Source organism: Schistocerca americana, unplaced genomic scaffold (assembly GCF_021461395.2).
Source record: "Schistocerca americana isolate TAMUIC-IGC-003095 unplaced genomic scaffold, iqSchAmer2.1 HiC_scaffold_136, whole genome shotgun sequence".
NCBI lineage: Eukaryota > Metazoa > Arthropoda > Insecta > Orthoptera > Acrididae > Schistocerca > Schistocerca americana.
The window spans coordinates 444365-513797 of NW_025725438.1; the positions used below are offsets into that span (position 1 = coordinate 444365).

Consider the following 69433-nt stretch of genomic DNA (forward strand, 5'->3'; position numbering starts at 1 on the left):
CTAAGTTTGACGCTTAACCTAACCCAAGTCCCCTTAACCTAACCCACGTCCACCTAACCTAACCTAACGTAGACGTGTAAACGTAATGTGTAACGCGTAACGTGTAAGGTCGGCTGTCGTGTGTGCTTGACGGCAGATTGGGTTGGTCTGTAGATTCGGATTGCGGTTTGCCTCGGTCGAGGGGTTGGGTCGGAAGCGGCGAGGGGCGGCGGCGCCTGTTGCGCAGGCGGCGTCCGTTTGCGGCGGGCAATTGTTGAGAAACGGCTGTGAATGTTGGCGGGCGAGAGGAGGAGGACGGCGCGCGATGTGGCCCGACGGCTGCGGGCCGATCGGGAAACGGCGGGAGGGCGACGGAAGGCGATGGGGCGGCGGAGGCGCGTTTGCACGGCCGTCATCGCCGCACGCCTCGGCTTGTGTGGCTGTGGCGCCGGCCGCGCTGGCCGGGCTGCCGCGGCGACGGTGTGGGAGTTTTGCCGAAGGTTTGGCCATTGTGGCGGGTCGTCGGCTGGGGCTGTGGGGGCGGCATTTGGGCGGGGGCGGCGATTCTCGGCGGGCCGACCCAGGCTGTAGCGCGCGGTAGCTGCAGTTTGGCCGTGGTTTGCGGCGCTGCCGTGGCGACTGGTTGGCGACTGTGGTGTGGCTGTGTGTAGCCCCATCCTCGGTGGTTTGAAAGGCGCGGGCGGTTGTGGCGCAGGTTTGGGGCTGCTCCGCACAGGCTGTCGGACGTTGGGCGGTAGCAAGCGCGGGAGGCGCGGCGCGGCGGCGCGCAGAGTGGCGGCCGCTCTCTCGGCCGTCCGCGCCCGCCCGCGACACTGGCTGGGCCTTGTGATTCTCTGCTCTGCTCTGCTGCTGTGCTGTGCTTGCGTGCCTGCCTGCCGTCCCGCTCGCTCTCGCTCTCGCTGTGTGTTACGCGCGTCGTCGAAATGGCAGATCAGGCGGCTACGAACGAGACTGCTGCGGCACCCGCCGCCACCGGCACTACGAAGAAGGCCAAGTCTGCGTCGTCTGCGAAGAAGCCGCGCGCCAAGCCTGCGCACCCGCGCACCTCTGAGATGGTGACGGCCGCCATCAAGAGTCTGAAGGAGCGCGGCGGGTCGTCGCTGCAGGCGATCAAGAAGTACATAGCCGCGCACTACAAGCTGGACGCGGAGAAGCTGGCGCCGTTTATCAAGAAGTACCTCAAGTCGGCCGTCGTGGCGGGCGAGCTGGTGCAGACGAAGGGGAAGGGCGCGTCCGGCTCGTTCAAGCTTGCCGGCGCCGGCGGCGGGGGGGCGGCCGAGGGCGGCAAGGCTCGTGCTGGCGGTGCCAAGAAGAAGCGCGCCGCTCCGGCCAGCAAGGAGAAGAAGGGCGCCCGTGCGGCCGGCGCAAAGAAGGCTGGTGGCGTGAAGGCGGCGACCGGTCGGAAGGCGGGCGCCGCCAAGAAGGCGTCTGCGGCGTCGGCCGCTCCCGCGGGTGCGAAGAAGGCGGCTGCGGCCAAGCCGGCCAAGGCCAAGTCGCCGTCGAAGGCGAAGAAGGCCGCCAAGGTTCCGACGAAGAAGCCGAAGGCGCCGCGCCCGAAGAAGGCGACGACGCCGTCTAAGGCGAAGGCTTCGCCCAAGAAGAAGAAGTAGAGTAGAGGAGAAAGAGATGGGAGAAAGGAAGGGTTTGGCGCTTGACTCCGTCGTCCCCACCCCCCGTCGTCGTCTAGTGGCGCGCAAGAGACGCGCGGCCCAAAACGGCCCTTCTCAGGGCCATCAAAGCACGTCGGGGAAGGTTTTGATTGTCGTGTTGCGTTTGGTGTGGGTGTCTGTCTGGCGTTTCTGTATGCCCGTGGGGATGCTGTTTGCTTGCCGTGGTGGTTGGATTGCGGGGGTCGGTGGCGGGTGTGGGCGGCGGTAGCGGTAGCGGTAAGCGGTGTTGTTGTTGTCGTGGTTGATTGTCGCCGTGTTTGTGGCGGCGGCCGACGGTTGGTTTTCTGTCACGTTGTTTTGTTTGAATACGTTGGTTGGCTTGCCTGCGTTCGTTCTTCTCGGATGTCTGTCTTGTCTAGTCGTGTCTGGTCTTTGTTTTGTTCCTTTGTGTGTGTTATGTTTTGCAACGGGGGGCACGTTGAGATGTGGAAGGAGTCGGCGGGGATTTCGGTGGCGTGTAGAGAGAGCGAGCGAGCGAGCGCGCCTGCCTGGCCGTTGGCCGTCGGAGTGGAGTGCGGGTTTTTTTTGTTTTCGAAACGAAAGCGGCGGCCGGCCAGCCAGCCACCCGTGCGGTGTGACGTCGGCCGTTGGGTATTGTGCGCTTTGAGCGCCGGGGAGGGATGATGTGTGATTGTTGCGCGCTGCTAGCAGGCAGGCAGGCAGGCAGAGTGAGCGGGTGTGGCGGACGGACGGGAAGTGGTGGTTTTTGTTTTTTTTGGGTTGCGGGGCGAGAGGCAGGCGACCGACAAAGTTTGCTCGCGACGGAGAGATGTTAGTGGCCCTGAAAAGGGCCGTTTTTGTTTGTGCGGTGCGGTGCCGCGGCGCGGTTTAGGCGCGCTCGCCGCGGATGCGGCGCGCGAGCTGGATGTCCTTGGGCATGATGGTGACGCGCTTGGCGTGGATTGCGCACAGGTTGGTGTCTTCGAAGAGGCCGACGAGGTAGGCCTCGCTGGCCTCCTGCAGGGCCATGACTGCGGAGCTCTGGAAGCGCAGGTCGGTCTTGAAGTCCTGGGCGATCTCGCGCACTAGGCGCTGGAATGGCAGCTTGCGGATGAGCAGCTCCGTGCTCTTCTGGTAGCGCCTGATTTCTCGCAGGGCGACGGTGCCCGGCCTGTAGCGGTGGGGCTTCTTGACGCCTCCGGTGGCGGGCGCGCTCTTCCTCGCCGCCTTGGTGGCGAGCTGTTTGCGCGGCGCCTTTCCGCCGGTGGACTTGCGGGCCGTTTGCTTTGTGCGGGCCATGGCGGTAGCGGTAGCGGTAGCGGTAGCGGAGCGGCGTGCGTGGAGGTTAGGTGCGGCGCGGCGTCCGGTGCTGCCTTGACAACGGGCCCGCGCGCCTCCGTGCTGCGCTTATATGCCCTCGGTTGCGCGTGGTGGGGGGAGGGCGGGCCAGAGTCTATATAGGGGGGCGGCGGGCGCGCTGGGCGCAGACCGTAGCCGACTCGCCAGCCGCTGCAGCTGCTGTTTGTGCACGTTTTGCTTTGCCCGAGGAAGGAAGGATGACAGGCCGCGGCAAGGGAGGAAAGGGGCTCGGCAAGGGTGGCGCCAAGCGGCACCGCAAGGTGTTGCGCGACAACATCCAGGGCATCACGAAGCCCGCCATCCGCCGCCTGGCTCGCAGGGGCGGCGTGAAGCGCATCTCTGGTCTGATCTACGAGGAGACCCGCGGGGTGCTGAAGGTGTTCCTGGAGAACGTGATCCGCGACGCGGTGACGTACACTGAGCACGCCAAGCGCAAGACTGTGACGGCCATGGACGTGGTGTACGCCCTGAAGAGGCAGGGGCGCACCCTGTACGGTTTCGGCGGTTAGGCTGCGTCGCAGCGGGCGCTGGCCTTCCCGCGGCCGTGCTTGTGGGTGGGAGAGACTAGAAAACGGCCCTTTTCAGGGCCACCACACTGTTCGGAAGTTGAAAAGTGCGAAAGAGTCTGTGTTGTTGCTGCGTGTGTGCGCTGTGTTGTTTGTTTGTTTCTTTCTTTCTTTCCGTTTGAGCGACGTGATGTGACTGGGAGGGGAGAAGGAAAGGAAACGTGTCATGTGGCTGGCTGTGTGTGGAGCTGCTTCGTTTGTGTGTTTGTTATTGTGTGTCTTTGTATCGATCGCGACGGAGATGGCGGGCTGTGTGTTGTTGTGCGAGAGGCGGTGATTATTTGCTTGCGTGGTTTGGCTCTGTGTGTTTGTTTGCGGCGGCGTTGGGGTTTCCGAGGCAAGGCGTGTGGGCATAGGCGGCCGGATCAGCTGTTTCGTTCGTGTCGACGGCCGTTGCGCGCGGGAGTGGAGGGCGGTGTGTCGACACGCCTCCCTTTAACAATGGTCATTATTGCTGCCGTTTGTCGGTTTGGAAGGCGACTGCGACCGTGCAAAATGTGCGTGCGTGTGTGTGTGTGTGTGTGTGTGTGTTGGGCCACACGGGCTGTGTGGACGACAAGATGGCGGACGTGCGCCGGCGGCGGCTGTGCTGTGACAGTGCAAAGTTAAAACAAAACAAGGTGCGGCGAGGACGACTGAAATTTTGCTTTGGACGTAGGTGTGTGTGGTGGCCCTGAAAAGGGCCGATTGTTGTGGGCCGAGCCGAGCCGGCAAAGCGCGTTGCGTGCAGGGGAGCACGCGGCGCTGCGATTGCCTGGCCTCCTTTAGGCCTTCTTCTCGGTCTTCTTTGGCAGCAGGACGGCCTGGATGTTGGCAGGACACCACCCTGTGCGATGGTGACGCCCGACAGGAGCTTGTTGAGCTCCTCGTCGTTGCGGATGGCAAGCTGCAGGTGGCGCGGGATGATGCGCGTCTTCTTGTTGTCGCGGGCCGCGTTTCCGGCCAGCTCGAGCACCTCAGCCGCGAGGTACTCCATGACGGCGGCGAGGTAGACGGGCGCCCCGGCGCCGACGCGCTCTGCGTAGTTTCCCTTGCGCAGGAGGCGGTGGATTCTGCCGACCGGGAACTGGAGCCCAGCCCTGCTTGAGCGGGACTTTGACTTGCCCTTGACTTTGCCTCCCTTTCCGCGTCCGGACATGGCGATGGGCTAGCGACGGTGCACACGAAACGGAAACGAAAACGACCGGTGCGAGCGGCAGCGAGTCGAGCAGCGGAGTGCGTGCCGGCGCGCGCGCGGCCTCCTTTCGTCTGGACTGGGTGTGGAACATCCCAGGCTATCGTGAACGTAGGGTTTACCTAGAGGCATTTCCTACCAAGGCTGCAGGGTGTGGTTGGCGGTGGTCAGCGCGTATGATATCTTGAAGTCGCTGAGAGGAAGAAGTGGTGGTGAGTCTTCTGGGCTGACCTGATTATTCGATCAGGGCAACGGGCCGCCTGTAGTGGTCGTGATGGTCATTATGTCGTCCTAACCTCCGGACGAGGGGATTGTCTGAAGTGCGGGTGGCAGTATAAAACCGGCGCGCTGCGTCTTTAAATCTCTCCCGGACGAGGGGTTCCTCAGCCGCCTGATGGAGGGGGCGATGAGGGAAATCACGCGGCACATGGTAAATTCGGCGCAAGAGCTTGTTTTGTAGTTGCTGGAGCCTCTGAATATGGGAGGGGGCAGCATTGCCCCAGACTTCACAGGCATAGTCCATAACCGGACGAATGCACGTGCGATAGATATGCAGTCCGTTGGCGACAGGGAGCGAGGAAGTTTCGTTGAGCATGGGGTACAAGGCCCCAGCCCTCTGAGATGTCTTCCGGTGTACAGCGGTGACGTGAGGCTTCCATGTCAGGGTGCGATCGAGAATGACCCCGAGGTAGGTAGCAGTCGTGGTCCAGGTGATGGCCTGATTACAAAGCACCAGGGGCGGCACGTCAGGTGGGAGACGGCGAGTGAGGAGCATCGCCTGAGATTTGGTGGCGTTGAAGCCGATCCGCCAGTCGGCGGCCCAGCGCTCGAGGTCCTGCAGAGCAGCTTGCAGACGTCGGAGGACGGCGTCGATGTTGCGATGGCGCGAGAAAAGGGCCGTGTCATCAGCATAGATGGCACGACCAACCCTCGGGGAAATCGGCAGGTCAGAGGTGTAGACAGCATACAATATCGGGCCCAGAACACTCCCTTGTGGCACTCCAGCAAGGACCGGGCGAACAGAGGAAGTCGTGCTGCCAACTCGGACGACAAATGTACGGCCCTCAAGGTAGGTGCCAAGTAGGCGGACGAAGCACGAAGGGATGCCGAGATGGTACAACTTGAAGAGCAGGCCGTGGTGCCAGACGGTGTCAAAGGCCTTGGACACATCAAGCAAGACAAGGCCGCAAAACTCCCGATTGTTAAACGCCAGTGTCGCCTCCTCGACGACGCGGAGCAACTGTTGGGTGGTGGAGTGGTGCTGGCGGAAGCCAAACTGTTCCCGAGGAATAATGTTGTCCTGGTGAAGCAGCCGGCCGAACCTAGAGAGGAGGATCCTCTCGAAAACTTTGCTCAGCGTCGGGAGGAGACTAATGGGACGATAATGCTCCGGTACTGTCCTGTTTTTGCCCGGCTTCGGGACCGCCACAACGACAGCCTTCTTCCAAGCGTCTGGGTACTGCAGTTGGTGAAAGACGGCGTTGAAGAGAGCGACCACGTACAGGATGGCAATCCTGGGCAGCATGCGAAGGACTCTCCCGTCAACGTTGTCGTGCCCCGGGGCCTTCGTCTGGGGAAGCCGGCGAAGATGGTCAGTGACCTCCCTTTCCGACGGTGGCACAATGGTGGCGTCACCGTGGTCGCCGTGGAGGAAGGCAGCAAGTCTGGTCTCAACTGTGCGGACGTTCTCGTTGTCGACCGGCGCCGCAAGGGGCCGGAAGTTGGCCGCAAAAGTCGTCGCCAGGGCCTCGGCTTTAGCGGCGGGCGTGTAAGCAGGTCCATCGGTAGTTGTGAGCGGCGGCATGTGTGGGCGATGCCGTGTGAGGGAACGGACCAACTCCCACGTGTCGGCCCCAGGATCAACTGAGGCAAGCTTCTCCTCCCACCGGCGGATACGGTGAGCAGCAAGGGCAGCCTTGATGACGCGGCGGAGATGATTGATGCGCCGCTTCAGCACGGGCTGGCGTGTTTCATGCCAAACTCTGTTGAGACGGTTTCGTTCTCGGATAAGGTCCCTTAAGTCGGCAGGGAGTGCTGGAGCGGCCACTGAAGAAACCCGTGGAGGCGGGGTGGAGTCAGCAACAGCCGTGGTAAGAGCCTCAGTCAGGGTGTGAAGAGCAGCATTAACATCCGTGTCCAGTGGAGCCGGGGTGGGGGTGCTTTATGGGCTCGGGTGCGGCGGCCGGTTGCGCGCGCGCCCCATTGGTCGGCGGCCGCAACAGGGCGAGCTGGTAAAGGTGCGGCGGCGGCTGGCGGCGGGTGCCACTGTGTGGGGAGACGCTGACTAGAGCGGAGCGCTTGCTACTGGTGTTGCTGCTGCCGTACGTTGGTTCGAGATGCCGCCCAAGACTAGCGGGAAGGCCGCCAAGAAGGCTGGCAAGGCGCAGAAGAACATTTCGAAGGGCGACAAGAAGAAGAAGCGCAAGAGGAAGGAGAGCTATGCCATCTACATCTACAAGGTGCTGAAGCAGGTGCACCCTGACACGGGCATCTCGTCGAAGGCGATGAGCATCATGAACAGCTTCGTGAACGACATTTTCGAGCGCATTGCGGCCGAGGCTTCTCGCCTGGCGCACTACAACAAGCGCTCGACCATCACGTCCCGCGAGATCCAGACCGCTGTGCGGCTGTTGCTGCCTGGCGAGCTGGCCAAGCACGCCGTGAGCGAGGGCACGAAGGCGGTGACCAAGTACACGAGCTCCAAGTAAGGAGGTGGCTCTGGAATGGAAGGAAGGATGGAGAAGGCTCCTCCGTTGCGAGAGCGGCAAAACGGCCCTTTTCAGGGCCACCAACTTGCCTTTTGCGGGAAGGGCGGAATTGTTGTTGTTGTTGTTGTTGTTTGTGTGGACGGCTGTGATGTATGTGTGCATTTTGATTGTGGGTGGGGGGGGGGCGCGTCAAAGCGTGTTGCGCGGGGTACGGCCACGAGGTTGGTCGCCGTGGCGTGGAATGGTGGCACGCCTCGTTGGCGTGGTTTTTGACCCATTGGTGTTGTTGGTGTGTGTGTGTTACCCGTCTGCGAGGGGGGGACAGTGTGATCGGCGACTTTTGTGTCACCGTAACGACGGCCGTTTGCGGGTTTGTTTTTTTGCACATCATACATGGCGAGGGTGAAATGTGAAATGTTTTTGTTTGGTTTTTTTTGCCGCCCACTATTCCCTTTGCTGTACGCCGAGTTTGACAATGGTGCGACGTAAGTGCAGCGTGGAGGTGTGTGAGTGACGTTGAAATGAACGTGCCATTAAGACGCATTGTTGTTGTATTGTACTGTACGTGTACGGCGACACGCACGATGATGTACCATTCGACTCTGATGTTTGATAGCCGTGTCTGACTGATTGCGTACGACGCACGCACACCGATGTCGTCATTCAAGATGCACGCTAGACGACGACGACGGCGGCGGCGGCGGTCGTTTGTTTGGCGAATGTCTGTACACGTGTTTGTCTGTGTCCATCCGGTATGTATTTGTTTGTTTGAAAGTGTTTTGTGTGTCGGTGACGTGGTCCGATCCGTCGCCCCCTGAGTAACTGTCGATCGGCGCGATAGACCGGCGTCACGCAACTGAACCGAAGTCTTGGGCACACCCGTCATACTGTTGTACACCGTCGCGCTGAGAACGGTAACGAAAGGGTGACTTTGATCGGTCGAATGTCTGGGCAGAACGTGAGGAATGAGGCAAGAGTGCAAGGAGGGGGGGCAAAAGAGAGAGGAAGGGAAAAAGGGGAGAAACGCATTCGTAGAGCAACGGAACGTTCCCGTGTCGGAGGCGTATTGGAGCCGCACTGAAATGCGTTTAACGGCGGCGCGGCTGCAAGTGTCTGCCGTGGTGAACGTTACCTTTGACGGCTGCATTGGGCTTTGCCTTTGCTTTTGCTTTCATTTCGCTTTCGCTTTCGCGTTCGCTTTCGCTTTCCCGGATGTACGTAACGTTTGTTGATATGGTGCTGAGGAAGAGTGTATGACAGTGCCGTGCCGTCCATGTTCGTGTGCCCTCCCATTGTGTGTATGCTATTGTCTGTGTACTTGAATGATGTATGTAGGTGTTAGTGGACATGTTTTACCAGTGGGGGGAAATGGATCGTCGATAGTTGCCGTCACTCTGTCACGGTCGAGATGACGCACCCTCCGTACAGAAAGGTGTCGAGAAAGTGAGTGAGTGTGTGTGTGTGTGTGTGTGTGTGCGTCCGTGAATTGGCAGTGTTTGGAGGTGGGCGTGCCCTGGATGTGGCCCGGAAAAGGCTGTTCGTTAGGCGGTAGTGTTGTGTGGACAGGGGAGGGGCATGCGTAACGCTGCTGGCATGGCATTTCGGGAGATGGGAGGGGGCAAACGAGGAGCGGCGGCCAAAGACGGGACGGGGAGGGGCGCGGTGTGGGTGGCTTGCGCCTGTGCTCGGCGTTGTGGTTTGTGCAAAAGAGGAGGAGAAAAACAATGTGAGTTGCCAGGGAGGGGAGCGGTGTTGTGTTGTAGCCGCAGACGCGGCTGTCAGTGAACGTGGCGAGACGGACGGATGCGCGGAGGGGCGGGGGCGGCGCATTTCGCCGGTGCCGTGCCGTGCCGTGCCGTGCCGTGCCTGAAAGCCGCGTGGTCGCTGTGTTGTTGGTGGCGTGGGGGCGAGGAGAGTACCGTACGGGTGTGCTTGTGCGCCGGAAATGGCACACTGCGCCCGCCCGTCTTGGAGGCTGATGATGGCTGTGGTGTGGAAATGGGGCGCGGTGATGTTGAAGCAGTTGAAGAACAGAAAAGAAACCAAGAAAACGGAAGGCGTGATGCGGCGGTGGTGGTGAGAGCGGGAAAAACAAAACAAACAAAAAAAAAAAAACAACAAAAAAAAAAGAAGGAAAAACAACAAGAAACAAAAAAGAAAACAAAAAGTCTATCAATATTAAAATGTAAATGGAAATGGACCCAGGTATAACCTCCCTGCACAAATAGCAGAGAGTCCGATGATAATAAAAATGTGCCAGAATGTTAACGTCCCTACAAAACAAACCCAACGATAATATTAATGAAAGAGTGAACCGTATGTAACATTGCAACAGACATAATGAAACCTGATAAATTGTATAAGGGCAGCAGCGTTGACCTTTGGCCCTGTATTCAGAATAAAAAGAGCCAAAGATCGTTACCCCAATGAAAAAGACACTGAAACACGTATGTAACATAGTAGCGATGGCGAGACATTGTAGCATCTGTGACCAGAGAGTTTGCGCTGGACTGCGCGAGTGTTGCGAGCGGTTCTCAGTCAGTCAGTCTGTCAGTAGTCGTTGCGAGTCCGTAGCTCTGTGTAGTTGAGGGCTGTACTCTGTCAGTAGTCGTCGCGTGCAGTACGCTAATAGTCGTCATGCAGAGCGGTCGGTCAGTAGTAGCAGCCGAGTGCGGTTGTGTGATGTAGGCGGTCGGCAACACTGGTCAAGATGGTGAATAAGGTATACTGTTAATTAATATAATCATTAGATAATGAAAAATTGTATTTATTGTAATTATTCTCCAACAAGTTCCCCAATAATAATTTTTATTTCAAAAGCATTTTTCAAACATTTAATTTGTTATTGAACTAAAGAGTTCGTTGCACTTCACATTTCATTCCACTTCTTTGAAGGAAAATGTCACTAAAATCACAAAAAAAGAGAATATTATTATTTGCAAATGCAGTTCCTCCAAGCGCTGCGCAACAACCAGAGCAGAAATGTGACATCCATTTATTCGGAGGTAAGACTTTAATTCTGATTGTTTTGCACAGGGCCAAAGACCGATATTTCGGTTTAATTGAAGTTTCGTGTCACTGAACGGACTTTTTTAAATGTTGTGTGAAGACTTTATATTTGAGTCAGATTGCGAATTTCACATTTGTGTTGCCATTTTCAATACCTCTCATTGTGGGCGAGGTTACAATTAGCGCAATGTCCATTAGCATCCGTAAATAACATTGTCCATTATTTTAAATTTTGCTGGGAGGTTACAACACACACACACACAAAAAAAAACAAAAAAAACAAAAAATTGCATTTATATCCGCTCCTCAATCGTAGATACCCCTTACACAGCTGTGTGCAATGAATGAGTGCTGGCTGGTAATTAATTGCACTCCTTGGAGGGAAATGCCATAGGAAGTGGTCTTTAAAAAGTGAATGTTTTTCGTTAAGAGACAAAAGTTACTTTAGAAAAAAAGTAATAGTGGGGCTTTCGTTGTTGAACAAAATAAGTACAATGAACATACGTTATCAGATTTGCGCAATGCAGCGTCACACCACCTTTTGATTATAACACAATAGACTATACATCGTCCCGAACCGTGACCAGAGTCGCGAGACGAGCAGAGCACGCCGCCGACGCCCGCTCAGTACAACCGTCCACCCGCTACTACTGTCGACCGACTACTACCTGTCCCGACTCGCGCTACAATATATATATAACAACTGTTCCTGGCGACCCGGTGCGTGCCACTACTGTCGTCTGGCGCGGTCCAAGCGCCGACTAGCAGCGATAAAGAACTCTCTGGTCAGACAGAGATGCTGTCATGCCTCGCCATCGCTCTGGTAATGAATACATACGTGTTGCAGCGTGCGTACCACCGGAACACGCAGTGGCGGAGCCAAAGACTGTGTTGTCGAGGTCGAGTGCGAGCGGGAAGAGAGGCAGCGTCGGCACGGAGATGCAAGCGAGCGCGAGACGCACGGGGGCTGCGGCGTGGCGCGTTTGCGGTCGGCGCCTTTGGTGGCAACGGCCGGGACAAGCAGCGGTGTATGGTGTGGTGCGGGGCGGACAGGGGCGGAGGCGGCGCGACGACGGCATGGGGGCGAAAACGGGACGGGGGACGGCGGATGTTGAGAGGCGTCACGCGCGGACAGGACACAGACACAGAGACACACAGATTGGAAAGGGAGGGTGCGCGGTAGTAGTTGGGAATGTGCGTACCGTGCGGGATGGGAGTGGGCGAGGAACACGGTCGTGGCCCCTGTTTTGGGTGCGTGTGATGACGTCGGTGTGTTGTGGGAAGGGAAGGTGCTGTGGCGGCGGCGCGTAATGGGCGTAGGCCGAAAAGAGAAAGGAACGTGGGCAGTGTGTTGGCAAGCGTCGGTTCGACTGCGACGTTGATGGGCAGGGCAGGGCAGGGCAAGGTTAATGGTGGTAGGAGTAGGCGTGTGGGCGCAAAAAATCTGCCGCTGCAGGCGGTGCCGTAACCGCCATGGCGGGAAGGAGAGAGGGCCAAAGAAAGAAAGAAAGAAAGAAGAAAACAAAAAAAAAAAAAAAAAAAAAAAAAAGGAGGGGGGGGGCGAAAGTGGAGAGGCGGTGGTGTGAGAAGGGCGGGGGCGGAAGGAAGGCAGGAAGGACAAGAGGCGAGGCGACGGCTTGCTTTGTGTATCGGTCGGTCTCTGGCTATGCTTCGTTTTCTGCAGCAGGGTCGGTGCGCGGCGTGGCTCGCGGCAGTGGGAACGCCTGGTGGCTGGACGGCCAGCAATGCGGTTGGATGGGCGGCCACAGCACCGCACCTGTGCCCGAGGAGGAGACGCTGGCGGCGGGCCCTGAGGTGAGGCCGGCTCGGCTGGGGCTGTGGATGTGTAGGTGTGCGCCGCTGCTGCAACAACGAGTAAAACGCGAGAAGGAGGGATGGCGGTAGAGAGAGAAAAAAAAAAAAAAAGGTCGTGTTGTGTTGATGCGCAGGCAGACGCGTACAGAGGGACGAGCCCGGTCTGCAGCAGGGTGTGGCCGTGCCGAGTGCAGAGCAGCGGCGGCTCGGTTCGGTTCGGCCCGGCCCGGCCCGGCCCGGCCCGGCGGGCCGCGCTGTTGTCGCGGACGTGAGCGCCCCCTGGCGGGTGGCCGGAGGCGGCGCGGCGTGTTGGACGTGTGGCTGGTGGCAGTGCACAATTTGCGAGTGGCTGGCGGTGTGGTGTGGCGGTTGGCGCGTCGGGCGGCGGAGAGGTATGTGTTGCGGGCGCCCTTTGCTGCGCTGCGTCGTTGCGTGTGCCGTACAGGGCGGGCGCTTGTCGACTGTGTGGGCGGTGTGGCGAATTGGCGTGAAACGGCTGCCGAGAGGTGTGTGGTAGCGAGCCGGTCGGTGGTGTCAGTGCGAAGGGGAATGTGCGTGCGTGTTTGGCGGTTTCGGTGTGCTTTTTGCGGCGTGAGAGTGGGAATTAGTGGGGCCGGCTGTTGTGTTGGTTCCTTGTGTCTTGTGTCGCGTAGCTTGATGGCAACGTGGAAGGACGCCGGTTTCGTTTTCGTTTCGAGCCTTGCGTGTGGTTGTCGACGTTGACTGGTTGGCGTGTGCCGATGCACGTGCATGTGTGGGTCGCGAGTGCGTTTTTGGCTGGCTGTGTGTGTGTGTGTGTGTGTGTGTGTGTGTTTTGGGGGGGAAGGGGGAGGCGGTGGTGAAAGTGCAGTCGTCGGGTGGGGCTGGGGCTGTGCGTCGTGGCGGAAAGGTGGTAGGTTGCGGGAAGCGAGCCCGTCGATGACGGTGTCGCGTGAGTTGTGAATCGAGTGGGGCGCGGGGCGCGGGGCGCGGGACAGGAGCAGCGTGCCGCTGCGTCGTGGTCGTCAGCAGAGGCTGTGCGTGTGCTTGTCCTTTTTGTGGGCGGTTCGTGCGAGGCGTTTTTGTTTTGTGTTGCCCTAGTTGTTAGTTTATTTTGTTTGTGTTTGTTATTTTGAGACGACGACTGGTTGGTGGCGTGCGCGCGAAGTGGCGGTGTGCGCTTCCCGTGTCGTTTGTGTTGTTTGGTTTTTGTGTGTTTTTTTTTGCACTGGGCCCCGGTGGGTGGGTGCGTGTGTGTCGATTGCCGGCTGGCGAAAGGTGCGCCATCGGCGGGGTGGGTCGCCGGCACAAGTGGAGGCGGCGGCGTTGTTGCTGTTGTTGTGTGGTGTTTGTTTTGTTCGGCTGTGTCGGCGAGCTGTGTTGCGGTGCGTGTGAATGGTGGTGCAAAAGTGCTGGCGTTGGGGCTGCGACTGCGACGGCGGCGAGCCGCGGGCGCGCCATTGATAGTGATGTTGTGAACAGCGGCTGTGTACGGTAGTGGTGTTGTTGTAGCACGACGTGCATCCGGGCCGGCGCGGAAAGCGCAGTTGCGGGCGGTTGCCCTTCGGTGCCAGCCATGTCGCGTGAGCGGCGGGTTGCTCTGGTGTCGACACGTGGTGCTCTGGGTTGTTGTGTGGTGCCCTTTGGCCGGTGGGGGTGGTTCGCGTGTGTCTCGTTCGCGCTCGGTGTCTGGTCGTGGTCGTGCTGCTCCCCCGTCTGTCGGCGGTTTCCGACGTCGTCTGTACGTTTTTGTTCGTTTGCGGCGTGCCTGCCGACGTCGTCCCGTCGCGACCTTTCAACCGAAAGTGTGGCGCCCGAAGGTGAACGAACGTAACCCTGACCTCGGCGCTTTACGCTGAGCCGAGCGAACCGAACCGAACCGAACCGAACCGAACCTAACCTGTGGTGTGGCGAGGTGAGCTCAGCCTGTGAGCCCCTAACGTCTACGTAAGGTAAGCTGTCCGGCTCACGCCTCACGTTTGAACGCTTTTTTTTAACCTACGTTTGACGCTTCTTAACCTAGCACTGACCCCTTAACCTAACGTGTAACCTAACCTAACCTAACCTAACCTAACCTAACCTCTGACGCCTGACGTGTTTGAATGCTTAACCTAAGTTTGACGCTTAACCTAACCCAAGTCCCCTTAACCTAACCCACGTCCACCTAACCTAACCTAACGTAGACGTGTAAACGTAATGTGTAACGCGTAACGTGTAAGGTCGGCTGTCGTGTGTGCTTGACGGCAGATTGGGTTGGTCTGTAGATTCGGATTGCGGTTTGCCTCGGTCGAGGGGTTGGGTCGGAAGCGGCGAGGGGCGGCGGCGCCTGTTGCGCAGGCGGCGTCCGTTTGCGGCGGGCAATTGTTGAGAAACGGCTGTGAATGTTGGCGGGCGAGAGGAGGAGGACGGCGCGCGATGTGGCCCGACGGCTGCGGGCCGATCGGGAAACGGCGGGAGGGCGACGGAAGGCGATGGGGCGGCGGAGGCGCGTTTGCACGGCCGTCATCGCCGCACGCCTCGGCTTGTGTGGCTGTGGCGCCGGCCGCGCTGGCCGGGCTGCCGCGGCGACGGTGTGGGAGTTTTGCCGAAGGTTTGGCCATTGTGGCGGGTCGTCGGCTGGGGCTGTGGGGGCGGCATTTGGGCGGGGGCGGCGATTCTCGGCGGGCCGACCCAGGCTGTAGCGCGCGGTAGCTGCAGTTTGGCCGTGGTTTGCGGCGCTGCCGTGGCGACTGGTTGGCGACTGTGGTGTGGCTGTGTGTAGCCCCATCCTCGGTGGTTTGAAAGGCGCGGGCGGTTGTGGCGCAGGTTTGGGGCTGCTCCGCACAGGCTGTCGGACGTTGGGCGGTAGCAAGCGCGGGAGGCGCGGCGCGGCGGCGCGCAGAGTGGCGGCCGCTCTCTCGGCCGTCCGCGCCCGCCCGCGACACTGGCTGGGCCTTGTGATTCTCTGCTCTGCTCTGCTGCTGTGCTGTGCTTGCGTGCCTGCCTGCCGTCCCGCTCGCTCTCGCTCTCGCTGTGTGTTACGCGCGTCGTCGAAATGGCAGATCAGGCGGCTACGAACGAGACTGCTGCGGCACCCGCCGCCACCGGCACTACGAAGAAGGCCAAGTCTGCGTCGTCTGCGAAGAAGCCGCGCGCCAAGCCTGCGCACCCGCGCACCTCTGAGATGGTGACGGCCGCCATCAAGAGTCTGAAGGAGCGCGGCGGGTCGTCGCTGCAGGCGATCAAGAAGTACATAGCCGCGCACTACAAGCTGGACGCGGAGAAGCTGGCGCCGTTTATCAAGAAGTACCTCAAGTCGGCCGTCGTGGCGGGCGAGCTGGTGCAGACGAAGGGGAAGGGCGCGTCCGGCTCGTTCAAGCTTGCCGGCGCCGGCGGCGGGGGGGCGGCCGAGGGCGGCAAGGCTCGTGCTGGCGGTGCCAAGAAGAAGCGCGCCGCTCCGGCCAGCAAGGAGAAGAAGGGCGCCCGTGCGGCCGGCGCAAAGAAGGCTGGTGGCGTGAAGGCGGCGACCGGTCGGAAGGCGGGCGCCGCCAAGAAGGCGTCTGCGGCGTCGGCCGCTCCCGCGGGTGCGAAGAAGGCGGCTGCGGCCAAGCCGGCCAAGGCCAAGTCGCCGTCGAAGGCGAAGAAGGCCGCCAAGGTTCCGACGAAGAAGCCGAAGGCGCCGCGCCCGAAGAAGGCGACGACGCCGTCTAAGGCGAAGGCTTCGCCCAAGAAGAAGAAGTAGAGTAGAGGAGAAAGAGATGGGAGAAAGGAAGGGTTTGGCGCTTGACTCCGTCGTCCCCACCCCCCGTCGTCGTCTAGTGGCGCGCAAGAGACGCGCGGCCCAAAACGGCCCTTCTCAGGGCCATCAAAGCACGTCGGGGAAGGTTTTGATTGTCGTGTTGCGTTTGGTGTGGGTGTCTGTCTGGCGTTTCTGTATGCCCGTGGGGATGCTGTTTGCTTGCCGTGGTGGTTGGATTGCGGGGGTCGGTGGCGGGTGTGGGCGGCGGTAGCGGTAGCGGTAAGCGGTGTTGTTGTTGTCGTGGTTGATTGTCGCCGTGTTTGTGGCGGCGGCCGACGGTTGGTTTTCTGTCACGTTGTTTTGTTTGAATACGTTGGTTGGCTTGCCTGCGTTCGTTCTTCTCGGATGTCTGTCTTGTCTAGTCGTGTCTGGTCTTTGTTTTGTTCCTTTGTGTGTGTTATGTTTTGCAACGGGGGGCACGTTGAGATGTGGAAGGAGTCGGCGGGGATTTCGGTGGCGTGTAGAGAGAGCGAGCGAGCGAGCGCGCCTGCCTGGCCGTTGGCCGTCGGAGTGGAGTGCGGGTTTTTTTTGTTTTCGAAACGAAAGCGGCGGCCGGCCAGCCAGCCACCCGTGCGGTGTGACGTCGGCCGTTGGGTATTGTGCGCTTTGAGCGCCGGGGAGGGATGATGTGTGATTGTTGCGCGCTGCTAGCAGGCAGGCAGGCAGGCAGAGTGAGCGGGTGTGGCGGACGGACGGGAAGTGGTGGTTTTTGTTTTTTTTGGGTTGCGGGGCGAGAGGCAGGCGACCGACAAAGTTTGCTCGCGACGGAGAGATGTTAGTGGCCCTGAAAAGGGCCGTTTTTGTTTGTGCGGTGCGGTGCCGCGGCGCGGTTTAGGCGCGCTCGCCGCGGATGCGGCGCGCGAGCTGGATGTCCTTGGGCATGATGGTGACGCGCTTGGCGTGGATTGCGCACAGGTTGGTGTCTTCGAAGAGGCCGACGAGGTAGGCCTCGCTGGCCTCCTGCAGGGCCATGACTGCGGAGCTCTGGAAGCGCAGGTCGGTCTTGAAGTCCTGGGCGATCTCGCGCACTAGGCGCTGGAATGGCAGCTTGCGGATGAGCAGCTCCGTGCTCTTCTGGTAGCGCCTGATTTCTCGCAGGGCGACGGTGCCCGGCCTGTAGCGGTGGGGCTTCTTGACGCCTCCGGTGGCGGGCGCGCTCTTCCTCGCCGCCTTGGTGGCGAGCTGTTTGCGCGGCGCCTTTCCGCCGGTGGACTTGCGGGCCGTTTGCTTTGTGCGGGCCATGGCGGTAGCGGTAGCGGTAGCGGTAGCGGAGCGGCGTGCGTGGAGGTTAGGTGCGGCGCGGCGTCCGGTGCTGCCTTGACAACGGGCCCGCGCGCCTCCGTGCTGCGCTTATATGCCCTCGGTTGCGCGTGGTGGGGGGAGGGCGGGCCAGAGTCTATATAGGGGGGCGGCGGGCGCGCTGGGCGCAGACCGTAGCCGACTCGCCAGCCGCTGCAGCTGCTGTTTGTGCACGTTTTGCTTTGCCCGAGGAAGGAAGGATGACAGGCCGCGGCAAGGGAGGAAAGGGGCTCGGCAAGGGTGGCGCCAAGCGGCACCGCAAGGTGTTGCGCGACAACATCCAGGGCATCACGAAGCCCGCCATCCGCCGCCTGGCTCGCAGGGGCGGCGTGAAGCGCATCTCTGGTCTGATCTACGAGGAGACCCGCGGGGTGCTGAAGGTGTTCCTGGAGAACGTGATCCGCGACGCGGTGACGTACACTGAGCACGCCAAGCGCAAGACTGTGACGGCCATGGACGTGGTGTACGCCCTGAAGAGGCAGGGGCGCACCCTGTACGGTTTCGGCGGTTAGGCTGCGTCGCAGCGGGCGCTGGCCTTCCCGCGGCCGTGCTTGTGGGTGGGAGAGACTAGAAAACGGCCCTTTTCAGGGCCACCACACTGTTCGGAAGTTGAAAAGTGCGAAAGAGTCTGTGTTGTTGCTGCGTGTGTGCGCTGTGTTGTTTGTTTGTTTCTTTCTTTCTTTCCGTTTGAGCGACGTGATGTGACTGGGAGGGGAGAAGGAAAGGAAACGTGTCATGTGGCTGGCTGTGTGTGGAGCTGCTTCGTTTGTGTGTTTGTTATTGTGTGTCTTTGTATCGATCGCGACGGAGATGGCGGGCTGTGTGTTGTTGTGCGAGAGGCGGTGATTATTTGCTTGCGTGGTTTGGCTCTGTGTGTTTGTTTGCGGCGGCGTTGGGGTTTCCGAGGCAAGGCGTGTGGGCATAGGCGGCCGGATCAGCTGTTTCGTTCGTGTCGACGGCCGTTGCGCGCGGGAGTGGAGGGCGGTGTGTCGACACGCCTCCCTTTAACAATGGTCATTATTGCTGCCGTTTGTCGGTTTGGAAGGCGACTGCGACCGTGCAAAATGTGCGTGCGTGTGTGTGTGTGTGTGTGTGTGTGTGTGTGTGTGTGTGTTGGGCCACACGGGCTGTGTGGACGACAAGATGGCGGACGTGCGCCGGCGGCGGCTGTGCTGTGACAGTGCAAAGTTAAAACAAAACAAGGTGCGGCGAGGACGACTGAAATTTTGCTTTGGACGTAGGTGTGTGTGGTGGCCCTGAAAAGGGCCGATTGTTGTGGGCCGAGCCGAGCCGGCAAAGCGCGTTGCGTGCAGGGGAGCACGCGGCGCTGCGATTGCCTGGCCTCCTTTAGGCCTTCTTCTCGGTCTTCTTTGGCAGCAGGACGGCCTGGATGTTGGGCAGGACACCACCCTGTGCGATGGTGACGCCCGACAGGAGCTTGTTGAGCTCCTCGTCGTTGCGGATGGCAAGCTGCAGGTGGCGCGGGATGATGCGCGTCTTCTTGTTGTCGCGGGCCGCGTTTCCGGCCAGCTCGAGCACCTCAGCCGCGAGGTACTCCATGACGGCGGCGAGGTAGACGGGCGCCCCGGCGCCGACGCGCTCTGCGTAGTTTCCCTTGCGCAGGAGGCGGTGGATTCTGCCGACCGGGAACTGGAGCCCAGCCCTGCTTGAGCGGGACTTTGACTTGCCCTTGACTTTGCCTCCCTTTCCGCGTCCGGACATGGCGATGGGCTAGCGACGGTGCACACGAAACGGAAACGAAAACGACCGGTGCGAGCGGCAGCGAGTCGAGCAGCGGAGTGCGTGCCGGCGCAGCCGCTGCTGCTCCTTTTCTGACTTCCTCACTGTGAGGAGGTTCAGGTGGAAGTTTGTGGCCTGTTGGCCTTTACTCCCCTGGGATGATTGATGAGTCTTCTTTCTTGACTTGTAGGTTGTTCTGTACTGGCAAGGAGTGCCGATAACCTATTTTCTGTATTTGTCGGTTTGACGACTTTTCTTTTTCTTCTTGGCTGTTGTTGAGGGCCCTTCCTCGGTTGGGATGTTGTGCAAAATGCATCCCGCTTTATCATACTCCCCGTTGACGAGAGCGATGATGATACAGCGCATCTGCGCATCTGTGAAGATAGGGTAGGAGTCAATCAGATTGAACTCCTCCCTAGAAAGACCCAGAAGGCCTTCAGGATACCCGAGTGGGCGATGCGGGAGTTGTGGTTTAGGATGGTTAGGAGGAACGAAGGGATAAGGGTTGTCGTGGTGGGGGTAAGTACCGTCGCGAAGCGATGCAGCGATCTTCTGCGTCACAGCGCTTGCGCTGTACATGTCCGGAAGCGGGAGGAATGGGACTTCTTCCCACTCGTCTTCGTGCGCTGCTGCCTCGGTGTCCGTCTTGGGCTCCCCTTCGGCAGGCACGTCGGTCTGCGTGGCCACCGTCGCAAACTTCTTCTCTCGTGGAGGAGTCGTCTGGCTGGCGGTGTCGACCGCTGTGGCGGAAGCTGCCTTTTCTGAGCGAAGCTCCTGCGTCAGCTCAGCAATCTGACGCCGAGCCTCGCCCAGTTCCGCCAGCATGGCCGCCCTCTCTTCCGCCATGGCGGATTTGAAGGCGGACATGGCTTCTTCTACGGCGTCGTTGAGGCGCCTGGTGATGACGTCTTCTGATCGAGTGACCACCTCTTCGCGTGTGGTGGTCACTTGCTTCTGCGTCTTCTCTGGTCCGCGCCAATTTCTCCTGTACGCGCAGGAACGGGCATTTGCCGCGTGAGCGCCGCCGCAGTTGGCGCAAGTGCAGGGGGCGTCCTTCGGCTTCTTGCAGTCGCGTGTGTCGTGTGCTTGCGCACACTTCAAGCACGCGACTGCTCCGCTGCATTGCTTGGCAACGTGGCCAAGCTTTTGGCAGCGAAAGCACTGCGGTGTAGACTTCTTCTTCTTCTTCCCGGCAGGTCCTGCTAACGTGAGCAGAAGCTCCGCCAAGGCAGCAGCTTTGCGTCCACTTCCGCGTCCCGACATCACGATAAGCAACAGCGACAACGAACTAACGTGTACTCTCCGCGGCGTGAGCGGGAATGCCGGCGCAGCCGGGGTGGGGGTGCTTTATGGGCTCGGGTGCGGCGGCCGGTTGCGCGCGCGCCCCATTGGTCGGCGGCCGCAACAGGGCGAGCTGGTAAAGGTGCGGCGGCGGCTGGCGGCGGGTGCCACTGTGTGGGGAGACGCTGACTAGAGCGGAGCGCTTGCTACTGGTGTTGCTGCTGCCGTACGTTGGTTCGAGATGCCGCCCAAGACTAGCGGGAAGGCCGCCAAGAAGGCTGGCAAGGCGCAGAAGAACATTTCGAAGGGCGACAAGAAGAAGAAGCGCAAGAGGAAGGAGAGCTATGCCATCTACATCTACAAGGTGCTGAAGCAGGTGCACCCTGACACGGGCATCTCGTCGAAGGCGATGAGCATCATGAACAGCTTCGTGAACGACATTTTCGAGCGCATTGCGGCCGAGGCTTCTCGCCTGGCGCACTACAACAAGCGCTCGACCATCACGTCCCGCGAGATCCAGACCGCTGTGCGGCTGTTGCTGCCTGGCGAGCTGGCCAAGCACGCCGTGAGCGAGGGCACGAAGGCGGTGACCAAGTACACGAGCTCCAAGTAAGGAGGTGGCTCTGGAATGGAAGGAAGGATGGAGAAGGCTCCTCCGTTGCGAGAGCGGCAAAACGGCCCTTTTCAGGGCCACCAACTTGCCTTTTGCGGGAAGGGCGGAATTGTTGTTGTTGTTGTTGTTGTTTGTGTGGACGGCTGTGATGTATGTGTGCATTTTGATTGTGGGTGGGGGGGGGGGCGCGTCAAAGCGTGTTGCGCGGGGTACGGCCACGAGGTTGGTCGCCGTGGCGTGGAATGGTGGCACGCCTCGTTGGCGTGGTTTTTGACCCATTGGTGTTGTTGGTGTGTGTGTGTTACCCGTCTGCGAGGGGGGGACAGTGTGATCGGCGACTTTTGTGTCACCGTAACGACGGCCGTTTGCGGGTTTGTTTTTTTGCACATCATACATGGCGAGGGTGAAATGTGAAATGTTTTTGTTTGGTTTTTTTTGCCGCCCACTATTCCCTTTGCTGTACGCCGAGTTTGACAATGGTGCGACGTAAGTGCAGCGTGGAGGTGTGTGAGTGACGTTGAAATGAACGTGCCATTAAGACGCATTGTTGTTGTATTGTACTGTACGTGTACGGCGACACGCACGATGATGTACCATTCGACTCTGATGTTTGATAGCCGTGTCTGACTGATTGCGTACGACGCACACACACCGATGTCGTCATTCAAGATGCACGCTAGACGACGACGACGGCGGCGGCGGCGGTCGTTTGTTTGGCGAATGTCTGTACACGTGTTTGTCTGTGTCCATCCGGTATGTATTTGTTTGTTTGAAAGTGTTTTGTGTGTCGGTGACGTGGTCCGATCCGTCGCCCCCTGAGTAACTGTCGATCGGCGCGATAGACCGGCGTCACGCAACTGAACCGAAGTCTTGGGCACACCCGTCATACTGTTGTACACCGTCGCGCTGAGAACGGTAACGAAAGGTTGACTTTGATCGGTCGAATGTCTGGGCAGAACGTGAGGAATGAGGCAAGAGTGCAAGGAGGGGGGGCAAAAGAGAGAGGAAGGGAAAAAGGGGAGAAACGCATTCGTAGAGCAACGGAACGTTCCCGTGTCGGAGGCGTATTGGAGCCGCACTGAAATGCGTTTAACGGCGGCGCGGCTGCAAGTGTCTGCCGTGGTGAACGTTACCTTTGACGGCTGCATTGGGCTTTGCCTTTGCTTTTGCTTTCATTTCGCTTTCGCTTTCGCGTTCGCTTTCGCTTTCCCGGATGTACGTAACGTTTGTTGATATGGTGCTGAGGAAGAGTGTATGACAGTGCCGTGCCGTCCATGTTCGTGTGCCCTCCCATTGTGTGTATGCTATTGTCTGTGTATTTGAATGATGTATGTAGGTGTTAGTGGACATGTTTTACCAGTGGGGGGAAATGGATCGTCGATAGTTGCCGTCACTCTGTCACGGTCGAGATGACGCACCCTCCGTACAGAAAGGTGTCGAGAAAGTGAGTGAGTGTGTGTGTGTGTGTGTGTGTGTGTGTGTGTGTGCGTCCGTGAATTGGCAGTGTTTGGAGGTGGGCGTGCCCTGGATGTGGCCCGGAAAAGGCTGTTCGTTAGGCGGTAGTGTTGTGTGGACAGGGGAGGGGCATGCGTAACGCTGCTGGCATGGCATTTCGGGAGATGGGAGGGGGCAAACGAGGAGCGGCGGCCAAAGACGGGACGGGGAGGGGCGCGGTGTGGGTGGCTTGCGCCTGTGCTCGGCGTTGTGGTTTGTGCAAAAGAGGAGGAGAAAAACAATGTGAGTTGCCAGGGAGGGGAGCGGTGTTGTGTTGTAGCCGCAGACGCGGCTGTCAGTGAACGTGGCGAGACGGACGGATGCGCGGAGGGGCGGGGGCGGCGCATTTCGCCGGTGCCGTGCCGTGCCGTGCCGTGCCGTGCCTGAAAGCCGCGTGGTCGCTGTGTTGTTGGTGGCGTGGGGGCGAGGAGAGTACCGTACGGGTGTGCTTGTGCGCCGGAAATGGCACACTGCGCCCGCCCGTCTTGGAGGCTGATGATGGCTGTGGTGTGGAAATGGGGCGCGGTGATGTTGAAGCAGTTGAAGAACAGAAAAGAAACCAAGAAAACGGAAGGCGTGATGCGGCGGTGGTGGTGAGAGCGGGAAAAACAAAACAAACAAAAAAAAAAAAACAACAAAAAAAAAAGAAGGAAAAACAACAAGAAACAAAAAAGAAAACAAAAAGTCTATCAATATTAAAATGTAAATGGAAATGGACCCAGGTATAACCTCCCTGCACAAATAGCAGAGAGTCCGATGATAATAAAAATGTGCCAGAATGTTAACGTCCCTACAAAACAAACCCAACGATAATATTAATGAAAGAGTGAACCGTATGTAACATTGCAACAGACATAATGAAACCTGATAAATTGTATAAGGGCAGCAGCGTTGACCTTTGGCCCTGTATTCAGAATAAAAAGAGCCAAAGATCGTTACCCCAATGAAAAAGACACTGAAACACGTATGTAACATAGTAGCGATGGCGAGACATTGTAGCATCTGTGACCAGAGAGTTTGCGCTGGACTGCGCGAGTGTTGCGAGCGGTTCTCAGTCAGTCAGTCTGTCAGTAGTCGTTGCGAGTCCGTAGCTCTGTGTAGTTGAGGGCTGTACTCTGTCAGTAGTCGTCGCGTGCAGTACGCTAATAGTCGTCATGCAGAGCGGTCGGTCAGTAGTAGCAGCCGAGTGCGGTTGTGTGATGTAGGCGGTCGGCAACACTGGTCAAGATGGTGAATAAGGTATACTGTTAATTAATATAATCATTAGATAATGAAAAATTGTATTTATTGTAATTATTCTCCAACAAGTTCCCCAATAATAATTTTTATTTCAAAAGCATTTTTCAAACATTTAATTTGTTATTGAACTAAAGAGTTCGTTGCACTTCACATTTCATTCCACTTCTTTGAAGGAAAATGTCACTAAAATCACAAAAAAAGAGAATATTATTATTTGCAAATGCAGTTCCTCCAAGCGCTGCGCAACAACCAGAGCAGAAATGTGACATCCATTTATTCGGAGGTAAGACTTTAATTCTGATTGTTTTGCACAGGGCCAAAGACCGATATTTCGGTTTAATTGAAGTTTCGTGTCACTGAACGGACTTTTTTAAATGTTGTGTGAAGACTTTATATTTGAGTCAGATTGCGAATTTCACATTTGTGTTGCCATTTTCAATACCTCTCATTGTGGGCGAGGTTACAATTAGCGCAATGTCCATTAGCATCCGTAAATAACATTGTCCATTATTTTAAATTTTGCTGGGAGGTTACAACACACACACACACAAAAAAAAACAAAAAAAACAAAAAATTGCATTTATATCCGCTCCTCAATCGTAGATACCCCTTACACAGCTGTGTGCAATGAATGAGTGCTGGCTGGTAATTAATTGCACTCCTTGGAGGGAAATGCCATAGGAAGTGGTCTTTAAAAAGTGAATGTTTTTCGTTAAGAGACAAAAGTTACTTTAGAAAAAAAGTAATAGTGGGGCTTTCGTTGTTGAACAAAATAAGTACAATGAACATACGTTATCAGATTTGCGCAATGCAGCGTCACACCACCTTTTGATTATAACACAATAGACTATACATCGTCCCGAACCGTGACCAGAGTCGCGAGACGAGCAGAGCACGCCGCCGACGCCCGCTCAGTACAACCGTCCACCCGCTACTACTGTCGACCGACTACTACCTGTCCCGACTCGCGCTACAATATATATATAACAACTGTTCCTGGCGACCCGGTGCGTGCCACTACTGTCGTCTGGCGCGGTCCAAGCGCCGACTAGCAGCGATAAAGAACTCTCTGGTCAGACAGAGATGCTGTCATGCCTCGCCATCGCTCTGGTAATGAATACATACGTGTTGCAGCGTGCGTACCACCGGAACACGCAGTGGCGGAGCCAAAGACTGTGTTGTCGAGGTCGAGTGCGAGCGGGAAGAGAGGCAGCGTCGGCACGGAGATGCAAGCGAGCGCGAGACGCACGGGGGCTGCGGCGTGGCGCGTTTGCGGTCGGCGCCTTTGGTGGCAACGGCCGGGACAAGCAGCGGTGTATGGTGTGGTGCGGGGCGGACAGGGGCGGAGGCGGCGCGACGACGGCATGGGGGCGAAAACGGGACGGGGGACGGCGGATGTTGAGAGGCGTCACGCGCGGACAGGACACAGACACAGAGACACACAGATTGGAAAGGGAGGGTGCGCGGTAGTAGTTGGGAATGTGCGTACCGTGCGGGATGGGAGTGGGCGAGGAACACGGTCGTGGCCCCTGTTTTGGGTGCGTGTGATGACGTCGGTGTGTTGTGGGAAGGGAAGGTGCTGTGGCGGCGGCGCGTAATGGGCGTAGGCCGAAAAGAGAAAGGAACGTGGGCAGTGTGTTGGCAAGCGTCGGTTCGACTGCGACGTTGATGGGCAGGGCAGGGCAGGGCAAGGTTAATGGTGGTAGGAGTAGGCGTGTGGGCGCAAAAAATCTGCCGCTGCAGGCGGTGCCGTAACCGCCATGGCGGGAAGGAGAGAGGGCCAAAGAAAGAAAGAAAGAAAGAAGAAAACAAAAAAAAAAAAAAAAAAAAAAAAAAAAGGAGGGGGGGGCGAAAGTGGAGAGGCGGTGGTGTGAGAAGGGCGGGGGCGGAAGGAAGGCAGGAAGGACAAGAGGCGAGGCGACGGCTTGCTTTGTGTATCGGTCGGTCTCTGGCTATGCTTCGTTTTCTGCAGCAGGGTCGGTGCGCGGCGTGGCTCGCGGCAGTGGGAACGCCTGGTGGCTGGACGGCCAGCAATGCGGTTGGATGGGCGGCCACAGCACCGCACCTGTGCCCGAGGAGGAGACGCTGGCGGCGGGCCCTGAGGTGAGGCCGGCTCGGCTGGGGCTGTGGATGTGTAGGTGTGCGCCGCTGCTGCAACAACGAGTAAAACGCGAGAAGGAGGGATGGCGGTAGAGAGAGAAAAAAAAAAAAAAAAGGTCGTGTTGTGTTGATGCGCAGGCAGACGCGTACAGAGGGACGAGCCCGGTCTGCAGCAGGGTGTGGCCGTGCCGAGTGCAGAGCAGCGGCGGCTCGGTTCGGTTCGGCCCGGCCCGGCCCGGCCCGGCCCGGCGGGCCGCGCTGTTGTCGCGGACGTGAGCGCCCCCTGGCGGGTGGCCGGAGGCGGCGCGGCGTGTTGGACGTGTGGCTGGTGGCAGTGCACAATTTGCGAGTGGCTGGCGGTGTGGTGTGGCGGTTGGCGCGTCGGGCGGCGGAGAGGTATGTGTTGCGGGCGCCCTTTGCTGCGCTGCGTCGTTGCGTGTGCCGTACAGGGCGGGCGCTTGTCGACTGTGTGGGCGGTGTGGCGAATTGGCGTGAAACGGCTGCCGAGAGGTGTGTGGTAGCGAGCCGGTCGGTGGTGTCAGTGCGAAGGGGAATGTGCGTGCGTGTTTGGCGGTTTCGGTGTGCTTTTTGCGGCGTGAGAGTGGGAATTAGTGGGGCCGGCTGTTGTGTTGGTTCCTTGTGTCTTGTGTCGCGTAGCTTGATGGCAACGTGGAAGGACGCCGGTTTCGTTTTCGTTTCGAGCCTTGCGTGTGGTTGTCGACGTTGACTGGTTGGCGTGTGCCGATGCACGTGCATGTGTGGGTCGCGAGTGCGTTTTTGGCTGGCTGTGTGTGTGTGTGTGTGTGTGTGTGTGTTTTGGGGGGGAAGGGGGAGGCGGTGGTGAAAGTGCAGTCGTCGGGTGGGGCTGGGGCTGTGCGTCGTGGCGGAAAGGTGGTAGGTTGCGGGAAGCGAGCCCGTCGATGACGGTGTCGCGTGAGTTGTGAATCGAGTGGGGCGCGGGGCGCGGGGCGCGGGACAGGAGCAGCGCGCCGCTGCGTCGTGGTCGTCAGCAGAGGCTGTGCGTGTGCTTGTCCTTTTTGTGGGCGGTTCGTGCGAGGCGTTTTTGTTTTGTGTTGCCCTAGTTGTTAGTTTATTTTGTTTGTGTTTGTTATTTTGAGACGACGACTGGTTGGTGGCGTGCGCGCGAAGTGGCGGTGTGCGCTTCCCGTGTCGTTTGTGTTGTTTGGTTTTTGTGTGTTTTTTTTTGCACTGGGCCCCGGTGGGTGGGTGCGTGTGTGTCGATTGCCGGCTGGCGAAAGGTGCGCCATCGGCGGGGTGGGTCGCCGGCACAAGTGGAGGCGGCGGCGTTGTTGCTGTTGTTGTGTGGTGTTTGTTTTGTTCGGCTGTGTCGGCGAGCTGTGTTGCGGTGCGTGTGAATGGTGGTGCAAAAGTGCTGGCGTTGGGGCTGCGACTGCGACGGCGGCGAGCCGCGGGCGCGCCATTGATAGTGATGTTGTGAACAGCGGCTGTGTACGGTAGTGGTGTTGTTGTAGCACGACGTGCATCCGGGCCGGCGCGGAAAGCGCAGTTGCGGGCGGTTGCCCTTCGGTGCCAGCCATGTCGCGTGAGCGGCGGGTTGCTCTGGTGTCGACACGTGGTGCTCTGGGTTGTTGTGTGGTGCCCTTTGGCCGGTGGGGGTGGTTCGCGTGTGTCTCGTTCGCGCTCGGTGTCTGGTCGTGGTCGTGCTGCTCCCCCGTCTGTCGGCGGTTTCCGACGTCGTCTGTACGTTTTTGTTCGTTTGCGGCGTGCCTGCCGACGTCGTCCCGTCGCGACCTTTCAACCGAAAGTGTGGCGCCCGAAGGTGAACGAACGTAACCCTGACCTCGGCGCTTTACGCTGAGCCGAGCGAACCGAACCGAACCGAACCGAACCGAACCTAACCTGTGGTGTGGCGAGGTGAGCTCAGCCTGTGAGCCCCTAACGTCTACGTAAGGTAAGCTGTCCGGCTCACGCCTCACGTTTGAACGCTTTTTTTTAACCTACGTTTGACGCTTCTTAACCTAGCACTGACCCCTTAACCTAACGTGTAACCTAACCTAACCTAACCTAACCTAACCTAACCTCTGACGCCTGACGTGTTTGAATGCTTAACCTAAGTTTGACGCTTAACCTAACCCAAGTCCCCTTAACCTAACCCACGTCCACCTAACCTAACCTAACGTAGACGTGTAAACGTAATGTGTAACGCGTAACGTGTAAGGTCGGCTGTCGTGTGTGCTTGACGGCAGATTGGGTTGGTCTGTAGATTCGGATTGCGGTTTGCCTCGGTCGAGGGGTTGGGTCGGAAGCGGCGAGGGGCGGCGGCGCCTGTTGCGCAGGCGGCGTCCGTTTGCGGCGGGCAATTGTTGAGAAACGGCTGTGAATGTTGGCGGGCGAGAGGAGGAGGACGGCGCGCGATGTGGCCCGACGGCTGCGGGCCGATCGGGAAACGGCGGGAGGGCGACGGAAGGCGATGGGGCGGCGGAGGCGCGTTTGCACGGCCGTCATCGCCGCACGCCTCGGCTTGTGTGGCTGTGGCGCCGGCCGCGCTGGCCGGGCTGCCGCGGCGACGGTGTGGGAGTTTTGCCGAAGGTTTGGCCATTGTGGCGGGTCGTCGGCTGGGGCTGTGGGGGCGGCATTTGGGCGGGGGCGGCGATTCTCGGCGGGCCGACCCAGGCTGTAGCGCGCGGTAGCTGCAGTTTGGCCGTGGTTTGCGGCGCTGCCGTGGCGACTGGTTGGCGACTGTGGTGTGGCTGTGTGTAGCCCCATCCTCGGTGGTTTGAAAGGCGCGGGCGGTTGTGGCGCAGGTTTGGGGCTGCTCCGCACAGGCTGTCGGACGTTGGGCGGTAGCAAGCGCGGGAGGCGCGGCGCGGCGGCGCGCAGAGTGGCGGCCGCTCTCTCGGCCGTCCGCGCCCGCCCGCGACACTGGCTGGGCCTTGTGATTCTCTGCTCTGCTCTGCTGCTGTGCTGTGCTTGCGTGCCTGCCTGCCGTCCCGCTCGCTCTCGCTCTCGCTGTGTGTTACGCGCGTCGTCGAAATGGCAGATCAGGCGGCTACGAACGAGACTGCTGCGGCACCCGCCGCCACCGGCACTACGAAGAAGGCCAAGTCTGCGTCGTCTGCGAAGAAGCCGCGCGCCAAGCCTGCGCACCCGCGCACCTCTGAGATGGTGACGGCCGCCATCAAGAGTCTGAAGGAGCGCGGCGGGTCGTCGCTGCAGGCGATCAAGAAGTACATAGCCGCGCACTACAAGCTGGACGCGGAGAAGCTGGCGCCGTTTATCAAGAAGTACCTCAAGTCGGCCGTCGTGGCGGGCGAGCTGGTGCAGACGAAGGGGAAGGGCGCGTCCGGCTCGTTCAAGCTTGCCGGCGCCGGCGGCGGGGGGGCGGCCGAGGGCGGCAAGGCTCGTGCTGGCGGTGCCAAGAAGAAGCGCGCCGCTCCGGCCAGCAAGGAGAAGAAGGGCGCCCGTGCGGCCGGCGCAAAGAAGGCTGGTGGCGTGAAGGCGGCGACCGGTCGGAAGGCGGGCGCCGCCAAGAAGGCGTCTGCGGCGTCGGCCGCTCCCGCGGGTGCGAAGAAGGCGGCTGCGGCCAAGCCGGCCAAGGCCAAGTCGCCGTCGAAGGCGAAGAAGGCCGCCAAGGTTCCGACGAAGAAGCCGAAGGCGCCGCGCCCGAAGAAGGCGACGACGCCGTCTAAGGCGAAGGCTTCGCCCAAGAAGAAGAAGTAGAGTAGAGGGGAAAGAGATGGGAGAAAGGAAGGGTTTGGCGCTTGACTCCGTCGTCCCCACCCCCCGTCGTCGTCTAGTGGCGCGCAAGAGACGCGCGGCCCAAAACGGCCCTTCTCAGGGCCATCAAAGCACGTCGGGGAAGGTTTTGATTGTCGTGTTGCGTTTGGTGTGGGTGTCTGTCTGGCGTTTCTGTATGCCCGTGGGGATGCTGTTTGCTTGCCGTGGTGGTTGGATTGCGGGGGTCGGTGGCGGGTGTGGGCGGCGGTAGCGGTAGCGGTAAGCGGTGTTGTTGTTGTCGTGGTTGATTGTCGCCGTGTTTGTGGCGGCGGCCGACGGTTGGTTTTCTGTCACGTTGTTTTGTTTGAATACGTTGGTTGGCTTGCCTGCGTTCGTTCTTCTCGGATGTCTGTCTTGTCTAGTCGTGTCTGGTCTTTGTTTTGTTCCTTTGTGTGTGTTATGTTTTGCAACGGGGGGCACGTTGAGATGTGGAAGGAGTCGGCGGGGATTTCGGTGGCGTGTAGAGAGAGCGAGCGAGCGAGCGCGCCTGCCTGGCCGTTGGCCGTCGGAGTGGAGTGCGGGTTTTTTTTGTTTTCGAAACGAAAGCGGCGGCCGGCCAGCCAGCCACCCGTGCGGTGTGACGTCGGCCGTTGGGTATTGTGCGCTTTGAGCGCCGGGGAGGGATGATGTGTGATTGTTGCGCGCTGCTAGCAGGCAGGCAGGCAGGCAGAGTGAGCGGGTGTGGCGGACGGACGGGAAGTGGTGGTTTTTGTTTTTTTTGGGTTGCGGGGCGAGAGGCAGGCGACCGACAAAGTTTGCTCGCGACGGAGAGATGTTAGTGGCCCTGAAAAGGGCCGTTTTTGTTTGTGCGGTGCGGTGCCGCGGCGCGGTTTAGGCGCGCTCGCCGCGGATGCGGCGCGCGAGCTGGATGTCCTTGGGCATGATGGTGACGCGCTTGGCGTGGATTGCGCACAGGTTGGTGTCTTCGAAGAGGCCGACGAGGTAGGCCTCGCTGGCCTCCTGCAGGGCCATGACTGCGGAGCTCTGGAAGCGCAGGTCGGTCTTGAAGTCCTGGGCGATCTCGCGCACTAGGCGCTGGAATGGCAGCTTGCGGATGAGCAGCTCCGTGCTCTTCTGGTAGCGCCTGATTTCTCGCAGGGCGACGGTGCCCGGCCTGTAGCGGTGGGGCTTCTTGACGCCTCCGGTGGCGGGCGCGCTCTTCCTCGCCGCCTTGGTGGCGAGCTGTTTGCGCGGCGCCTTTCCGCCGGTGGACTTGCGGGCCGTTTGCTTTGTGCGGGCCATGGCGGTAGCGGTAGCGGTAGCGGTAGCGGAGCGGCGTGCGTGGAGGTTAGGTGCGGCGCGGCGTCCGGTGCTGCCTTGACAACGGGCCCGCGCGCCTCCGTGCTGCGCTTATATGCCCTCGGTTGCGCGTGGTGGGGGGAGGGCGGGCCAGAGTCTATATAGGGGGGCGGCGGGCGCGCTGGGCGCAGACCGTAGCCGACTCGCCAGCCGCTGCAGCTGCTGTTTGTGCACGTTTTGCTTTGCCCGAGGAAGGAAGGATGACAGGCCGCGGCAAGGGAGGAAAGGGGCTCGGCAAGGGTGGCGCCAAGCGGCACCGCAAGGTGTTGCGCGACAACATCCAGGGCATCACGAAGCCCGCCATCCGCCGCCTGGCTCGCAGGGGCGGCGTGAAGCGCATCTCTGGTCTGATCTACGAGGAGACCCGCGGGGTGCTGAAGGTGTTCCTGGAGAACGTGATCCGCGACGCGGTGACGTACACTGAGCACGCCAAGCGCAAGACTGTGACGGCCATGGACGTGGTGTACGCCCTGAAGAGGCAGGGGCGCACCCTGTACGGTTTCGGCGGTTAGGCTGCGTCGCAGCGGGCGCTGGCCTTCCCGCGGCCGTGCTTGTGGGTGGGAGAGACTAGAAAACGGCCCTTTTCAGGGCCACCACACTGTTCGGAAGTTGAAAAGTGCGAAAGAGTCTGTGTTGTTGCTGCGTGTGTGCGCTGTGTTGTTTGTTTGTTTCTTTCTTTCTTTCCGTTTGAGCGACGTGATGTGACTGGGAGGGGAGAAGGAAAGGAAACGTGTCATGTGGCTGGCTGTGTGTGGAGCTGCTTCGTTTGTGTGTTTGTTATTGTGTGTCTTTGTATCGATCGCGACGGAGATGGCGGGCTGTGTGTTGTTGTGCGAGAGGCGGTGATTATTTGCTTGCGTGGTTTGGCTCTGTGTGTTTGTTTGCGGCGGCGTTGGGGTTTCCGAGGCAAGGCGTGTGGGCATAGGCGGCCGGATCAGCTGTTTCGTTCGTGTCGACGGCCGTTGCGCGCGGGAGTGGAGGGCGGTGTGTCGACACGCCTCCCTTTAACAATGGTCATTATTGCTGCCGTTTGTCGGTTTGGAAGGCGACTGCGACCGTGCAAAATGTGCGTGCGTGTGTGTGTGTGTGTGTGTGTGTGTGTGTGTGTGTGTGTTGGGCCACACGGGCTGTGTGGACGACAAGATGGCGGACGTGCGCCGGCGGCGGCTGTGCTGTGACAGTGCAAAGTTAAAACAAAACAAGGTGCGGCGAGGACGACTGAAATTTTGCTTTGGACGTAGGTGTGTGTGGTGGCCCTGAAAAGGGCCGATTGTTGTGGGCCGAGCCGAGCCGGCAAAGCGCGTTGCGTGCAGGGGAGCACGCGGCGCTGCGATTGCCTGGCCTCCTTTAGGCCTTCTTCTCGGTCTTCTTTGGCAGCAGGACGGCCTGGATGTTGGGCAGGACACCACCCTGTGCGATGGTGACGCCCGACAGGAGCTTGTTGAGCTCCTCGTCGTTGCGGATGGCAAGCTGCAGGTGGCGCGGGATGATGCGCGTCTTCTTGTTGTCGCGGGCCGCGTTTCCGGCCAGCTCGAGCACCTCAGCCGCGAGGTACTCCATGACGGCGGCGAGGTAGACGGGCGCCCCGGCGCCGACGCGCTCTGCGTAGTTTCCCTTGCGCAGGAGGCGGTGGATTCTGCCGACCGGGAACTGGAGCCCAGCCCTGCTTGAGCGGGACTTTGACTTGCCCTTGACTTTGCCTCCCTTTCCGCGTCCGGACATGGCGATGGGCTAGCGACGGTGCACACGAAACGGAAACGAAAACGACCGGTGCGAGCGGCAGCGAGTCGAGCAGCGGAGTGCGTGCCGGCGCACTCGCACTCGCACTCGCATTAAAACGCTGGCTACATAAGCCAGGTGTAAAGGCAGTCTAAGCAGCGGAGCTGCTGTTCCTGCGGGGACCTCGTTAGTGGGTGCAGTGGACCTAACAGGGTGAGCTGTCCTCGCTGGGCGTCGTTCATTGTGACGCCCTCTGTTTCGACATCGGGCGGCGAGAGATAATTACTCTCGCAGTAGATCTGGCCAACGAGTCGTTGGCCTGTGGTGGACCTGGCGGCCCAGACCACGAATCAAGCGGCTGCCAGACCGTTCTGCATTGCTGTAGAACTGCCGGGCGATTTGCCGGAAGCGATCCCGGAGGAAGGGGATCCCAGCTTCTTCATGGAGCAGCCTCGTCGGATAGCGAGGTGGCTTGTGTAGCGCTAGTCGCAGCGCCCTGTTTTGCAGTCGTTGGAGCGTCGCAATGTGCGTCGCGGCCGCGTTACCCCACACCACAGCCGCGTATTCCAGTACCGGCCGAACAAGGGACAGGTACATGGTGAGGCCATGGCGTGGAGGGAGAGTCGATGACGGGTTGAGCAGTGGGTAAAGCGCACGAAGGCGCCCCACTGCCCGCCCTCGGACGTCACGGATGTGTGGCAGCCACGTCAGGTGTCTGTCCAACGTCACCCCGAGGTAGTTGCCGGTCCGCGACCAGGGGATGGGGCCCCCCATGATCGTGACCGGCGGTAGGTCCGGTGGCAGCCTCTTTCTGCTGAAGATGACAGCCTGACTCTTCGCAGCGTTGAACTTCAAGCGCCATTTCGTGGACCAGGCGCCCAGGACGTCACATCCGAGCTGGAGGCGACGGCGCATCTCGGCCGCATTCATGCTGCGGGTGAACAACGCCGTGTCGTCGGCATAAAGTGCCAACTCCACGCGTGCCACCCGCGGGGCGTCGGCGGTGTACAGGGAGTACAGCAGGGGGCCGAGGACCGACCCCTGCGGCACCCCCGCTCGAATCCGCCGGTCGGTGGAAGTGCCTCCATCTGCTCGGACGTGGAAAGTGCGTCCCGAGAGATACGAGCGCAGCAGGACTACGTGCGACGTCGGTACCCCGTGCGCAAAAAGTTTGTACACGAGGCCGTCGTGCCACACGCAGTCGAAGGCCTTGGAGACGTCGAGAAGCACCGCCCCTAGGTACTCCCGCGTCTCCAGCGCTCGCATCGCCTGCTCCACGAGACGCAGCAACTGCTGCGTGGTAGAGTGGCCGCACCGGAAACCAAACTGCTCCTCGGGAATGAGTTGCTGTTCCGTCACGTGGCGCAGCAGCCGCTCCGCGTACAACCTCTCAAACACTTTTGAGAGGGACGGGAGCAGACTGATCGGCCGGTAGTTCGCGGCCTGACGTGGATCCTTGCCGCTCTTGGGGATGGCAACCACTTCCGCGTGTTTCCACGCGGAAGGGAAGGTCCCAGAGCGGAGGATACTGTTAAAGATGTCCGCCAGAGATTGGTGTACCTCCGGCGGAAGCATCCGCAACAGGCAGTTGGTGACACCATCCGTGCCACCCGCCTTCTTCGGGTTGAGACGACGGAGCTGCAGGTCCACTTCCTCGGCTGTGATTTGCTCGATCACGTCGTCTTCCTGTCGCGCAGCGAGAAAAACCGGCAGGCGCTCTGCCACCAGACGGACGTGATCGGGATCGACCACGCCATCAGCAGGTTGAAAGTTTTCTGCGAACGTGTCCGCGAGGATGCCTGCTTTCGCATCTGGTTCGCAGACAACGTCCGCACCCACATGGAGAGGTGGGACTCGCTGACGACGACGAAGGAAACGCTTAGCGGTCCGCCAAGCGCTGCCGTCCGTCGTTGTAAGAGTGGCCACAAGACCCGCCCAGTCCCGATGACGATGGTCGTCGATGGCGGCCCGAATCTCGCGCCGCGCCCTGTTGAGGCGGCGCTTCGTGTCAGGCAGCCGTGTGAGCTGCCACTCCCGAAAGAGGCGATTCTTGTTTGTGATCGCCTCGAGGATGTGTGGCGGGAGTTGGCGCGACATCTCTCGCGGCCGTCCTGGCCGCCTGGGGGTGGCCGCCTCCGCTGCAGCCAGTGTGTGCCGCGTGAAGAAGGCCAACGCTTCGTCAGCCCCTTGCACAGCGGGATCGGGCGCGCCCTCGAGGCGGTCGAGGACCTCGACACGAAAGCGCGCCTCATCTATGCCTCGGAAGTTGTGTCGGTCGGACGGCATAGATGCACCGATGACGTCCATGTCGAAGACCACCGGGAGGTGATCGGACGACATGGCACATCTAACGGTGGCGGACGTGAAGTGCCCAACACCTTTGAGCACGGCGATGTCGAGCACGTCAGACTGGCCGCGATGGGGGAAGACGGTGTGCTCATAAGGCCCCAGTACTATCGCACCATGCCGTTGCGTGACGCGAAGGAGGCGGCGGCCGCTGGCGTTAGTGATGCGGGAGTTCCACTGAGGGTGCTTGGCGTTCAAGTCACCCGCAATGAAGACTTTCCCGTGCAGTGCCAGCAGGGCGTCGACGTCAGCCTCCTGAAGCAGTCCCCTCGGCGGCCTGTAGGCCGCAACGAAGGTGATGACCCCTGCCGTCGTGGTGACAGCCACCCCAGTGGCCTCCATTGCAGCGAGGGGCGGAAGCTGGACTTCGTGATGTTTGAGGGACGCCTTGATGTAGATGGCCGTCCCTCCGCCGTGGGTCAGCCTGTCGGTGCGGTAGCACCGATAGTTGGCCACCCTCACGTGTATTCCCGGCTTCAGGAAGGTCTCGCACACGAGGCAGATGTCAATTGCCTCGTCGCGCAAGAACTCCCTGAATTCCCCTTGTTGGGGGACCAAGCTGTTTGCGTTGAAGGCGCAAACGGTGAGGCCATGGATATGGCGATTATCCATGGCACGGCGGAGTTGCAACGCCGGCCTGAAGGGCCGACGTGACCGCGGTGACGAGCACCGGGAGCTGCTCGAGCAGCTGGCTCAACGACCGCAAGAGCGATCGGAGCTCAGCTGCGTCGGTGGCCATGGGGGCGGTGGGGGCCGCTGGGGCGGCCTCCGCCACTGGGGCGGCCGGTGGCGGCTGCTCCGTACTAGGCGACTGCCGCGGAGCATCGGCAGCCGGTCGCGGCGCAGCACGAGGCGTCGTCCTCTGCGGCGGCAGAGTGTCTTCGACAGTCCGTCGTGCAGCGGCAGGGGTGGCCCGGCCCGCACGCCGGCGACGCCTGCGCGGGGCGGCAGCCCGCGCGCCCTGCGTGGTCGCGGGGGCTGCCACCCCCACGGGCGAAGCCGTGGACGGCGCGGTCGGTGGCCGCGGCTCACGCTCCACCTGCGCCGAACTTCGGGTGGCGGAAGCTGGTCCTCCCTTGGTGGCGGCAGCAAAGCTGGTGGACGGGTGCACCTTACGAGAAGGAGCGGTCCCTCCCCTCGGTTGATTTCGGCCCCGTTTGAAGGCCGAGCAGCCTCGATAGCTGGCAACGTGCGTGCCGCCGCAATTGCAGCACGTCGGTTTGTCTTCCCTGGCAAGCCCGCAAGACTTGCTCTCGTGCCCGCCCGCGCACTTAACGCAGCGGGGCGACATGGAGCAGTAGCGGGAGACATGGTCGAGCCTTTGGCAGGAAAAGCACTGGGCCCTCTTGCCTTTGGCCCGGAGAGGTTCCACTGCGACCTTGACACGGCCGACCCGCTGCACCTGGAAAATCTTCCGATTTTCCAGGTTGTCAACGAGGACAACCTGGTACAGTGGCATGTCGCGATGCGTACGTGGAGACTTCATTAGTCCGGTGGACCGGACGCCGAAGCCTAGGTCCTCGAGCTCCTCGCGAAGGTAGTCCGCACCAAACTTGAGGGGAAGGTGGCGGAATACCACCTTCAGAAGTTTGAGCGGCTCGGAGGGGTGCGTGTAGCACGGGAGGCCATCTTTGCAGATGGCGTCCATCACCGCGCGGTACTCCTCGTTGGTCGACACTGTGACCTTGTAAAGGTCACGGCCAGCGTTCTTGACAGTGGCGGACGTGGCCACCCTGTCCAGTTTTTGCTGGAACTCCTTGTATTCGCCAGCCCACTGGATGACTATAGGCGGCGGCTTCTTTTGGGCCGGCGCCGGAGGCGCGGCGCCATCCTCCATCGCATCGTCGCTGACGCCCGCAAACGTGTTGGCGGTCGGCAGCGGGGTCGGTAGCTGCAGCGCAGCGGCCCTGGCAGTGTGCCGCCGGGGCGGGGCGACAAAACCATCCTCGTCCGGCTGTCGGGAAGCAGCAGGTGAACGAGTGGGCCGCCGCGTGGTCTTCGTCGATTTCTGCGCGGCGGTGCTCCGGGAGGAGCCCGCGAGAGTCAGCCCAGACTCGGTGGTGGAGGTGCGGGAGGCCCTGGTGGCCTTCTTCCGCGGCCTCGCTCCTTCAGATGTCTGAGAGGGAGTGTCAGAGTCGTCATGCGTCACAGCCCGGCGCTTTCTGGGCGCGCGGGGAGCGTCAAGGTCGGTGTCACGGCGCTCCGACTCGGCAATCGCCTCAGCCAGATTTGCGTCGGGCAGGTCCATGTCCGCCATCTCGGTAGCTGCAGCTAGCGCAGCCACGGGCTCTTCTCGTGTCTCCGGGGCCAGGGGGGCAACCGGGGGCACATCGACCTCTTCAGTGGTCGAGGCCAGCGGCGCAACTCCCGCCGAGGCCGCCACCGCCGGGACCGCAAAATCGTGCGATGCGACCGGCGGGGCTCTCGGTGGCACACCCGACACATGCTGCCTCGTGTGCGGTAGAGCGGCAGCCTTCTGAATGTTGCAGAAGGCGAGAATAGCCGCCTCGTCGTCCTCTCGACCAGGGTAGGGGCCCCCGTGGGCGAGTTTGTTCATGAGAATGAACACTCGATCACGAGGGTGCGCGTCAAAATCCGATGAGTCAAACCCGTCAGCGTCAGTTGTCGAAAGCCGGTTCGTCATAAGTGGGGGGCCGGATGGGGCCGCCACCGGGATCAACTCAGTCGCCTGAGCTGGCCCCGACGGACGGCGATCCGCCACACCCTTCGCAAGTAAAGCATCCTCTCTCATCGACATCTCGAACCGCAATCGTGCGTGCGTCGCGTGCGTGCGTGCCGGCGCAGCCGGGGTGGGGGTGCTTTATGGGCTCGGGTGCGGCGGCCGGTTGCGCGCGCGCCCCATTGGTCGGCGGCCGCAACAGGGCGAGCTGGTAAAGGTGCGGCGGCGGCTGGCGGCGGGTGCCACTGTGTGGGGAGACGCTGACTAGAGCGGAGCGCTTGCTACTGGTGTTGCTGCTGCCGTACGTTGGTTCGAGATGCCGCCCAAGACTAGCGGGAAGGCCGCCAAGAAGGCTGGCAAGGCGCAGAAGAACATTTCGAAGGGCGACAAGAAGAAGAAGCGCAAGAGGAAGGAGAGCTATGCCATCTACATCTACAAGGTGCTGAAGCAGGTGCACCCTGACACGGGCATCTCGTCGAAGGCGATGAGCATCATGAACAGCTTCGTGAACGACATTTTCGAGCGCATTGCGGCCGAGGCTTCTCGCCTGGCGCACTACAACAAGCGCTCGACCATCACGTCCCGCGAGATCCAGACCGCTGTGCGGCTGTTGCTGCCTGGCGAGCTGGCCAAGCACGCCGTGAGCGAGGGCACGAAGGCGGTGACCAAGTACACGAGCTCCAAGTAAGGAGGTGGCTCTGGAATGGAAGGAAGGATGGAGAAGGCTCCTCCGTTGCGAGAGCGGCAAAACGGCCCTTTTCAGGGCCACCAACTTGCCTTTTGCGGGAAGGGCGGAATTGTTGTTGTTGTTGTTGTTGTTTGTGTGGACGGCTGTGATGTATGTGTGCATTTTGATTGTGGGTGGGGGGGGGGCGCGTCAAAGCGTGTTGCGCGGGGTACGGCCACGAGGTTGGTCGCCGTGGCGTGGAATGGTGGCACGCCTCGTTGGCGTGGTTTTTGACCCATTGGTGTTGTTGGTGTGTGTGTGTTACCCGTCTGCGAGGGGGGGACAGTGTGATCGGCGACTTTTGTGTCACCGTAACGACGGCCGTTTGCGGGTTTGTTTTTTTGCACATCATACATGGCGAGGGTGAAATGTGAAATGTTTTTGTTTGGTTTTTTTTGCCGCCCACTATTCCCTTTGCTGTACGCCGAGTTTGACAATGGTGCGACGTAAGTGCAGCGTGGAGGTGTGTGAGTGACGTTGAAATGAACGTGCCATTAAGACGCATTGTTGTTGTATTGTACTGTACGTGTACGGCGACACGCACGATGATGTACCATTCGACTCTGATGTTTGATAGCCGTGTCTGACTGATTGCGTACGACGCACGCACACCGATGTCGTCATTCAAGATGCACGCTAGACGGCGGCGGCGGCGGTCGTTTGTTTGGCGAATGTCTGTACACGTGTTTGTCTGTGTCCATCCGGTATGTATTTGTTTGTTTGAAAGTGTTTTGTGTGTCGGTGACGTGGTCCGATCCGTCGCCCCCTGAGTAACTGTCGATCGGCGCGATAGACCGGCGTCACGCAACTGAACCGAAGTCTTGGGCACACCCGTCATACTGTTGTACACCGTCGCGCTGAGAACGGTAACGAAAGGGTGACTTTGATCGGTCGAATGTCTGGGCAGAACGTGAGGAATGAGGCAAGAGTGCAAGGAGGGGGGGCAAAAGAGAGAGGAAGGGAAAAAGGGGAGAAACGCATTCGTAGAGCAACGGAACGTTCCCGTGTCGGAGGCGTATTGGAGCCGCACTGAAATGCGTTTAACGGCGGCGCGGCTGCAAGTGTCTGCCGTGGTGAACGTTACCTTTGACGGCTGCATTGGGCTTTGCCTTTGCTTTTGCTTTCATTTCGCTTTCGCTTTCGCGTTCGCTTTCGCTTTCCCGGATGTACGTAACGTTTGTTGATATGGTGCTGAGGAAGAGTGTATGACAGTGCCGTGCCGTCCATGTTCGTGTGCCCTCCCATTGTGTGTATGCTATTGTCTGTGTACTTGAATGATGTATGTAGGTGTTAGTGGACATGTTTTACCAGTGGGGGGAAATGGATCGTCGATAGTTGCCGTCACTCTGTCACGGTCGAGATGACGCACCCTCCGTACAGAAAGGTGTCGAGAAAGTGAGTGAGTGTGTGTGTGTGTGTGTGTGTGTGCGTCCGTGAATTGGCAGTGTTTGGAGGTGGGCGTGCCCTGGATGTGGCCCGGAAAAGGCTGTTCGTTAGGCGGTAGTGTTGTGTGGACAGGGGAGGGGCATGCGTAACGCTGCTGGCATGGCATTTCGGGAGATGGGAGGGGGCAAACGAGGAGCGGCGGCCAAAGACGGGACGGGGAGGGGCGCGGTGTGGGTGGCTTGCGCCTGTGCTCGGCGTTGTGGTTTGTGCAAAAGAGGAGGAGAAAAACAATGTGAGTTGCCAGGGAGGGGAGCGGTGTTGTGTTGTAGCCGCAGACGCGGCTGTCAGTGAACGTGGCGAGACGGACGGATGCGCGGAGGGGCGGGGGCGGCGCATTTCGCCGGTGCCGTGCCGTGCCGTGCCTGAAAGCCGCGTGGTCGCTGTGTTGTTGGTGGCGTGGGGGCGAGGAGAGTACCGTACGGGTGTGCTTGTGCGCCGGAAATGGCACACTGCGCCCGCCCGTCTTGGAGGCTGATGATGGCTGTGGTGTGGAAATGGGGCGCGGTGATGTTGAAGCAGTTGAAGAACAGAAAAGAAACCAAGAAAACGGAAGGCGTGATGCGGCGGTGGTGGTGAGAGCGGGAAAAACAAAACAAACAAAAAAAAAAAACAACAAAAAAAAAAGAAGGAAAAACAACAAGAAACAAAAAAGAAAACAAAAAGTCTATCAATATTAAAATGTAAATGGAAATGGACCCAGGTATAACCTCCCTGCACAAATAGCAGAGAGTCCGATGATAATAAAAATGTGCCAGAATGTTAACGTCCCTACAAAACAAACCCAACGATAATATTAATGAAAGAGTGAACCGTATGTAACATTGCAACAGACATAATGAAACCTGATAAATTGTATAAGGGCAGCAGCGTTGACCTTTGGCCCTGTATTCAGAATAAAAAGAGCCAAAGATCGTTACCCCAATGAAAAAGACACTGAAACACGTATGTAACATAGTAGCGATGGCGAGACATTGTAGCATCTGTGACCAGAGAGTTTGCGCTGGACTGCGCGAGTGTTGCGAGCGGTTCTCAGTCAGTCAGTCTGTCAGTAGTCGTTGCGAGTCCGTAGCTCTGTGTAGTTGAGGGCTGTACTCTGTCAGTAGTCGTCGCGTGCAGTACGCTAATAGTCGTCATGCAGAGCGGTCGGTCAGTAGTAGCAGCCGAGTGCGGTTGTGTGATGTAGGCGGTCGGCAACACTGGTCAAGATGGTGAATAAGGTATACTGTTAATTAATATAATCATTAGATAATGAAAAATTGTATTTATTGTAATTATTCTCCAACAAGTTCCCCAATAATAATTTTTATTTCAAAAGCATTTTTCAAACATTTAATTTGTTATTGAACTAAAGAGTTCGTTGCACTTCACATTTCATTCCACTTCTTTGAAGGAAAATGTCACTAAAATCACAAAAAAAGAGAATATTATTATTTGCAAATGCAGTTCCTCCAAGCGCTGCGCAACAACCAGAGCAGAAATGTGACATCCATTTATTCGGAGGTAAGACTTTAATTCTGATTGTTTTGCACAGGGCCAAAGACCGATATTTCGGTTTAATTGAAGTTTCGTGTCACTGAACGGACTTTTTTAAATGTTGTGTGAAGACTTTATATTTGAGTCAGATTGCGAATTTCACATTTGTGTTGCCATTTTCAATACCTCTCATTGTGGGCGAGGTTACAATTAGCGCAATGTCCATTAGCATCCGTAAATAACATTGTCCATTATTTTAAATTTTGCTGGGAGGTTACAACACACACACACACAAAAAAAAACAAAAAAAACAAAAAATTGCATTTATATCCGCTCCTCAATCGTAGATACCCCTTACACAGCTGTGTGCAATGAATGAGTGCTGGCTGGTAATTAATTGCACTCCTTGGAGGGAAATGCCATAGGAAGTGGTCTTTAAAAAGTGAATGTTTTTCGTTAAGAGACAAAAGTTACTTTAGAAAAAAAGTAATAGTGGGGCTTTCGTTGTTGAACAAAATAAGTACAATGAACATACGTTATCAGATTTGCGCAATGCAGCGTCACACCACCTTTTGATTATAACACAATAGACTATACATCGTCCCGAACCGTGACCAGAGTCGCGAGACGAGCAGAGCACGCCGCCGACGCCCGCTCAGTACAACCGTCCACCCGCTACTACTGTCGACCGACTACTATCTGTCCCGACTCGCGCTACAATATATATATAACAACTGTTCCTGGCGACCCGGTGCGTGCCACTACTGTCGTCTGGCGCGGTCCAAGCGCCGACTAGCAGCGATAGAGAACTCTCTGGTCAGACAGAGATGCTGTCATGCCTCGCCATCGCTCTGGTAATGAATACATACGTGTTGCAGCGTGCGTACCACCGGAACACGCAGTGGCGGAGCCAAAGACTGTGTTGTCGAGGTCGAGTGCGAGCGGGAAGAGAGGCAGCGTCGGCACGGAGATGCAAGCGAGCGCGAGACGCACGGGGGCTGCGGCGTGGCGCGTTTGCGGTCGGCGCCTTTGGTGGCAACGGCCGGGACAAGCAGCGGTGTATGGTGTGGTGCGGGGCGGACAGGGGCGGAGGCGGCGCGACGACGGCATGGGGGCGAAAACGGGACGGGGGACGGCGGATGTTGAGAGGCGTCACGCGCGGACAGGACACAGACACAGAGACACACAGATTGGAAAGGGAGGGTGCGCGGTAGTAGTTGGGAATGTGCGTACCGTGCGGGATGGGAGTGGGCGAGGAACACGGTCGTGGCCCCTGTTTTGGGTGCGTGTGATGACGTCGGTGTGTTGTGGGAAGGGAAGGTGCTGTGGCGGCGGCACGTAATGGGCGTAGGCCGAAAAGAGAAAGGAACGTGGGCAGTGTGTTGGCAAGCGTCGGTTCGACTGCGACGTTGATGGGCAGGGCAGGGCAGGGCAAGGTTAATGGTGGTAGGAGTAGGCGTGTGGGCGCAAAAAATCTGCCGCTGCAGGCGGTGCCGTAACCGCCATGGCGGGAAGGAGAGAGGGCCAAAGAAAGAAAGAAAGAAAGAAGAAAACAAAAAAAAAAAAAAAAAAAAAAAAAGGAGGGGGGGGGCGAAAGTGGAGAGGCGGTGGTGTGAGAAGGGCGGGGGCGGAAGGAAGGCAGGAAGGACAAGAGGCGAGGCGACGGCTTGCTTTGTGTATCGGTCGGTCTCTGGCTATGCTTCGTTTTCTGCAGCAGGGTCGGTGCGCGGCGTGGCTCGCGGCAGTGGGAACGCCTGGTGGCTGGACGGCCAGCAATGCGGTTGGATGGGCGGCCACAGCACCGCACCTGTGCCCGAGGAGGAGACGCTGGCGGCGGGCCCTGAGGTGAGGCCGGCTCGGCTGGGGCTGTGGATGTGTAGGTGTGCGCCGCTGCTGCAACAACGAGTAAAACGCGAGAAGGAGGGATGGCGGTAGAGAGAGAAAAAAAAAAAAAAAAGGTCGTGTTGTGTTGATGCGCAGGCAGACGCGTACAGAGGGACGAGCCCGGTCTGCAGCAGGGTGTGGCCGTGCCGAGTGCAGAGCAGCGGCGGCTCGGTTCGGTTCGGCCCGGCCCGGCCCGGCCCGGCCCGGCGGGCCGCGCTGTTGTCGCGGACGTGAGCGCCCCCTGGCGGGTGGCCGGAGGCGGCGCGGCGTGTTGGACGTGTGGCTGGTGGCAGTGCACAATTTGCGAGTGGCTGGCGGTGTGGTGTGGCGGTTGGCGCGTCGGGCGGCGGAGAGGTATGTGTTGCGGGCGCCCTTTGCTGCGCTGCGTCGTTGCGTGTGCCGTACAGGGCGGGCGCTTGTCGACTGTGTGGGCGGTGTGGCGAATTGGCGTGAAACGGCTGCCGAGAGGTGTGTGGTAGCGAGCCGGTCGGTGGTGTCAGTGCGAAGGGGAATGTGCGTGCGTGTTTGGCGGTTTCGGTGTGCTTTTTGCGGCGTGAGAGTGGGAATTAGTGGGGCCGGCTGTTGTGTTGGTTCCTTGTGTCTTGTGTCGCGTAGCTTGATGGCAACGTGGAAGGACGCCGGTTTCGTTTTCGTTTCGAGCCTTGCGTGTGGTTGTCGACGTTGACTGGTTGGCGTGTGCCGATGCACGTGCATGTGTGGGTCGCGAGTGCGTTTTTGGCTGGCTGTGTGTGTGTGTGTGTGTGTGTGTGTGTTTTGGGGGGGAAGGGGGAGGCGGTGGTGAAAGTGCAGTCGTCGGGTGGGGCTGGGGCTGTGCGTCGTGGCGGAAAGGTGGTAGGTTGCGGGAAGCGAGCCCGTCGATGACGGTGTCGCGTGAGTTGTGAATCGAGTGGGGCGCGGGGCGCGGGGCGCGGGACAGGAGCAGCGTGCCGCTGCGTCGTGGTCGTCAGCAGAGGCTGTGCGTGTGCTTGTCCTTTTTGTGGGCGGTTCGTGCGAGGCGTTTTTGTTTTGTGTTGCCCTAGTTGTTAGTTTATTTTGTTTGTGTTTGTTATTTTGAGACGACGACTGGTTGGTGGCGTGCGCGCGAAGTGGCGGTGTGCGCTTCCCGTGTCGTTTGTGTTGTTTGGTTTTTGTGTGTTTTTTTTTGCACTGGGCCCCGGTGGGTGGGTGCGTGTGTGTCGATTGCCGGCTGGCGAAAGGTGCGCCATCGGCGGGGTGGGTCGCCGGCACAAGTGGAGGCGGCGGCGTTGTTGCTGTTGTTGTGTGGTGTTTGTTTTGTTCGGCTGTGTCGGCGAGCTGTGTTGCGGTGCGTGTGAATGGTGGTGCAAAAGTGCTGGCGTTGGGGCTGCGACTGCGACGGCGGCGAGCCGCGGGCGCGCCATTGATAGTGATGTTGTGAACAGCGGCTGTGTACGGTAGTGGTGTTGTTGTAGCACGACGTGCATCCGGGCCGGCGCGGAAAGCGCAGTTGCGGGCGGTTGCCCTTCGGTGCCAGCCATGTCGCGTGAGCGGCGGGTTGCTCTGGTGTCGACACGTGGTGCTCTGGGTTGTTGTGTGGTGCCCTTTGGCCGGTGGGGGTGGTTCGCGTGTGTCTCGTTCGCGCTCGGTGTCTGGTCGTGGTCGTGCTGCTCCCCCGTCTGTCGGCGGTTTCCGACGTCGTCTGTACGTTTTTGTTCGTTTGCGGCGTGCCTGCCGACGTCGTCCCGTCGCGACCTTTCAACCGAAAGTGTGGCGCCCGAAGGTGAACGAACGTAACCCTGACCTCGGCGCTTTACGCTGAGCCGAGCGAACCGAACCGAACCGAACCGAACCGAACCTAACCTGTGGTGTGGCGAGGTGAGCTCAGCCTGTGAGCCCCTAACGTCTACGTAAGGTAAGCTGTCCGGCTCACGCCTCACGTTTGAACGCTTTTTTTTAACCTACGTTTGACGCTTCTTAACCTAGCACTGACCCCTTAACCTAACGTGTAACCTAACCTAACCTAACCTAACCTAACCTAACCTCTGACGCCTGACGTGTTTGAATGCTTAACCTAAGTTTGACGCTTAACCTAACCCAAGTCCCCTTAACCTAACCCACGTCCACCTAACCTAACCTAACGTAGACGTGTAAACGTAATGTGTAACGCGTAACGTGTAAGGTCGGCTGTCGTGTGTGCTTGACGGCAGATTGGGTTGGTCTGTAGATTCGGATTGCGGTTTGCCTCGGTCGAGGGGTTGGGTCGGAAGCGGCGAGGGGCGGCGGCGCCTGTTGCGCAGGCGGCGTCCGTTTGCGGCGGGCAATTGTTGAGAAACGGCTGTGAATGTTGGCGGGCGAGAGGAGGAGGACGGCGCGCGATGTGGCCCGACGGCTGCGGGCCGATCGGGAAACGGCGGGAGGGCGACGGAAGGCGATGGGGCGGCGGAGGCGCGTTTGCACGGCCGTCATCGCCGCACGCCTCGGCTTGTGTGGCTGTGGCGCCGGCCGCGCTGGCCGGGCTGCCGCGGCGACGGTGTGGGAGTTTTGCCGAAGGTTTGGCCATTGTGGCGGGTCGTCGGCTGGGGCTGTGGGGGCGGCATTTGGGCGGGGGCGGCGATTCTCGGCGGGCCGACCCAGGCTGTAGCGCGCGGTAGCTGCAGTTTGGCCGTGGTTTGCGGCGCTGCCGTGGCGACTGGTTGGCGACTGTGGTGTGGCTGTGTGTAGCCCCATCCTCGGTGGTTTGAAAGGCGCGGGCGGTTGTGGCGCAGGTTTGGGGCTGCTCCGCACAGGCTGTCGGACGTTGGGCGGTAGCAAGCGCGGGAGGCGCGGCGCGGCGGCGCGCAGAGTGGCGGCCGCTCTCTCGGCCGTCCGCGCCCGCCCGCGACACTGGCTGGGCCTTGTGATTCTCTGCTCTGCTCTGCTGCTGTGCTGTGCTTGCGTGCCTGCCTGCCGTCCCGCTCGCTCTCGCTCTCGCTGTGTGTTACGCGCGTCGTCGAAATGGCAGATCAGGCGGCTACGAACGAGACTGCTGCGGCACCCGCCGCCACCGGCACTACGAAGAAGGCCAAGTCTGCGTCGTCTGCGAAGAAGCCGCGCGCCAAGCCTGCGCACCCGCGCACCTCTGAGATGGTGACGGCCGCCATCAAGAGTCTGAAGGAGCGCGGCGGGTCGTCGCTGCAGGCGATCAAGAAGTACATAGCCGCGCACTACAAGCTGGACGCGGAGAAGCTGGCGCCGTTTATCAAGAAGTACCTCAAGTCGGCCGTCGTGGCGGGCGAGCTGGTGCAGACGAAGGGGAAGGGCGCGTCCGGCTCGTTCAAGCTTGCCGGCGCCGGCGGCGGGGGGGCGGCCGAGGGCGGCAAGGCTCGTGCTGGCGGTGCCAAGAAGAAGCGCGCCGCTCCGGCCAGCAAGGAGAAGAAGGGCGCCCGTGCGGCCGGCGCAAAGAAGGCTGGTGGCGTGAAGGCGGCGACCGGTCGGAAGGCGGGCGCCGCCAAGAAGGCGTCTGCGGCGTCGGCCGCTCCCGCGGGTGCGAAGAAGGCGGCTGCGGCCAAGCCGGCCAAGGCCAAGTCGCCGTCGAAGGCGAAGAAGGCCGCCAAGGTTCCGACGAAGAAGCCGAAGGCGCCGCGCCCGAAGAAGGCGACGACGCCGTCTAAGGCGAAGGCTTCGCCCAAGAAGAAGAAGTAGAGTAGAGGAGAAAGAGATGGGAGAAAGGAAGGGTTTGGCGCTTGACTCCGTCGTCCCCACCCCCCGTCGTCGTCTAGTGGCGCGCAAGAGACGCGCGGCCCAAAACGGCCCTTCTCAGGGCCATCAAAGCACGTCGGGGAAGGTTTTGATTGTCGTGTTGCGTTTGGTGTGGGTGTCTGTCTGGCGTTTCTGTATGCCCGTGGGGATGCTGTTTGCTTGCCGTGGTGGTTGGATTGCGGGGGTCGGTGGCGGGTGTGGGCGGCGGTAGCGGTAGCGGTAAGCGGTGTTGTTGTTGTCGTGGTTGATTGTCGCCGTGTTTGTGGCGGCGGCCGACGGTTGGTTTTCTGTCACGTTGTTTTGTTTGAATACGTTGGTTGGCTTGCCTGCGTTCGTTCTTCTCGGATGTCTGTCTTGTCTAGTCGTGTCTGGTCTTTGTTTTGTTCCTTTGTGTGTGTTATGTTTTGCAACGGGGGGCACGTTGAGATGTGGAAGGAGTCGGCGGGGATTTCGGTGGCGTGTAGAGAGAGCGAGCGAGCGAGCGCGCCTGCCTGGCCGTTGGCCGTCGGAGTGGAGTGCGGGTTTTTTTTGTTTTCGAAACGAAAGCGGCGGCCGGCCAGCCAGCCACCCGTGCGGTGTGACGTCGGCCGTTGGGTATTGTGCGCTTTGAGCGCCGGGGAGGGATGATGTGTGATTGTTGCGCGCTGCTAGCAGGCAGGCAGGCAGGCAGAGTGAGCGGGTGTGGCGGACGGACGGGAAGTGGTGGTTTTTGTTTTTTTTGGGTTGCGGGGCGAGAGGCAGGCGACCGACAAAGTTTGCTCGCGACGGAGAGATGTTAGTGGCCCTGAAAAGGGCCGTTTTTGTTTGTGCGGTGCGGTGCCGCGGCGCGGTTTAGGCGCGCTCGCCGCGGATGCGGCGCGCGAGCTGGATGTCCTTGGGCATGATGGTGACGCGCTTGGCGTGGATTGCGCACAGGTTGGTGTCTTCGAAGAGGCCGACGAGGTAGGCCTCGCTGGCCTCCTGCAGGGCCATGACTGCGGAGCTCTGGAAGCGCAGGTCGGTCTTGAAGTCCTGGGCGATCTCGCGCACTAGGCGCTGGAATGGCAGCTTGCGGATGAGCAGCTCCGTGCTCTTCTGGTAGCGCCTGATTTCTCGCAGGGCGACGGTGCCCGGCCTGTAGCGGTGGGGCTTCTTGACGCCTCCGGTGGCGGGCGCGCTCTTCCTCGCCGCCTTGGTGGCGAGCTGTTTGCGCGGCGCCTTTCCGCCGGTGGACTTGCGGGCCGTTTGCTTTGTGCGGGCCATGGCGGTAGCGGTAGCGGTAGCGGTAGCGGAGCGGCGTGCGTGGAGGTTAGGTGCGGCGCGGCGTCCGGTGCTGCCTTGACAACGGGCCCGCGCGCCTCCGTGCTGCGCTTATATGCCCTCGGTTGCGCGTGGTGGGGGGAGGGCGGGCCAGAGTCTATATAGGGGGGCGGCGGGCGCGCTGGGCGCAGACCGTAGCCGACTCGCCAGCCGCTGCAGCTGCTGTTTGTGCACGTTTTGCTTTGCCCGAGGAAGGAAGGATGACAGGCCGCGGCAAGGGAGGAAAGGGGCTCGGCAAGGGTGGCGCCAAGCGGCACCGCAAGGTGTTGCGCGACAACATCCAGGGCATCACGAAGCCCGCCATCCGCCGCCTGGCTCGCAGGGGCGGCGTGAAGCGCATCTCTGGTCTGATCTACGAGGAGACCCGCGGGGTGCTGAAGGTGTTCCTGGAGAACGTGATCCGCGACGCGGTGACGTACACTGAGCACGCCAAGCGCAAGACTGTGACGGCCATGGACGTGGTGTACGCCCTGAAGAGGCAGGGGCGCACCCTGTACGGTTTCGGCGGTTAGGCTGCGTCGCAGCGGGCGCTGGCCTTCCCGCGGCCGTGCTTGTGGGTGGGAGAGACTAGAAAACGGCCCTTTTCAGGGCCACCACACTGTTCGGAAGTTGAAAAGTGCGAAAGAGTCTGTGTTGTTGCTGCGTGTGTGCGCTGTGTTGTTTGTTTGTTTCTTTCTTTCTTTCCGTTTGAGCGACGTGATGTGACTGGGAGGGGAGAAGGAAAGGAAACGTGTCATGTGGCTGGCTGTGTGTGGAGCTGCTTCGTTTGTGTGTTTGTTATTGTGTGTCTTTGTATCGATCGCGACGGAGATGGCGGGCTGTGTGTTGTTGTGCGAGAGGCGGTGATTATTTGCTTGCGTGGTTTGGCTCTGTGTGTTTGTTTGCGGCGGCGTTGGGGTTTCCGAGGCAAGGCGTGTGGGCATAGGCGGCCGGATCAGCTGTTTCGTTCGTGTCGACGGCCGTTGCGCGCGGGAGTGGAGGGCGGTGTGTCGACACGCCTCCCTTTAACAATGGTCATTATTGCTGCCGTTTGTCGGTTTGGAAGGCGACTGCGACCGTGCAAAATGTGCGTGCGTGTGTGTGTGTGTGTGTGTGTGTGTTGGGCCACACGGGCTGTGTGGACGACAAGATGGCGGACGTGCGCCGGCGGCGGCTGTGCTGTGACAGTGCAAAGTTAAAACAAAACAAGGTGCGGCGAGGACGACTGAAATTTTGCTTTGGACGTAGGTGTGTGTGGTGGCCCTGAAAAGGGCCGATTGTTGTGGGCCGAGCCGAGCCGGCAAAGCGCGTTGCGTGCAGGGGAGCACGCGGCGCTGCGATTGCCTGGCCTCCTTTAGGCCTTCTTCTCGGTCTTCTTTGGCAGCAGGACGGCCTGGATGTTGGGCAGGACACCACCCTGTGCGATGGTGACGCCCGACAGGAGCTTGTTGAGCTCCTCGTCGTTGCGGATGGCAAGCTGCAGGTGGCGCGGGATGATGCGCGTCTTCTTGTTGTCGCGGGCCGCGTTTCCGGCCAGCTCGAGCACCTCAGCCGCGAGGTACTCCATGACGGCGGCGAGGTAGACGGGCGCCCCGGCGCCGACGCGCTCTGCGTAGTTTCCCTTGCGCAGGAGGCGGTGGATTCTGCCGACCGGGAACTGGAGCCCAGCCCTGCTTGAGCGGGACTTTGACTTGCCCTTGACTTTGCCTCCCTTTCCGCGTCCGGACATGGCGATGGGCTAGCGACGGTGCACACGAAACGGAAACGAAAACGACCGGTGCGAGCGGCAGCGAGTCGAGCAGCGGAGTGCGTGCCGGCGCAGCCGGGGTGGGGGTGCTTTATGGGCTCGGGTGCGGCGGCCGGTTGCGCGCGCGCCCCATTGGTCGGCGGCCGCAACAGGGCGAGCTGGTAAAGGTGCGGCGGCGGCTGGCGGCGGGTGCCACTGTGTGGGGAGACGCTGACTAGAGCGGAGCGCTTGCTGTGTTACGTGATAGTTGAGTGTATTTTCCGCGCGTTTTTCTGTGTTCGGCGTTAGTCGGACGTTCGCTTTCTGCGTTGTTCCGCATCGTCTTTCAATCGAGGCGGTTATTTTCTGCGTTGCTATCGGTCGTCGCGCGCGTTGATTTCGTCGTCCGCGGCGGAGTCAAAGGCCACGATGGCCGCTCCCTCTGCCGGTTCTCGTGGGTTGTTTCCCTCGTCTGGCAAGAATATCATGTCATGCGCCGAATTATTGTCGTATTCGTCCGAATCTTGTCTATCTTCCAGTCGATCAGATCACCGGCGGCTGTCGGATCCGATAACTCAAATTACTAAAGAAAATATCAATCAAGCGGTTGAGCAGACGCAGCTTGACAGCGTTGAGCTGGGTTCGACCGGCCCAGGGCCGAGTAGCGTGGGGTCAGGCTCCGGCGGGATACCTAACGGTGACAACGAAGCCGTCCTGGCCGCCCCTACACCCGGCTCCGCTGACGCTGCAGCTCCCGCTACACGTCGTAAATCAATGAAATCAACAACGAAGGCGCGGGATGCGCCGTACTCACATGCCTCTCGCAAGCACGCGCATCCCCCTTCGGTTACCGATTCTGAATCAACAGAATCCAGGGCACCTGACAGAAAGAAACAATCAACCGACCGTCAGGACCCTGCTCCGCCTCAGAATACCTCCGCTTCCCATGCGCCGACTGATACCAGTCAGGTCGACATGGTTGAGGCTTACGAGGTTACAGTACCGACGTCAAACAGATACGAAAGTTTAGATGATATCACACCAGCTGAACAAAACTCTGACAATCTCCCGGCTCCTACTCCTCTCAAAACCCCAAAGGTGCCACCTATCATTGTTCATGATACAACCAATTACCTCGATCGAATAAAGGAACTGAAGGGGCACCTAAAGGGTTCCTTTTCCTGTCAGTACAAAAGGGGCAATATCCGATATGAATTCGAAAATCCTTCCGATTATCGGTATATGATTGAGTACCTAAAAGCACGTGCCATTCAATACCATACTTACGACCTCGACCCCCTCAAAATATTGAAGGTCGTCGTCAGGCACCTCGAACCCACGACCCCTCCCGCTGACGTCAAGGAAGCGCTGGAGGAACTGGGCTTCACAGTACAATCTGTCACAGTTATGCACCAGCAGGTGCCAGACGCACAAGGAAAACTTACAGATATTAAATGGCCCCTGTTTGTTGCTGTACTCCATTGCACACCAAATGTATACGACGTCTATAAAATTAAATTCCTCCTTCACATGAAGGTGGATGTGGAATCATACCGTAACGAATCTGGCTTGACACAATGTTTCAATTGCCAGCGTTTTGGACACGGCTCCCGCAACTGCGGCCGCCTGCCGCGTTGCGTCAAGTGTGGCGCTGACCACCTCACACGACTTTGTCAAAAGAAACCTACCGACCCGCCCAAATGCTGCAATTGCGGACAGGCTCACCCAGCCAATTACAGAAAATGTTCAGCATATCAAAAAGCGCTGGTGAAATCTCGCAGCTCCTCCACTCATGCAGCCTCGGCACCTTCGACGCCAGCTGCTCCACCAGTTAATACTGAAAATTTTCCACAACTGCGAGCACGTCGCGCCCCTACTCCACCATCTTCCTCTGCTGCCGGCACGGGGCCGACGCCACCGCGACGTCCTGCCTCACGACCGGCGACTGCTCCCCACTCAGCTTGGGGAACTGCAAACCCCTCTCCAGAGCCCTCTGCACCCCCGCCCCCTACTTTCTCCTTCCCCTTTTCCAACCACCTTGCTGACCTTGCTGCCTTGTTGCAGCAGTTCAACATTCCCAAAATCATCTCTCTTGTTCGTTCTACTATCCAACAACTCAATTCTGCTTCTGACCCATTCAGTAAACTAATGATAATCCTTTCTGCCTTCATCTCCTACTTCTCAGATGGACCCTAATCAACACCGCCCATTTCGTATAATCAGTTGGAACGCCGATGGTATTCTACGCCAACGTCATTCCCTTGAAGCCTTTCTGGAAGACAGAGGTGTCGACATAGCCCTTATTTGCGAAACGCACCTAAAACCTCACCAACAGTTTTCCGTTCCCAATTACTTTGCATATCGATCCGACCGCGCGGATCGGCCACACGGCGGCACTCTTATCCTAGTTAAACAGTGCATTACGCACCGACTCCGGCAGATACCGAACATGCAACACCTGGAAGCCACAGCTATAGATATACAGCTATATGGACTGCCGTTGACCCTTGCCGCAGCTTACAACTCCCCCGCTCGCGCTATAGTCCCGACCGACTTGGATATCCTCTTCCACCTGGGCCCCAAGGTCCTCGTGGGAGGGGACTTCAACTCCAAGCACGGGACGTGGGGATGCCGTTCTACCAACGCAAATGGACGTCGGCTATTTCAGTACCTCGAACTGAATGCCGCTATCCGAGTCATTGCTCCAGATTCACCCACTCACTTCCACAAAACAGCTCGCTACCGTCCTGATATCCTTGACATCTTTCTGGCTCGGGATATTCCGTGGGTCCACCGCATCTCTGTGATCTCAGAGCTTGACTCTGATCACAATCCGGTGACCCTCGAATTTCTTGACGCACGTCCACAAGACCAGCTCCGTCCGGCTTACGTTATCAATACAAACTGGGAACGCTACCAACAACTCGTTGACCTCCATGTCCTTGAGCTTCCGCCCATCACCCGCCGCAGCCACATTAATCCGACGGCGGACCGATTAGCAAAAATCTTCACTGAATGTTACCGCACCTCTTCCCGACGAGTCCTTCAGCCTCCTCGTCGCCTGGACCTTCCGCCAGACGTCCAGGAATTAATCCGCACAAAACGTCGATTTCGTCGCCGGTGGCAACGCCTCCGCGACCCAGTCGACAAGCGGATTTGGCAAGCATTAGCTCAAGAGCTTCGAGCTCGATTACAAGAGGTCCACGATCAAACATGGAATCGGCGCCTCCGTGACGCCGCTGACCGCCCCGACCGTCTATGGCGCATAGTAAAAGAGACCACATCCACTCCTCCTCCTTCTCAGCCCCTCCATGGTCCCCAAGGCCTGGTGTACTCACCTCAGGACAAGGCGGAGGCCCTCGCACATACCCTCGAGCGCCAATTTCGCCTAAACGAGGTCGACGACGACGAAGCTGACGCCCACGAGACCCGCGTCCATCGCCGGGTCCGTCAGCTCCTTCGCCGTCATACTGACACCATCTTTCCACCGGTCACTCTACCGGAGGTGGCGACATACATCAGCAACATACCATCCCGAAAAGCCCCCGGTCCCGATGGTATCCGGCCGGCCCTCCTTCACCACCTCTCTCCAACTGCGCTTTCCTATCTGGTCAATCTATACAATAGCTGCCTTTCTTACAACTACTTCCCTCCTGTATGGAAGCTGGCCCGTGTCATTGCCCTCCCGAAACCTCGAAAAGATCCACTCTTCCCACAGAACTACCGCCCCATTTCCCTCCTCAACTTCCTTGGCAAGATTCTTGAACGTATTATCCTCTCCCACCTCCAATCCTTTCTCGACGCACACTCAGTCCTCATTCCACAACAGTTTGGGTTTCGGGCGGGCCATGGCACGGTCCACCAACTCATCCGCCTCCACGACACCATCCGTACAGCGCAACTGGAGCGCAAAAGTACAGGCATGGTCCTGCTGGACATAGAAAAAGCGTTTGACAGAGTATGGCACGACGGTTTACTATATAAACTTGCAGAATACGGCTGCCCTCTCCACATAATTCACATTCTCAAACGCTTCTTAACCAGGCGTTCCTTTTATGTCATGCAAGGCCGAAACCGAAGTTCAATCCGGCCCGTGGAAGCTGGTGTACCTCAGGGGTCTTTACTCTCCCCAATTCTGTACGCAGTATACACAAATGACATCCCATCCCGTGTCAACAACCATCTCGCGTTATACGCGGATGACACTGCAGTATTCAACTCGCACCGAAACCTCCAATTTATCGCTCTGAACCTCACACGTCACCTAGAACAGATCACTCAATGGAGCAACATATGGAAAATAAAAATTAATGCCGACAAGACACAGGCCATCCTCTTTACAAACAAACGAACGCCGCCGGCTCGCCTGGTAGAGCTGGAAGGCCGACGCATACCATGGTCTCAGACAGTAACCTACCTTGGTCTCACCTTCGACAGCCGCCTCACATGGAAACCCCATGTTTATGGCGTCTGCCACAAGGCTTACGGAATGACACACAAACTCTACCCTCTGTTGAAGAGCCCAGGCCTTTCGACACAATCTAAGCTACTCATCTGGACGTCCTGTGTCCTCTCACTCCTACTATATGGCTGTGAACTGTGGGGACTAGCAGCTGACACACATGTTCTCCAGGTACAAATAGTACAAAGCAAATCACTTAGGATCATATCAAACGCTCCACGATATGTCTCCAACAACGATATCCGTAGACTTCTCCACATTCCTCCGCTGGTCCAGCAAATTCGCCTTCGCGCCTCAAACACCCTCGCCTTCCTACAAAATTCACCACATGATCACCTCACAGTCCTTCGTCGTCCTGTTGGAGATATTCCCTACGCCCATCCGACGCTGATACTCCAGCGCCGATACCGTACCAACTGACGGTTTCACCGCAGTTGGGTCACTCCTGATCTTTTAACCTATCAATTTTTACCATTTATACCGACCTAGAAACATAACAAAGCCATTTCGAACCTAATCACTCATTCTGAAGGCAGGCCAAGAGCGATCCTTCAGCACATAAGCGGACGAAAGTCCCGTCAAGTTTTGCCGTGCCGTGCGGCGGGTGCCACTGTGTGGGGAGACGCTGACTAGAGCGGAGCGCTTGCTACTGGTGTTGCTGCTGCCGTACGTTGGTTCGAGATGCCGCCCAAGACTAGCGGGAAGGCCGCCAAGAAGGCTGGCAAGGCGCAGAAGAACATTTCGAAGGGCGACAAGAAGAAGAAGCGCAAGAGGAAGGAGAGCTATGCCATCTACATCTACAAGGTGCTGAAGCAGGTGCACCCTGACACGGGCATCTCGTCGAAGGCGATGAGCATCATGAACAGCTTCGTGAACGACATTTTCGAGCGCATTGCGGCCGAGGCTTCTCGCCTGGCGCACTACAACAAGCGCTCGACCATCACGTCCCGCGAGATCCAGACCGCTGTGCGGCTGTTGCTGCCTGGCGAGCTGGCCAAGCACGCCGTGAGCGAGGGCACGAAGGCGGTGACCAAGTACACGAGCTCCAAGTAAGGAGGTGGCTCTGGAATGGAAGGAAGGATGGAGAAGGCTCCTCCGTTGCGAGAGCGGCAAAACGGCCCTTTTCAGGGCCACCAACTTGCCTTTTGCGGGAAGGGCGGAATTGTTGTTGTTGTTGTTGTTGTTTGTGTGGACGGCTGTGATGTATGTGTGCATTTTGATTGTGGGTGGGGGGGGGGGCGCGTCAAAGCGTGTTGCGCGGGGTACGGCCACGAGGTTGGTCGCCGTGGCGTGGAATGGTGGCACGCCTCGTTGGCGTGGTTTTTGACCCATTGGTGTTGTTGGTGTGTGTGTGTTACCCGTCTGCGAGGGGGGGACAGTGTGATCGGCGACTTTTGTGTCACCGTAACGACGGCCGTTTGCGGGTTTGTTTTTTTGCACATCATACATGGCGAGGGTGAAATGTGAAATGTTTTTGTTTGGTTTTTTTTGCCGCCCACTATTCCCTTTGCTGTACGCCGAGTTTGACAATGGTGCGACGTAAGTGCAGCGTGGAGGTGTGTGAGTGACGTTGAAATGAACGTGCCATTAAGACGCATTGTTGTTGTATTGTACTGTACGTGTACGGCGACACGCACGATGATGTACCATTCGACTCTGATGTTTGATAGCCGTGTCTGACTGATTGCGTACGACGCACGCACACCGATGTCGTCATTCAAGATGCACGCTAGACGACGACGACGGCGGCGGCGGCGGTCGTTTGTTTGGCGAATGTCTGTACACGTGTTTGTCTGTGTCCATCCGGTATGTATTTGTTTGTTTGAAAGTGTTTTGTGTGTCGGTGACGTGGTCCGATCCGTCGCCCCCTGAGTAACTGTCGATCGGCGCGATAGACCGGCGTCACGCAACTGAACCGAAGTCTTGGGCACACCCGTCATACTGTTGTACACCGTCGCGCTGAGAACGGTAACGAAAGGGTGACTTTGATCGGTCGAATGTCTGGGCAGAACGTGAGGAATGAGGCAAGAGTGCAAGGAGGGGGGGCAAAAGAGAGAGGAAGGGAAAAAGGGGAGAAACGCATTCGTAGAGCAACGGAACGTTCCCGTGTCGGAGGCGTATTGGAGCCGCACTGAAATGCGTTTAACGGCGGCGCGGCTGCAAGTGTCTGCCGTGGTGAACGTTACCTTTGACGGCTGCATTGGGCTTTGCCTTTGCTTTTGCTTTCATTTCGCTTTCGCTTTCGCGTTCGCTTTCGCTTTCCCGGATGTACGTAACGTTTGTTGATATGGTGCTGAGGAAGAGTGTATGACAGTGCCGTGCCGTCCATGTTCGTGTGCCCTCCCATTGTGTGTATGCTATTGTCTGTGTACTTGAATGATGTATGTAGGTGTTAGTGGACATGTTTTACCAGTGGGGGGAAATGGATCGTCGATAGTTGCCGTCACTCTGTCACGGTCGAGATGACGCACCCTCCGTACAGAAAGGTGTCGAGAAAGTGAGTGAGTGTGTGTGTGTGTGTGTGTGTGTGCGTCCGTGAATTGGCAGTGTTTGGAGGTGGGCGTGCCCTGGATGTGGCCCGGAAAAGGCTGTTCGTTAGGCGGTAGTGTTGTGTGGACAGGGGAGGGGCATGCGTAACGCTGCTGGCATGGCATTTCGGGAGATGGGAGGGGGCAAACGAGGAGCGGCGGCCAAAGACGGGACGGGGAGGGGCGCGGTGTGGGTGGCTTGCGCCTGTGCTCGGCGTTGTGGTTTGTGCAAAAGAGGAGGAGAAAAACAATGTGAGTTGCCAGGGAGGGGAGCGGTGTTGTGTTGTAGCCGCAGACGCGGCTGTCAGTGAACGTGGCGAGACGGACGGATGCGCGGAGGGGCGGGGGCGGCGCATTTCGCCGGTGCCGTGCCGTGCCGTGCCGTGCCGTGCCTGAAAGCCGCGTGGTCGCTGTGTTGTTGGTGGCGTGGGGGCGAGGAGAGTACCGTACGGGTGTGCTTGTGCGCCGGAAATGGCACACTGCGCCCGCCCGTCTTGGAGGCTGATGATGGCTGTGGTGTGGAAATGGGGCGCGGTGATGTTGAAGCAGTTGAAGAACAGAAAAGAAACCAAGAAAACGGAAGGCGTGATGCGGCGGTGGTGGTGAGAGCGGGAAAAACAAAACAAACAAAAAAAAAAAACAACAAAAAAAAAAGAAGGAAAAACAACAAGAAACAAAAAAGAAAACAAAAAGTCTATCAATATTAAAATGTAAATGGAAATGGACCCAGGTATAACCTCCCTGCACAAATAGCAGAGAGTCCGATGATAATAAAAATGTGCCAGAATGTTAACGTCCCTACAAAACAAACCCAACGATAATATTAATGAAAGAGTGAACCGTATGTAACATTGCAACAGACATAATGAAACCTGATAAATTGTATAAGGGCAGCAGCGTTGACCTTTGGCCCTGTATTCAGAATAAAAAGAGCCAAAGATCGTTACCCCAATGAAAAAGACACTGAAACACGTATGTAACATAGTAGCGATGGCGAGACATTGTAGCATCTGTGACCAGAGAGTTTGCGCTGGACTGCGCGAGTGTTGCGAGCGGTTCTCAGTCAGTCAGTCTGTCAGTAGTCGTTGCGAGTCCGTAGCTCTGTGTAGTTGAGGGCTGTACTCTGTCAGTAGTCGTCGCGTGCAGTACGCTAATAGTCGTCATGCAGAGCGGTCGGTCAGTAGTAGCAGCCGAGTGCGGTTGTGTGATGTAGGCGGTCGGCAACACTGGTCAAGATGGTGAATAAGGTATACTGTTAATTAATATAATCATTAGATAATGAAAAATTGTATTTATTGTAATTATTCTCCAACAAGTTCCCCAATAATAATTTTTATTTCAAAAGCATTTTTCAAACATTTAATTTGTTATTGAACTAAAGAGTTCGTTGCACTTCACATTTCATTCCACTTCTTTGAAGGAAAATGTCACTAAAATCACAAAAAAAGAGAATATTATTATTTGCAAATGCAGTTCCTCCAAGCGCTGCGCAACAACCAGAGCAGAAATGTGACATCCATTTATTCGGAGGTAAGACTTTAATTCTGATTGTTTTGCACAGGGCCAAAGACCGATATTTCGGTTTAATTGAAGTTTCGTGTCACTGAACGGACTTTTTTAAATGTTGTGTGAAGACTTTATATTTGAGTCAGATTGCGAATTTCACATTTGTGTTGCCATTTTCAATACCTCTCATTGTGGGCGAGGTTACAATTAGCGCAATGTCCATTAGCATCCGTAAATAACATTGTCCATTATTTTAAATTTTGCTGGGAGGTTACAACACACACACACACAAAAAAAAACAAAAAAAACAAAAAATTGCATTTATATCCGCTCCTCAATCGTAGATACCCCTTACACAGCTGTGTGCAATGAATGAGTGCTGGCTGGTAATTAATTGCACTCCTTGGAGGGAAATGCCATAGGAAGTGGTCTTTAAAAAGTGAATGTTTTTCGTTAAGAGACAAAAGTTACTTTAGAAAAAAAGTAATAGTGGGGCTTTCGTTGTTGAACAAAATAAGTACAATGAACATACGTTATCAGATTTGCGCAATGCAGCGTCACACCACCTTTTGATTATAACACAATAGACTATACATCGTCCCGAACCGTGACCAGAGTCGCGAGACGAGCAGAGCACGCCGCCGACGCCCGCTCAGTACAACCGTCCACCCGCTACTACTGTCGACCGACTACTACCTGTCCCGACTCGCGCTACAATATATATATAACAACTGTTCCTGGCGACCCGGTGCGTGCCACTACTGTCGTCTGGCGCGGTCCAAGCGCCGACTAGCAGCGATAAAGAACTCTCTGGTCAGACAGAGATGCTGTCATGCCTCGCCATCGCTCTGGTAATGAATACATACGTGTTGCAGCGTGCGTACCACCGGAACACGCAGTGGCGGAGCCAAAGACTGTGTTGTCGAGGTCGAGTGCGAGCGGGAAGAGAGGCAGCGTCGGCACGGAGATGCAAGCGAGCGCGAGACGCACGGGGGCTGCGGCGTGGCGCGTTTGCGGTCGGCGCCTTTGGTGGCAACGGCCGGGACAAGCAGCGGTGTATGGTGTGGTGCGGGGCGGACAGGGGCGGAGGCGGCGCGACGACGGCATGGGGGCGAAAACGGGACGGGGGACGGCGGATGTTGAGAGGCGTCACGCGCGGACAGGACACAGACACAGAGACACACAGATTGGAAAGGGAGGGTGCGCGGTAGTAGTTGGGAATGTGCGTACCGTGCGGGATGGGAGTGGGCGAGGAACACGGTCGTGGCCCCTGTTTTGGGTGCGTGTGATGACGTCGGTGTGTTGTGGGAAGGGAAGGTGCTGTGGCGGCGGCGCGTAATGGGCGTAGGCCGAAAAGAGAAAGGAACGTGGGCAGTGTGTTGGCAAGCGTCGGTTCGACTGCGACGTTGATGGGCAGGGCAGGGCAGGGCAAGGTTAATGGTGGTAGGAGTAGGCGTGTGGGCGCAAAAAATCTGCCGCTGCAGGCGGTGCCGTAACCGCCATGGCGGGAAGGAGAGAGGGCCAAAGAAAGAAAGAAAGAAAGAAGAAAACAAAAAAAAAAAAAAAAAAAAAAAAAAGGAGGGGGGGGGCGAAAGTGGAGAGGCGGTGGTGTGAGAAGGGCGGGGGCGGAAGGAAGGCAGGAAGGACAAGAGGCGAGGCGACGGCTTGCTTTGTGTATCGGTCGGTCTCTGGCTATGCTTCGTTTTCTGCAGCAGGGTCGGTGCGCGGCGTGGCTCGCGGCAGTGGGAACGCCTGGTGGCTGGACGGCCAGCAATGCGGTTGGATGGGCGGCCACAGCACCGCACCTGTGCCCGAGGAGGAGACGCTGGCGGCGGGCCCTGAGGTGAGGCCGGCTCGGCTGGGGCTGTGGATGTGTAGGTGTGCGCCGCTGCTGCAACAACGAGTAAAACGCGAGAAGGAGGGATGGCGGTAGAGAGAGAAAAAAAAAAAAAAAAGGTCGTGTTGTGTTGATGCGCAGGCAGACGCGTACAGAGGGACGAGCCCGGTCTGCAGCAGGGTGTGGCCGTGCCGAGTGCAGAGCAGCGGCGGCTCGGTTCGGTTCGGCCCGGCCCGGCCCGGCCCGGCCCGGCGGGCCGCGCTGTTGTCGCGGACGTGAGCGCCCCCTGGCGGGTGGCCGGAGGCGGCGCGGCGTGTTGGACGTGTGGCTGGTGGCAGTGCACAATTTGCGAGTGGCTGGCGGTGTGGTGTGGCGGTTGGCGCGTCGGGCGGCGGAGAGGTATGTGTTGCGGGCGCCCTTTGCTGCGCTGCGTCGTTGCGTGTGCCGTACAGGGCGGGCGCTTGTCGACTGTGTGGGCGGTGTGGCGAATTGGCGTGAAACGGCTGCCGAGAGGTGTGTGGTAGCGAGCCGGTCGGTGGTGTCAGTGCGAAGGGGAATGTGCGTGCGTGTTTGGCGGTTTCGGTGTGCTTTTTGCGGCGTGAGAGTGGGAATTAGTGGGGCCGGCTGTTGTGTTGGTTCCTTGTGTCTTGTGTCGCGTAGCTTGATGGCAACGTGGAAGGACGCCGGTTTCGTTTTCGTTTCGAGCCTTGCGTGTGGTTGTCGACGTTGACTGGTTGGCGTGTGCCGATGCACGTGCATGTGTGGGTCGCGAGTGCGTTTTTGGCTGGCTGTGTGTGTGTGTGTGTGTGTGTGTGTGTTTTGGGGGGGAAGGGGGAGGCGGTGGTGAAAGTGCAGTCGTCGGGTGGGGCTGGGGCTGTGCGTCGTGGCGGAAAGGTGGTAGGTTGCGGGAAGCGAGCCCGTCGATGACGGTGTCGCGTGAGTTGTGAATCGAGTGGGGCGCGGGGCGCGGGGCGCGGGACAGGAGCAGCGTGCCGCTGCGTCGTGGTCGTCAGCAGAGGCTGTGCGTGTGCTTGTCCTTTTTGTGGGCGGTTCGTGCGAGGCGTTTTTGTTTTGTGTTGCCCTAGTTGTTAGTTTATTTTGTTTGTGTTTGTTATTTTGAGACGACGACTGGTTGGTGGCGTGCGCGCGAAGTGGCGGTGTGCGCTTCCCGTGTCGTTTGTGTTGTTTGGTTTTTGTGTGTTTTTTTTTGCACTGGGCCCCGGTGGGTGGGTGCGTGTGTGTCGATTGCCGGCTGGCGAAAGGTGCGCCATCGGCGGGGTGGGTCGCCGGCACAAGTGGAGGCGGCGGCGTTGTTGCTGTTGTTGTGTGGTGTTTGTTTTGTTCGGCTGTGTCGGCGAGCTGTGTTGCGGTGCGTGTGAATGGTGGTGCAAAAGTGCTGGCGTTGGGGCTGCGACTGCGACGGCGGCGAGCCGCGGGCGCGCCATTGATAGTGATGTTGTGAACAGCGGCTGTGTACGGTAGTGGTGTTGTTGTAGCACGACGTGCATCCGGGCCGGCGCGGAAAGCGCAGTTGCGGGCGGTTGCCCTTCGGTGCCAGCCATGTCGCGTGAGCGGCGGGTTGCTCTGGTGTCGACACGTGGTGCTCTGGGTTGTTGTGTGGTGCCCTTTGGCCGGTGGGGGTGGTTCGCGTGTGTCTCGTTCGCGCTCGGTGTCTGGTCGTGGTCGTGCTGCTCCCCCGTCTGTCGGCGGTTTCCGACGTCGTCTGTACGTTTTTGTTCGTTTGCGGCGTGCCTGCCGACGTCGTCCCGTCGCGACCTTTCAACCGAAAGTGTGGCGCCCGAAGGTGAACGAACGTAACCCTGACCTCGGCGCTTTACGCTGAGCCGAGCGAACCGAACCGAACCGAACCGAACCGAACCTAACCTGTGGTGTGGCGAGGTGAGCTCAGCCTGTGAGCCCCTAACGTCTACGTAAGGTAAGCTGTCCGGCTCACGCCTCACGTTTGAACGCTTTTTTTTAACCTACGTTTGACGCTTCTTAACCTAGCACTGACCCCTTAACCTAACGTGTAACCTAACCTAACCTAACCTAACCTAACCTAACCTCTGACGCCTGACGTGTTTGAATGCTTAACCTAAGTTTGACGCTTAACCTAACCCAAGTCCCCTTAACCTAACCCACGTCCACCTAACCTAACCTAACGTAGACGTGTAAACGTAATGTGTAACGCGTAACGTGTAAGGTCGGCTGTCGTGTGTGCTTGACGGCAGATTGGGTTGGTCTGTAGATTCGGATTGCGGTTTGCCTCGGTCGAGGGGTTGGGTCGGAAGCGGCGAGGGGCGGCGGCGCCTGTTGCGCAGGCGGCGTCCGTTTGCGGCGGGCAATTGTTGAGAAACGGCTGTGAATGTTGGCGGGCGAGAGGAGGAGGACGGCGCGCGATGTGGCCCGACGGCTGCGGGCCGATCGGGAAACGGCGGGAGGGCGACGGAAGGCGATGGGGCGGCGGAGGCGCGTTTGCACGGCCGTCATCGCCGCACGCCTCGGCTTGTGTGGCTGTGGCGCCGGCCGCGCTGGCCGGGCTGCCGCGGCGACGGTGTGGGAGTTTTGCCGAAGGTTTGGCCATTGTGGCGGGTCGTCGGCTGGGGCTGTGGGGGCGGCATTTGGGCGGGGGCGGCGATTCTCGGCGGGCCGACCCAGGCTGTAGCGCGCGGTAGCTGCAGTTTGGCCGTGGTTTGCGGCGCTGCCGTGGCGACTGGTTGGCGACTGTGGTGTGGCTGTGTGTAGCCCCATCCTCGGTGGTTTGAAAGGCGCGGGCGGTTGTGGCGCAGGTTTGGGGCTGCTCCGCACAGGCTGTCGGACGTTGGGCGGTAGCAAGCGCGGGAGGCGCGGCGCGGCGGCGCGCAGAGTGGCGGCCGCTCTCTCGGCCGTCCGCGCCCGCCCGCGACACTGGCTGGGCCTTGTGATTCTCTGCTCAAGGAAGGGTTGGAGTCCCTTAGCGATCGTAGTGTGTGTAGAAGCCTTGTGCGACTCGCCGCTATCGAGAGCTAGAAAACTCTGCGATTCACTTGCTTCTTAGCGAGTACTAAGCAATTTTGTTGTGTTACAGGACCGACATAGAGCAGGCGAGATAGTGCGGACTAGCCGCACTTGTAGGATGAATAGAATAGGGGACGACGAGGAGCCAGGGCCCCACCCGCGGGTGGCAAGCCCGCGTTCCTCTAGGCCAGAACAGACGCACAGGGCTGAGATAGAACTCGCGAGCAGGACCACCCAGGGCGCACGACAGCGACACCCCACCCCACCGGCCCCCACGCCTGAAGACTTATGCACTGCGATGATTCAAGAAAAGCTCGAACAACTCCGCCGCGACCGCGACGCACGAGCAACCGAACTCGCAAAACGGCGGGACCAAGACGGCCCAACCACCAGTGACAACTCATCTTCTGACGACTGCCGAACGAAGACTCAAATTCCGACTGAACAACACCATGCCATGGACCATCATGAAGAATCCAGCGACTCTGACGCACCATTCCAGGAAATCAGACGCCGCCGGAAAGGCACTAAACGCAGGAAAGCTGAAGAAAACACCCGCATGCAAACAGAATCGCGAGCTGTACCCACCACCAACTACTACGCACCACTACAGAAACAGGACGAACCAACGGCAGACCAACACCAGCTCCAGCCCAACGACACAACTTCTCAGCACACTCCAGCTCCACCGCCGCCGAAACCGAGAATACCACCAGTCACAATAAACTACACTGGAAAATACCTGGAACTAAACGCCCAACTAAAACAGAAGATCAGCGGACCACTAAAGGCGATCTACAAAAATAATCAGATCAAATACCACTTCGAAACGCTGGCAGACCAACGAACTGCACTGGACTACCTTCACTCCATTAACATGCCATACTTCACCCACCAACCAGCTGAAGACAGAGGACTCCAAGTGGTCCTCAAGAATATACCAGAGGAAATTACCGAAGACGAACTCGCCGCCGAACTTCGCCACATGCAATTTACGGTCACGAACGTACACCAATTCAAGAAAAGAGACTTGACCTCCAAGAAATTGATTCCACAGTCGGCTTACTGTGTATCTCTGCCACATGGACAAAAAAGTCGCACCATCTACGACATACAATATCTCTTTCACACTAGAGTAAAGGTGGAAGACTACAAACCGCTAGATGGGCCTGCCCAGTGCAAGAAATGCCTCAAATTCAACCACACTGGCCGGTACTGTCAGATGCCGGTCAGATGTGTACGCTGCGGCGGCCACCACCACGCAAAGGATTGCACCAAGCCAAGAACAGAACCACCCATCTGCGCAAACTGTCGCCAAGAAGGCCACCCTGGGACTTGGCGTGGTTGCCCTGAATTCCAGAAGGCGATACATGCCCACCAACTGCGACCTACACCATCCAAGGAGCCACAACAACCACCACAGCCGTCGTTTGCGGCGACACCGAATGACTTCCCATCTCTCCGAACACCCTGGAAGGCAGCATCGTCATTATTTCAAACACCTTCTGAGCAACAACCAACTCGCCAGAAAAACACGGCGCGCCAACGACTGCACGATCTTCGTCAACAACAACAGCAGCAACGATCCATGGACAACACTCTCGGACTGTCCGATATCATCGCCGCGATATCTAACATGGGCCCAATAATCGACTTTCTAAAAACCAAAAACGTCTTCGCCATCATAGCAGACACAGCTCGTAAATTCAACAACGCACCGGATATGTCATCTAAACTACTCACTCTACTGGAAGGAATCATGGCCTTTTTCACAGACTAACATGGACCAAGAGAGGCATCACCATAGAAACCTTACATTCTGCTTCTTCAACGCCAACGGCGTCGCGCCGAAAAAAGTAGAACTCACAGACTTCGTTGAACATCACAAAATTGACGTGCTCCTATTGTCAGAAACGCATCTACGACCAACCCAAACCTTCAACATTCGCAACATGGTGGGATACCGCACTGACCGCCAAAATCGACGAGGTGGAGGTACAGCAATCTATCTACGATCTTCCCTCACTCACTCCCTCGAAACCTTGCCTGACATGACGAGTCTTGAAGCCACAGCAGTCACGATCACCACCACACACGGGAAGCTCACGTTCGTCGCAGCCTACTTGAGCCCTGGCGCGGACTTCACGGACGAAGACTTCATCTCCATTTTCGACAGATACGATAGAGTCCTCCTCTGTGGGGATCTAAATGCAAAACACGTAGCCTGGAACTCGCGGCAGACAAACGCCAAAGGCACCCGTCTCTACGACCTTGAAACTCGACTCCAAGCTTTCACCCAAGGACCTGAAGAACCAACCTACCTGCCTACTATTACACGCCACCAGCCAGACGTCCTAGACGTGGCCATAATCAAAAATGTAAATCCCGACCTGTCACTCAAAACGGTCAATGACTTGACTTCTGACCACCAACCTGTTCTCGGAACACTGTCTGGAGCTCTTCCAATTTTGCCACCGAAAACAAAAGTCTCCACAGATTGGTTATCCTTCGCAAGGTGGCTAAACAACAACGTGCGCCCCACGGAGCCATTAGCAACTCCGGAGCAACTCGATGACGCCATAACTCGTCTGACCTCGAAAATCAAGAAGGCCGCCCACCAGGCCTCCACGAAGTTACTCTTCTCGACTCCATACCGCGAACCACTCCCGCCAGCACTGCAAGATTTGAAATACTTGAAAAATCGAGCCCGTAAAAAATGGCAACAAACTCGCCACCCAGCATATAGACGCGAAATGCACCAACTATCCAGAGAACTGACGTGGCGTTGCAAGGAATGGCGCGCCGAACTGTGGGAGGACCGAATGGCACAAATTCAACACCTATCGCGTGATGAATGGGCACTCATCCGTAATATCAAGAAACCCAGGACACCAAAAACGGCGCTCACGGATGGCACCAACCTCGTATTTGACAACCTTCAAAAGGCCGAACTCTTTGCGGAAACTTACGAAACGCAATCACGACTAAATTTTGCTGACTTTAACAACGATGACGAAGAGGACGCACGCACTCGGGCAGAGGCACACCACATAAGACAACACCCCAGCGGAGACCGGCCAGAACTGACGTCTCCAGGAGAAATTCGCCGCATACTCAGGAAATTACACTCCACATCTGCCCCCGGACCTGACGGAATTTCGAACGACCACCTGAAGCATCTCCCACGGAAACCACTAGTGCTATTAACGAGAATACTCAACGAATGCCTGCTGAAGGAACATTTCCCACCACAATGGAAACTGGCCAAGATCATACCCATCCCGAAACCGGGTAAGGACCCACTTCAGCCTGCGCACCACCGACCAATCAGTCTCCTTTCCACGATGGGCAAAACGTTTGAACGTGTCATCCTGGCCCGCATCAAGCCGCCCCTCTTGGAAAATGACGTCATTCGACCAGACCAATTCGCCTTTCAACCCAAACTTTCCGCCGAAATCCAGCTGCTCCGGATCTCGGAACACCTCACAAATCAAATCAATCTAAACCACTACACAGCAGCCATTTTCCTGGATGTTCAACAAGCATTTGACAAGGTGTGGCGAGAGAAGCTCATAAGTAAACTCCGGAACACCACCGACATCCCCAACTGTTATATCAAGATTATCGACAGCTTCCTGACCGACCGCCGTTTTTACGTCCAACAGGCCGACCAACACTCAGACACCAAACATCTCTCCGACGGTATACCGCAAGGATCGGTACTCTCTCCCATCCTGTTCACCATCTACGTAAATGACATGCCCAAACTGCCGAACATCATGCTAGCACAGTTCGCTGATGATACGGCTCTCCTCACCAGCAGCCGTTCATTAGATACAGCAATCACCCGCTTGCAACACCAGATCGATATCCTCCTTTTGTGGGCAACTGATAATAAAATCACTATCAACGCACTCAAGACAAAGGCCATACTTTTCACTCGACGGAGACCGATTCTTCACCGCCGCCTCCAGATCAATGACCACGCCATCGAATGGTCCACCACGACGAAATATTTAGGGGTCACCCTGGACCATAAACTCACATTCTCAGCCCACATCAACGACAAAAGCCTCAAAATCATTCGCGCCATCCATGGACTATACCCCTTCTTAGCAAGCACTGACCTAAACGTAGCTACGAAGCTACGCATCTACCGCGCGACAATACTCCCGATGATGCTATATGGCTGCGCTACGTGGGGAATCACATCCACCACCAACATCCGCAAACTACAACGACTACAAAACCGGTGTCTAAGAATCATTCTCAAAGCGCCCAGGTGGTCCCGAATTGTATCTTTACATGATGAACTGCAGGTCTCAACAATAGATCAAGTAATCCAACTACACGTCCAGCGTCTCATCAACAAAATAGACGACTTAAGGGTATCAACGAGACAACTCGAAGGAATCGCAACCACCCAACCTGAACCATGGCATAAAGTCAAGGTCCCCAGGGCCCTCACAACACAATGAAAAGTGAAGCAAAGGTATGTAGGGCAAAAAGGACCCCTGTGAGCCCAAAGTCCTACAAAAGATAACAATAAAGATGTACAAACCTACCTCTCACCCTTGGAAGTCCAGCCGCCAAAGGCGGTGGCACTTCGGCAACGACACCACAAAAAAAAAAAAAAAAAAAAAAAAAAAAAAAAAAAAAAAAAAAAAAAATGATTCTCTGCTCTGCTCTGCTGCTGTGCTGTGCTTGCGTGCCTGCCTGCCGTCCCGCTCGCTCTCGCTCTCGCTGTGTGTTACGCGCGTCGTCGAAATGGCAGATCAGGCGGCTACGAACGAGACTGCTGCGGCACCCGCCGCCACCGGCACTACGAAGAAGGCCAAGTCTGCGTCGTCTGCGAAGAAGCCGCGCGCCAAGCCTGCGCACCCGCGCACCTCTGAGATGGTGACGGCCGCCATCAAGAGTCTGAAGGAGCGCGGCGGGTCGTCGCTGCAGGCGATCAAGAAGTACATAGCCGCGCACTACAAGCTGGACGCGGAGAAGCTGGCGCCGTTTATCAAGAAGTACCTCAAGTCGGCCGTCGTGGCGGGCGAGCTGGTGCAGACGAAGGGGAAGGGCGCGTCCGGCTCGTTCAAGCTTGCCGGCGCCGGCGGCGGGGGGGCGGCCGAGGGCGGCAAGGCTCGTGCTGGCGGTGCCAAGAAGAAGCGCGCCGCTCCGGCCAGCAAGGAGAAGAAGGGCGCCCGTGCGGCCGGCGCAAAGAAGGCTGGTGGCGTGAAGGCGGCGACCGGTCGGAAGGCGGGCGCCGCCAAGAAGGCGTCTGCGGCGTCGGCCGCTCCCGCGGGTGCGAAGAAGGCGGCTGCGGCCAAGCCGGCCAAGGCCAAGTCGCCGTCGAAGGCGAAGAAGGCCGCCAAGGTTCCGACGAAGAAGCCGAAGGCGCCGCGCCCGAAGAAGGCGACGACGCCGTCTAAGGCGAAGGCTTCGCCCAAGAAGAAGAAGTAGAGTAGAGGAGAAAGAGATGGGAGAAAGGAAGGGTTTGGCGCTTGACTCCGTCGTCCCCACCCCCCGTCGTCGTCTAGTGGCGCGCAAGAGACGCGCGGCCCAAAACGGCCCTTCTCAGGGCCATCAAAGCACGTCGGGGAAGGTTTTGATTGTCGTGTTGCGTTTGGTGTGGGTGTCTGTCTGGCGTTTCTGTATGCCCGTGGGGATGCTGTTTGCTTGCCGTGGTGGTTGGATTGCGGGGGTCGGTGGCGGGTGTGGGCGGCGGTAGCGGTAGCGGTAAGCGGTGTTGTTGTTGTCGTGGTTGATTGTCGCCGTGTTTGTGGCGGCGGCCGACGGTTGGTTTTCTGTCACGTTGTTTTGTTTGAATACGTTGGTTGGCTTGCCTGCGTTCGTTCTTCTCGGATGTCTGTCTTGTCTAGTCGTGTCTGGTCTTTGTTTTGTTCCTTTGTGTGTGTTATGTTTTGCAACGGGGGGCACGTTGAGATGTGGAAGGAGTCGGCGGGGATTTCGGTGGCGTGTAGAGAGAGCGAGCGAGCGAGCGCGCCTGCCTGGCCGTTGGCCGTCGGAGTGGAGTGCGGGTTTTTTTTGTTTTCGAAACGAAAGCGGCGGCCGGCCAGCCAGCCACCCGTGCGGTGTGACGTCGGCCGTTGGGTATTGTGCGCTTTGAGCGCCGGGGAGGGATGATGTGTGATTGTTGCGCGCTGCTAGCAGGCAGGCAGGCAGGCAGAGTGAGCGGGTGTGGCGGACGGACGGGAAGTGGTGGTTTTTGTTTTTTTTGGGTTGCGGGGCGAGAGGCAGGCGACCGACAAAGTTTGCTCGCGACGGAGAGAT

General features: G+C 58.4%; 1 protein-coding gene across 1 annotated transcript; it reads right to left on the reverse strand.

Moving 5' to 3' along the window:
* Window positions 1-5000: 5000 nt before the first annotated feature.
* LOC124565981 (endochitinase A-like) lies at window positions 5001-37645 on the reverse strand. Its single transcript, XM_047131022.1, has 4 exons — window positions 36507-37645; window positions 35598-35981; window positions 6170-6691; window positions 5001-5181 (listed from the first exon to the last, which is right to left on the reverse strand). The coding sequence occupies exons 1-4, from the start codon at window positions 37643-37645 to the stop codon at window positions 5001-5003; spliced, it is 2226 nt and encodes a 741-aa protein (XP_046986978.1).
* Between the last annotated feature and the right edge of the window lie 31788 nt (window positions 37646-69433).

Coding starts and splice junctions, on each gene's coding strand:
- LOC124565981 (XM_047131022.1), bottom strand. CDS start 37,645: ATGTCGATGAGAGAGGATGCTTTACTTGCGAAGGGTGTGGCGGATCGC. Junction 6,692..35,597: donor GACGCAGCTGAGCTCCGATC/GCTCTTGCGGTC, acceptor CCGTCTCAACAG/AGTTTGGCATGAAACACGCC. Junction 5,182..6,169: donor GCCGTCTTTCACCAACTGCA/GTACCCAGACGC, acceptor TCCCATATTCAG/AGGCTCCAGCAACTACAAAA.